This window comes from Peromyscus maniculatus, chromosome 11, assembly GCF_049852395.1.
Source record: "Peromyscus maniculatus bairdii isolate BWxNUB_F1_BW_parent chromosome 11, HU_Pman_BW_mat_3.1, whole genome shotgun sequence".
NCBI classification, from domain to species: Eukaryota; Metazoa; Chordata; class Mammalia; order Rodentia; family Cricetidae; genus Peromyscus; species Peromyscus maniculatus.
The window spans coordinates 22045050-22114078 of record NC_134862.1 but is presented as its reverse complement, the minus strand read 5'-3'; the positions used below and the strand labels follow the sequence as shown (position 1 = coordinate 22114078).

The window sequence follows — 69029 nt, the reverse complement described above, 5'->3', positions numbered from 1 at the left end:
TATTTTATATATTGTTAACTTATTTATTTTATATGTATATATGCTTTGCTGATGTATGTCTGTGCATATGTTTTGTATGGTATCTGGGAGGCCAGAAAGAGATGTCAGATATCCCAGGACTAGAGTTAGAGATTATTGTGAGCCATAATGTAGGGGCTGGGAATTGAACCAGTCTTCTTGAAGAACAGGGGGCAAGCTTTGACGGTAACAGCCAGGTCTTCTGTTCCTGACCCACGGAGACATGACCAAGCAGCCCTGTACCACTGCTGCTATGCTTTCCCCGCCATGATAGACAATGCCCTTTCAAAATGGCAGCCAAGATGAACCTGTTCTTAAGGCTGTGTCTTGTCAGATCACAAGAAAAATGACACTATCATGCACTATAGAGCACCCTTTAATCTTTAATCTTTCTTTCAAACCACTTATGGCTAAACATTTGATTCTTTTTTTCAAATTTTTTTTTATACCATAGTATTTTATATTTCTCTTCTCTATAGTATTTGAGGGAAACTTGAAGTGTTATCATTATTCCTGTTTCAGAGAACATGACTGAATTCTCAGTGTGGTTCATGCACCATTTAGCTAATCAATATAAATCATTTTTTTTCTGTCAACATTTAGTTCATGCCATTCTTTGTTTGTCTCTGCTTGTTTAGCAATGATTTGGACCTTTTAAAATCCCAATTTCAGAAAATAATTTGAAAGCACACTGACTATCCACATTCTGATGACTCCATGTACTCCTCCTATGATTTTCTCAATTTGTTAATACATTTTAATATAGCTATCTATACTTTTACATTACTGTTCTATGAATACTAGCCTGCCAAACTAAATTGTCAATATATTATTATTGTATCCATTGATAAAAATAAATTATAAAAGCATACTATCTTGTGTATCTTACTATTTATTTGACCTCTATCTATTGACCTTCACTCAATATCCATTTGTTTGAAAATAATTATAAGTTGATATATATTAAAAGGAATATATAAATAATTATATTAATATCTCAAATATAAAAATAATTATTACAAATCAACAAGAAAACTATGTGCAAATCCCTTGAAAAACATGTAGCAAATATATGTGTATAAAACAGAGATTCACAGCAACATGACTTGCACATGTACAAGCCAAACAAAATCCTAGCATGGTGGAAGGAGGAGGCATGAAATCCCACTCCTAGCTGAGGAACTATGGATATTTAAAAGCTGCTGTGAGATGGGAGAGTCTCTTTTCTTTAATGATGTGAGATCTGGTAGGTTGACACCCCCCCCCCCCCGAATAGTACTCTGGCAACAGACACTGGATTTGATGTGGAACAATAAAAAGAAGAAAATTCAAACTTGGGTGGATAGTTTGCTGAGGGTGGGAGCTGGGGAAGGGGAGTGAGTACAGTCAAAATACATTGAGTAAAATTCTTAATGAATAATCACCTTTTTCTCTGGAAAGAAGTTAACAAAAGCAGTGCCAAGGAAATACAATCAGCCAAAAGAAAACGAAATAGTTGCAATGCCTGGAAATCAATAAAAATATTTATGGACATAAAAAGTATGCAAATGGTACAAGTCACAAAATAATAAGCATGATCTAAAAAGTGATGACTAAAAATATTGGTTCTGACCACTTCCTTGTTTGTGCTGATTCATATGCAACTGTTTGTTCTAGCTCTGTGTTCTTCCAGAAATAGCCCTCTGGACAGTATTTGCTATAAGTCCCATTTGGCAGAGGAGAGAACTGAACTGGGAGCTTCATGAGATCCTTAAAGCTTACCTGAGTGGAGGCCCATTTGTGGGGACTGATTGCTCACATTCCTCCCACTCCCCACCACATTGCTTTCAATGATCCCTCAGTGAAAATCAAATGTGACTAACAGAGAGGAAGTCATAAGACTTTTCTCCAAAGAGACTGTTGGCAATTCTAAACAAGTCCTAAGTTCCCCTTTTGTTCATGTCAGCCAGAAGCAAATGGAAACCTCCATGAACTTCAATGAGCCTGTTATGTTCAAACATGAAGGAGAACCCTTTGTAGTATGAAAAGTTTTAATAGCATCATATTTAATATTGGCACCATCAAAATTTTGGAAGGGCCACAAACAAACCTTAACAACCACCCCATCTCCCTTCTTAGAAGTCTCCCTGAGGTTCCCTACAATTGATCCTGAAGGAAACCAAAATCCTGTAAGTATTAGTACAAATGGGAATGATTTTCCCAGCCTCAGACTAAATAAATTGGGTCATTAATGCTTGTTGTTGGTAGAAGTTTTTTTGCAGACATGGCTCTCAGCCATAACTCTCATATCTTCCTGTATCTTGTGTGTTGAGTAATGTTTTTGGTAAATTGACACAATCTAAAGTCATTTTGGAAGAGAAAAGGCCAATTTATAAAATGCCCCCATCAGACTGGTCTGCAAGGAAAGCCTCTAGGGCATTTTCTTAATTAGTGATTGATGTGGGAAGACTCAACCCATTACATGTGTGGTGCTACCCTGTGAGCAGTGGGTGCTGAGTTTTATGAGAAAGCAGGCTGAGAAAACCAGTAGGAACAAGCCAGGAAGCAGCTTACCTACTCCATAGCTCCTCTGTAGCTTCTGCTTCAGTTCCTGGATCAAGGTTCCTTGCCTGCTTGAGCTCCTGTCTTGATATCCCTCAGTAATAGAATATTATCTGAGAGCTGTAAGCTGTAATAAACTATTCCCTCCTTGGTCATGGTGTTTTAACACAGCAATAGACACCCAAGCCAAGACCCATGATGTTCCTAATATCAACACCTCTTTCCTCCCCTGGAGATCTCACCAGCTTTGTAACTGGCTCTGAGCTACAGGATTCAGGAGAAGTGACACTTGAATAGATATAATCTTTACAAAACAGAAGAGCTTCCAATTCAATGACTCATAATTCAGCTACCAAAGTATATGGAAGTCCAAACTGTCCTAGGAAATGTAGGCAGAAGTTTCTTTTCCACCAGCATTTCACAAATACCTGGCAGCTGCTTCCCAAATAGTTGACTCAGAGGCTTAATATAAATTACAAATGCTCAGCCTGTAGCTCAGGCTTATTACTAACTAGCTCTTACACTTAAATTAACCCATAATCCTTATCTATGTTTAGCCACGTGGCTTGGTACCTTTTCTCAGTACAACTGTCTCATCATGCTTCCTCTGCATCTGGATGGCAACTCCTTGACTCCACCCTCCTTCTTCCCAGAATTCTTAGTTTGGTCACCCTGCCTATACTTCCTGCCTGGCTACTGGCCAATCAGCATTTTATTAAACCAATCTGAGTGACAAATCTTTACAGTGTACAAGAGGATTATCCCACAGCAAGGAAAGCCCACATAAGAAGGGTCCTAGTGAAATGGAAAGGCTTCTTGGCTCATTACAGTAGAGCTGAAACCCCACTGTCAGCCAGCACTTCAGCTTTCTTGGACCGCACATCCCAGCTTCTAGCTACACCACCCACATGAGTGAGCTTCGGGCCACCAAGAATGGCCAAGCAGTGGTATCATACTCTAGTTTGTCCACTTCCAATCCTAAGCCCTCTGACACTAGCAAATATACAAGGGTAAGTCCCTTGGGAAATGTAAAGGATTGTCTTAATCAGTAAATTCACAGCAGCATTGATTGTATGGAAATACCTTTAGACATCTGGGATATGTGGGCAATTGTGTTTTTCTTCACCCCCATGAGGACCATTACCAATGCAAAGGAGATGCTCAGAGGTAAAGAAAATACATTTTTGATTTGTCTCCACCCAGCTTTTTCAAAGCCTTCAAAGCAAAAGTATGAATCACTTCTAGCAGAACATCCATGATGGTAAGCCTGAAACCACAAATTTTAAGAAAATATAGGCTTACAAATTAGGTATACATTTCCACTGAAATTTTGTTCTGCATTTTAATAGTTATGGTTGATACTTTCATTCATTGAATAAATAAGCATGAAAAATTACATGTTTCTTCATTGACACCTGGAATTTATATATCATTTTTTAATATTAATTCTGAAAAATTAATAGTGTTTCTGGCATGATCCATTTTTAAACAAAGGGAATAGAAGGACCCATATCTGAATATTTGTTTGTATATACAATCTATGAAGATTATTCATACGATTATTTCTTCAGAGTGGAATTAGAATGAAATATTAGTTTTTCTTATTTCACTATATCATATCCTTTGACATAAAATTATACTCATTACTTTATAATTTGGAAACAGTCCAGTATGACAAACTAAAGCACAAGATTAAACAAAAGAATCAAAGATTTTTATGATCTTGAAAACATAAAGCATTACCATAAAACATGATAAATCAAACCACAGAACAACATATATAAAAAGAACTTGCTATTAACTTCAATTCTCCCTCAAGGAAATGTATGCACATAGCTATGTACAAACCAAAGAATGTGTTCCTGAGAAGCCACTGCCTCCTTCATACCCAGACTTCCTCCTTGTCCATGACTGCAACAATCTACGGCACTTGCTCTCAGAGGATGTGTTAGCTAATGTGGATTATCAGCTTTACTGGATTGACAAGCACCTGTAGGTTTAGTAAAGCACACCTCTGAGTGTATCCAAGAGGGAATTTCCAGAGATGATTAATTAAGAGGGAAAAGTTTGTCATTATCCCAGATGAATTAAGAAGGGGAACAGGGAGGAAGCCAGGATGGGAAAAAAGTCAGGTAGTTTAGTCTCATATTCACATTCTCTCTCCCTCCCTCCTTTCTGCCTACTACACTGTTAATTGTTTCACTCTACCATACTCTTCTCCTCACCACAATGGACCGAAATCTCTGAAGTCCTTCCACCCCAAATATATCTCCCTTGCCTTCCCATGGTTTCTTGCAGGTGTTTGTCATAGAGATAAGAAACTACCACACAATTTCACGTATTAACCCCAACATTGTATATTCATTTCAAGGGGCCATGCCCAAATATCACTTAATGAAGGGTTAAAAAGATAGATTTCTTTCTCACAGCTCAGGAAGCCAGACATCAGAACCAGCATGTTAATAAGCTTGCTACCTTCTTGAGACTTGATCCTGGCTTTCTGTGGGTATGTGAAATCAATGGCATTTCATGACTGATAGAGGGATCACTCTAGCCTCAGAATGCTCCCTCACCTTCTTCTTTGTATGTCCCCTTGCCTTAAGAGGACATTTGTCTTTGGATAAAGGCTTCACACTAAATCCATAGCAACCTCAAGCTCCTTAACTAGTGAAATCTGCAAACTCTTTTTCCAAATGCAGTGGCATTGTTCACGTGAACATGAGTTCTGGAGAACATATTCAGACCAGCAGACATGGACTGTAAGTGCACGACTAGTTCTTCTTCTAGACTACAAATCTCTAAGGGTCAGAGGCTCACATATCTCAATAGACCCTGCCATGCTGGTCATTTGACAGTAGACCTGGCTGCCAAAACGGAATCCAGGTCAGTAATACAACTAAATCACCCACTATAGAATGAGGCTACGGTGTCTTGATGCCAGGAGGAATAAAGAATCATAAGTGTTAGTATTCAGACACATGGGGACCTGACCAATACGCAGACAGTACCTTGGCTGGCTCAGGATCCTGACAACATCATGTGATCATTGCTATGTGGTCTCTTCGTACATGTGCAGTGTCCCCTCATAAAAGAGCAGGGACGGTTCGCTCCCGCTCCCGCTCCCGCTCTCGCTCTCTTCTCACTAGGTCACATCTGCACCTCCTTTCTCCCTCTTTCCCATCTCTTTTTTTGTCTCTTCTCCTTCCTCTTCTCTCCTCAGCTCCTCTCCCTCACCCCGCCTGAATAAAACTCTCCATGTGCGTGCAGTGTGCATGGTGTATCTCTCTCCATGGCTCCCACCTGCCATGACTGCCATGTGCCATTTTTAAAATACAACAATAAGACATTGAGGGAAAAACAAGTCTTTAAATATAACTGCCATAGGCTGGGGAACTGGCTTAGTTGTTTAAGAACTTGCCTTGCATTTATAAGAACCTAAGTTTTGACCCCAGAACTGATATAAAAGCCAGCCACAGTGGCAAGTGTGTGCAGGCACAGAGATAACTGGGTGAGAGGCAGAAACAGTCAGTCAGATCTCTGGCATACTTGGTGAACATCCTGGTCAGTCAATAAGGCTGTCTTCAAACAAAAGGTAGAAGATATCTGATGGCATCTTGACCTCCGTGTATGTGCTGTACACTCCCCCAACCGACACACACACAACACATACATGAGAGGGGGAGAAGGGAGGGATATGAGGAAGAGAGAGACAGAGACAGACAGACAAACAGACAGACAGACAGACAGACAGACAGACACACACACACACACACACACACACACACACACACACACACACACACACACATTGAGAGATTACTGTCCTAAATTTCAAACTCTACTTATTGAGAATCTTTGAAGTTAAAAATCCACACTCATTAATGCCCCCTCTTCCCATGACTACACAAGAAATTCTCCCTTTGGAAGGAGGGTCATTTCAGAAGAATCTGAATGAGAGAACAGTGGAGAAGTCAAGCCTAATAGTTTAAGAGCCTGCAATCACAACAGAGCAGATCTTGGAAATGGGTGAGTGAGTTCTTGTGGATACCTGTTATCTTTCTGTCTGTAATTTTTTATAAATATTAGAAAGTTGATACTTCACCAGATCATCTTGAACCTTGCAACATTTCAAGTGATTATTCTAAAAAGATTCACAGAAGTTAAAACACATTTGGTCAAAATATTTTGTTTAAAATATTTTATAAGGCTGACTGGAGAGATGGCTCAGCAGTTAAGAGCACTGGCTGTATATCTGAATATCCCTTCAATTTTTACTCGATGTTTACTCCCTTGTTTTGATAGAGCAGCAGCATCTAGACAGAAACAATGTATTTTGATGTCTTTAATATCTGTAAATATATTTTATTGTAGTGTTCTTATTACCGTGCATTTGGTTGGGTCTATAATCTAGCTTTCAAACTATTGTACCCTCAACGTCGAAGCATTGCTTCATTGCTTTCCAACCTTCAGTGTTGCCCCTTAAGTCTGAAAACATTCAGTTTCAAGTTTCATCCACCTTTCACCTCCCCCCACTCTTTGGAAGCTCAGGAGATCCTACCATTATCCATAATATCCTTCAATGTCACAAAGAATATGTCCTTCTGTGGGTCTAATTCACCACCCTCCTAAGACCTTGCAGAGCCCTTTCAGCCTAGGGGTTTAACATGTCCTCGGGTACTTATTTGCTAACTTCCCACAGGTTTATTCTGCTTTACTTTTCTATGTTTCATGTGTCATGTGACACTTGGATCGATTGTTCTTTCTGGGACTTTCCAACTCTCTTAACATTATGTTCTTTTTAAGAAACTGATCACTGCTGTAATCATCATCTGGCATCTTCTCCAGCCAGTCAAGCCCCACCCCAGCAGCAGTATACCGGTCAGAAACTTTAATCTTTTATCTTTCTATCAACTGCTCTAGGAAAAAACACTAATAGGCCACCCCAAGAAGTGGTTGATTGGTAGAATCAGTTAACTAACCATTCTGTGGTGGGGCGTTAGCTTGAGTGCCCCCTTTTGCATGCATTGTTTAACTCCTGACTGTCTGGGTCTTGTGTTTTCTCTGACCAAGCACAGAGACTTCCACCTGGTCTGCTGCTCTACCTGTTCCCATCAAACTCGGCAGAAATCTCGTGTCTGTTTTATCTTAATCACAGTGCACATTTTCAGGCTCACTGCCCTTCCTAAAATGTTACTTATCATGTCAATCAGTCTTCTACACCACAATAGGAAGATACTTCTGAGCCACACTTTTGTCATTAGACACAGCCTGGTCTCAAAAACAAACACCCCAACACCTGACCCAGCTTTCCAATATCAAAATACCAATTTCACACAACTTTTGTTTTCCAAAACTGAGGAGATGTGTGAGGAAGAGATGGGTGGGCAGAGGGAAGAAATGAAACTAATGCTCGTTTGCCTAACAACCAAATCCAAATATTATCAGAATGTCACCACCCTTTCTTAGCTTATGGGAAACAAGTCTTGAAACTGTTGACACAGTGATTTTAAGAATAACAAGATAGTTGTACAATCGTGGGATTAACTCTATCAATTGGAAGATCTCAAACGTACTGTGAAATGCCAAATTCAGGAGACCAGGGCATGCTATGAAAACCCTTAGCTCTCCTTGCAAAAACTGGGGGCAGGGATGCCATCTGTGGAGCACCTGTTCCTCTAAGGAATTTCCAAGGCTCAGCTACCTGCATGGTCATCTGTGGCTAAGAGGCCTGGAACTGCAACATCTGAGATTCAGACTACCACCCAGGTTAGCCACCTCCTCCTGGGGTGACCGGTGGGTGTAACCAATTCCTAGTGGTATGAGTGTCACTGACTGGCATTGGGGGACAAAGGACTCAACTTCCTCTGGTGGTTCCAGCCCAGAAGCCCAGCCAGAAGTATGTCCAGTTGCATTCGCAGCTTCTGCTGCAGGGCCATTTTTGTATTCAAACCTTCAGGGAACCAAGGGACCTAGAGAAGCAGAAAATTATCAGGTAATGGGAACCTCAGGAAAAGCTTCCACAGGCTACACTTTCTCAAAGCTGCAGAGCTGATAACTGCAGTGTCGTGGGAACAACCCCCAAAACCAGACATTACTGGAAGTTCTTAGTGAGATTTATACAGATGGAGCCCCTGGAGCCTTGCAGGGTACCAGATTTGGTAGAGTGGATTTGGAGTGGTGCCCCTGCTGGGAGTCCTGGTGATGCCAGACATCACCAAGGCCCTGCTACCCAAGTTTTCTTTCATCCTTGAGAAATTCTAGCACCATGAAGAAGCATCTCCTAATCTAAGTTCTAGAAACATGATCACAAGTAATAACACATTCCATCCCATAAGGAACCTATCAATTTCTTACCCATTCACCAAATACCAGTTTCTTCCTTCTGCAGCCTTGCCAACAGTGTTGTTGTCAAAGGCTCTTACCAATGTGCTAAGTGACAAGTGTGTTCTTCATTAGCCTGCTGAGCATCTCTTCACATGTCTGAAGATCATCTTTAATCTGTCTTGTTTGTTTTATTTATCTGATTGTAAGTACTTCATGACTTTCCCCTCGTGTGTGTGTGTGTGTGTGTGTGTGTGTGTGTGTGTGTGTGTCTGTGTGTGTGTCTGTGTGTGTGTCTGTGTCTGTGTCTGTGTCTGTGTGTGTGTTTGAGACAAGCTTTCTCTGTGTAGCCCTGGCTATCCTGGAACTTGCTCTGTAGACCAGGCTGGCCTCAAACTCACAGAGATCTGTCTGCTCTGCCTCCTAAGTGGTGTGTTTCTCTTTTATGCTTATTTTTAATCTACCTGGTACAGACTCTAGTACAGAGAAATGACACATTAGTTATCACATTTATTTCAACTTTATTCCTTTCTATGGTGCTTTGAAAACAGTCATTTAATTTTTAAGGAAATGATGTTTGTTTGTTTAAGACTTATTAATATTTATGTGGGCACACAAATGGATGCACACAGGTATATCTCTATGAGTGGATTGACAAAAATCTTATGAACAGCCAATCGTTCAGTAGTAAAGGGTAGGGCCCTATGAGCTCCTCCCCCCCCCCCCCCCCCCCCGTCCCTGAATGACTGCTGTGTGGGCCAGTCTTGTGGGGGAGGGGAGCAGTGCAGATAACCACAGATGTTGTGAGCTAATGGTTACAATGGTTGTACCAAGTCTAGGCAATGGCATTTTTCAGCCTTTCACTCTATCTTCTGGCTCTTACACTTCCTATCCCTTCTACAATGCTCCCCGAGCCTTAGAGAGGGTGCTATAAATATCTTGTTTAAGGCTGAGGTCACAAAAGTTTCTTCCTCATAGCCTCTTGGGCAACCATGAGTCTTTGCATCCAGCACCATTCACACTGTAAGATGCTTCTGTGAAATAAGGCAGGAAACCTCTTTTGTCTCTGTGATTGATGCTTTGTCTGTTTATTTAAACACATGTTCCCCACCTGGGCCTATGATCTCCCCAGACTTGGTAGTCACTCAGGTTCATTGTACCAGCCATGAGTCTCTCCTCCACCAAGTCATGGAGCAGGACTAAAAATCCGTTAAGTGGGGAGCTGCCTATCTGGACAACAGTCCAGCCCCATGTTTGCAGGTGGACATTTCTTATCCAGCACACTGCCTTTCCCTTCTTAGCCTTCACAGCCACACAAGTCGAATGGTGCCTTTCCTTCCCCAGCAACTGCCGAGAACCTGACAGTGGTTTGAACACTGGACACAGGGAGTTTCCAGCTCATCTCTAGCCTCTTTCTTTACATCTTCCAACAGATGTGTGTTTTGTCTTCTGAAGCATCTTCTAGTTCTGGTGAGCAACGAAGAAGATCGGGGGAGCATATATTAATTTGGGGTCCCTTTGGACCTCCCTAGGCAGATCCTGTGGAGGTATCTCTCCCCTGGGAATGGGAATTATGGTAAGTAACTCATTGCTTCTGGAAGCTGTCCCTCCAACCATACAGGTAACCCCTTTCAGACATTCTTTTGCACTTTTTATTTGTTTTACAAGACAGGGGCTACTATACAGCTTCCTCATACTCCTTTTATCTTGAATGCTTCTTCTCCTTCTCACCATCTGCCGACTCCATCATCTTCCCTCTCTCCCTCTGCCTCCTCCCTGCTTGAAGCACTCCACACATAGCACCCCCTTTCCTCCCTCTTACTATGTTTTACTCTACCCTTGTTTAAGGCAACCCCAACTCCTGCCTAGTCCCTTTCCTAGCTTCCTGGTTTCCAAAAGTACTCCATGTTAAACATCCAGAACTAAAGAGTCAGAGTCAGGATTCATAGATGAGAGAGACCACATGGCACTTGTATGGGCCTGGGAAACTTTACTCAGTATTATCGTTTTTTCCAGTTCCATTCATTTCTTTGAAAATTTCATTTTATTTTTCTTTGCATCTGAATAAAATTCTCTCATGTGTATGTACCATATTTGCATTATCCATTCATCAGCTGATGGACATTTAGGCTTCTTCCATGTTCTAGTTAATGCTAATAAATTAGCAACAAATGTAGATATCTCTGTACTATGGTATAGAGGCCTTTGGATGTTGGTTCAGAAGTGACATGGTTGGATCATATGATTTTTTAAGAAACCTCCATATGGATTTCCAAAGTGGTGTCACTAGTTTATACTTCCAAAAATAGGATTTCTCTTTCCCTGCATCCACATGTGCATTTGTTGGTATTGGTATTCTTTTAAAAATAATGTTACATTAATTCTTTGAGAATTTCACACAATATGTTTTGATCACATTCATCTTTCTCTTCCAACTCCTCCCTGATCCTCTTCCACCTTCCTACCTACCCAACTTTATTCTCTCTCTCTCTCTCCTCTCTTTCTCCTCACCACGTCCACATTGTATTGATCAACTACTCCTGGGCATGGGGTCTGTTCTGAAGTGTGGTCAATATACCACATATCACACCATTGAAGACGCCCCCCCACCCCCCACCACCAGCACTGATCAAATGGCAAAAACTCCTTAGCTACTGGCAGAATTTCATGTCTACCTTCCCTTCTCCATGCTAGTATTTCGTCTGGCTTTATTTTATGTAGGTCTTATGCACGCTGTCACAATCACTGTGACTACTTCTCCACTCCAGTAGTGCATGCATAATCCTTTCCAGCACTGTAAATACTAACCAGTAGAGATGAAGCTTGCAGTTGCGTACCAGGAGATGTCTCCTTGTACTTTAACTCAAGGATGCATGTCTTTAGCAGTAGGGTCTTACTAACAACTTCTGTGGGTGACCAAGAGTACTGGCAATGTTTGTGGGTATCTCTTGGAACTTGAAATGTTTGGGGATGTCTATGACAACTAGCCAAAATTCAAAAAAAGGGCAAATAATTACTGATATTGGGGTTTTATTTGGTAGTGTTTGGTGTCTAGTTGAGGTATTTTCCCCTACATTATAGAATAAACCCATCTAAACTCTTTTTATATGTGTATATGTTTTAGAAAGCTTCTACAGAAGCTTCTACAGCTTTTTCAAAAGACCCTCCATCTGCTGCCCTACTGAATCCTTCCTGATCCATTCCCCACATTATCCCTTCATAGCATTATATTTCATGTATTCTTCCTTCAAAGATTCCTTCCTCCCCATGGCACTTTCCTAGTTACCTCCCCTCTGTGGGTTTTCCAAATGGAACATACATACCTGAAGCTCAAAAGCTAAGATCCACATATGAGAGAAAATATGCAATATTCATCTGCCTCTCTTTTCATTCTGTATTTACTTTATGTATTTAGTCCTTCCAGAGTTGGGTGAATATACACACAGTTGTTAATCCTCCCATTATATAATGTATTTTATTATCATTTATGGTTTTCTTAGGTACTGTTCTATGCTGTGAAGAGACACTATGACCATGACACTTATAAAAAAAAATTTAATTGGTGGCTTGATTACATTTTCAGAGGGTTTGTCCATGATCATCATGGCAGGAAGCACAGCAGCAGGCAGGCAGGTATGTCTCTGAAACAGGAGCTGAGAGATTCCATCAGATTCACAAGAATGTAGCATAGGACAGGGCCTGGCCAAGGCTTTTAAAACCCCAAAGCCTAAGCCCAGTGACACACCTCCTCTAACAAAGCCACACTTCTTAATGCCTTTCAAACAGTTCCGCTGAGGACCAAATATTCAAATGTATAAACCTATGGGAGGCATTCTCATTCTAACTACCACAAAGATTTTAACACAAAACCTATTTTATCAAATGAAAATAGAACCATTCCTGCTCTTGTTTTGGTTTCTATTTGCATAGAATATTTTTTCTACCCTTTAATTTGTAATATATGCATATCCATATAGGTGAAATATGTTTCTTGAGGGCAACATATAATTGGATATTGTCTTTTAATTAGGGAATTCAGTCTATTTATAATCAAGACAACCAATGATGAGTGGGGACTTAATTATGATCATTTTGTTGCTTGCATGGTTGTTTTGTAATTTATTTGCTGTTGTCTCAAATACTTCATATGGTTCTTCCTTTCTTTTTATTCTTACTTCTTTTAACTATTTCTAAATACCTTGTTTTCTCCAAGCCACAGATTTTCTTAATGTTTCTTCTATTTTTGAGATTAAAATATAATTACATCATTTCCCCTTTACTTTCATGCCTCCAAACCCTCCTTTTTCTCTTTTAAAATTCATGGTCTCTTTTTTCATTAATTGTTACCAAGTACATATATGCATATACACATGCATTCCTAAGTCTAACTTGCTCAGTGTGTATAATGTTACTTGTTTGTTTGTGTGTGTAGGGATGACCTTATGCTATTGGGTAATCATTTGGTGTGCCCATCCTTGGGGAAGACTTTTCTCCCATTCTGAGCATTCCTTAGTTGCTTATAGTTCTTCGGGGAGGGTTGGGGCTTCATGCTCTTTCTCCCTTCTACTTTGGCATGTCTAAAACTGCTGTCTTTGCTCAGCTCATGTTTGGGCAGTCATGTTGATGAGACTTTATAGTTGTAGCTTCTGACATTACCAAGAAAACAGTCTCGCATCATAGTCCTTGAACCTTTGGTTCATAATCTGTCCACTCCTCTTCTGACATCTACCCTGAGCCCCGAGTGCAGGAGTTGTTTTGGGACTGGGATCCACATCTCTGGATTTTGATTGGTTGGGGCTTTCTGTAATAGTCTGTGGCTGTTACAAAAAGAAGCATCCTTGATAAGAAGTCAGGACTATATTTATCTGTAGGTATAAAAACGGGTATTTAGCCGGGCGGTAGTGGCGCACGCCTTTAATCCCAGCACTCTGGAGGCAGAGCCAGGCGGATCTCTGCGAGTTCGAGGCCAGCCTGGGCTACCAAGTGAGCTCCAGGAAAGGTGCAAAGCTACACAGAGAAACCCTGTCTCAAAAAAAAAAGAAAAAAAAAACGGGTATTTATAATGTAGTTAGGAATTATACTGGTTTAGTAAAGTGGTGGTTGTAAGTTCTCCTCCAAGATCCATGACTAGTCAGCCCTGGGTAGTTGGCTGGTTTCCAGTACCATGTGGCTTATAGCATATTGAATGCCATCAATTTTTGTACTTTGCTGTTATGGCTCTCCAAACGCTCATTAAATCTGCTTCCCTCCTCTACAATTTCTGTTTGAGATTTTTAGATATTATTTTAATCTCTGTTAAATTTCCCTGGTAAATTTCTGAATTGTTTGTTGGCATTACCTTAGAGTTGACTTAGTTTCTTCAAGGCAGCTGTTTTTAGTACTTGGTCGTCCTATCTTGTATCAGTCATCGATGCCTTCTTTGTTCCATTTAAGAGTACACTGTTCTCTGTTTGCTCTTAATTCCTGTGGGTTCTGGTCTGTGCCTTTGCACTGAGGAGTTCGATAGTTACCATGGTCTTTGCCATCTAGCTTGCTTTGTGTTTGTTTTGTAAAAATGTTGGATTCTTAACTCAGAGTCAATGCTTCCTTGTGCCACCAGATGGCAACCTAAGCACAGGTTGCTTTAGGTATCCGCATTGTTTGTTTCTCCAGATATTCCAGTTTGAGCCACACAGAAGAGGGGGAGCAGGAACTGTGGGAGCCAGAGGGGTCAAAAACACCTGGAGATCATGGCCCATGAAATTAGGTAAAGAGGGATCATGGGGGCTCACAGATACTGAAGCAGCAGTCACGGTCCATGCATGGCTCTGTGCTAGGTCCTCTGCATATATGTTACGGTTTTTGGCTTTGTGTTTTAGGGTGACTCCTGACAGTGGGACTGGGGTTGTCTCTAAGTCTTTTGTCTACTCTTGGGACCCTTTTCCTCCTACTTAGTTGCCTCAGCCAGCCTTGATGTGAGTGTTTGTGCTTGATCTTATTTTGTCCTGTTGTACAGTGTTCAGTTTATGTCCCTGGGAGGCCTGCTCTTTTCTCGGGGGACAGAGGGGATATAGATCTGGGGGAGAGGGCAGACATGGAGTAAAGGGAAGCTGTGGTCAGGATGTATTCTATGTAAGAATAATAAATACATATTTTTAAAAATAAAAGGGGATTTTCAACCTGTGGTCATTTGACTTTTGGGAAATCAAATGACCCTTTCACAGAGGTAGTCTACGACCATCAGAAAACACTTTTTTTATTATTATTAGATTATTAATTCTTGTTATTTTGGTGGTAGTGGTTGTGTGTGTGTGTGTGTGTGTGTGTGTGTGTGTGTGTTCTTTTGGTTTTGCTGGTGTAAGATTATTTATTCCTTGTTTTCTTGGGTGTAGTTAATCATCTTGGGTTGGAGTTTTCCTTCTAATACCTTCTGTCAGGCTGTTTGTGGATAGATAGTGTTTAAATTTGACTTTGTAGTGGAATATCTTGTTTTCTCCATCTATGATGATTAAAAGTTTTGCTGGGTACAGTAGTCTGGGCTGGCATCTGTGATCTCTTAGAATCTACAAGACTTCTGTCCAGGCCCTTCTGGCTTTTGCAAGAAGGCAAGGCAGGTGAAATTCTAATAGGTCTACCTTTATATATTACTTGGCTGTTTTTATTTTTAGCTTTCAATATTCTTTTTTTGTTCTGTATGTCTAGTGCTGTGAATATTATATGGTGGGGTGACTTTCTTTTCTGATCCTATTTATTTAGTATTCTGAAATCTTCTTGTATATCTATAGGCATGTCTTCTTAAGGTTAGGAAAATTTTCTTCAATGATTTTGTTAAAAAATATTTTTTGGGCCTTTGATCTGGTATCCTTCTATGCCTGGTACTCTTAGATTTGGTCTTTTCATAGTGTCCCAGATTTCCTGGATGTTTTGTGTCAAAAGTTTTTTAAGTTTAACATTTTTGTTGGCTGTTATATCAATTTCTTCTATCATACCTTCAATGTCTGAGATTCTTCTTTCATCTCTTGTATTCTGTTGGTGATCCTTGCAAGTGTAGTTTCTGTTTGCTTACCTAGATTTTCCATCTCCAGGATTCCCTCAGTTTTTGTTTTCCTTATTGCTTTCATTTCCATTTTCAGGTCTTGGACTGTTTTATTCATTTCCTTCACCTGTTTGTTTTTTCTTGGCTTTCTTTAAGGGATCTATTCATTTCCTCCAATTGATAATTTGCATTTTCCTGGATTTCTTTAAATGATTTATTTATTTCCATCCAGTTTTTTGTTTGTGTTTCCTGGGTTTCTTGAAGGAATTTCTTCAGTTCCTCTTTAAGAACATCTATCACCTTCATAAAGTTGGTTTTAAGATCATTTTCTTGTGCTTCAGCTGTGATAGAATATTCATGGGTTGCTGTAGTAGGATAGCTGGTCTGGTGGTGCTGTGCTGCCCTGGCTGTTGTTGATTGTGCTCTTACACTGGCATCTCTACATCTAAGTATGGGATGAACATAGGTTTAGGTGCTGATCTCTGATTTTTTTCTTTATTGTATGGGTGTTTTGTTTCTTGATTTGTCTTTCCTCTCTGGGCTTCTGGGCTTTGTTGTCTGTATTTCTGGAAGCCAGTGTGACCTCTATCCAGCAGGGAGCCTCTGTTCTTCTTCCTGGAGTGGCCTGCACCTGTTCTTCTGACTGGCATGCCTTGCACTGAGCAGCAGTTATCTGCCTATGTAGGGGCCTGGTATGATAGCAAGGGGGTGGTGGTGACAGATGGAGGGGGAAGAGGTGTCAGTAACTTTGGTCTTTTGGATCTGAAAGGAGGGTATGAGAGTGTTCAAGGGCAGGTGGGTCTCTTTGCACACTGTCTTTTTAACAGTGTCTCTTTTCCTAGGGACTAACCACCTAAAGGAAGCACAAGACTTTCCTCCAGCATTAAAAAATGGCTTTCACTAACTAAAAAACAGGTTTGCTTGATAGTTAAGTGCTGTGGAATAATGCTTTTGTTCACTGGTTTTATAAAATGCTGATTGGCCAGTAGCCAGGCAGGAAGTATAGGCGGAATAAGCAGACAAGGAGAATTCTGGGAAGAGGAAAACTGAGTCAGGATGCCAGCCCACCATCCAGGGAGCAGCATGTAATGGCACACAGATAAAGCCACGGAACACGTGGCAACGTATAGATTAACAGAAATGGGCTGAGTTTAAGTGTAAGAACTAGTCAGTAGTAAGCTTGAGCTAATGGCCAAGCAGTTTTAATTAATATAAGCCTCTGTGTGTTTACTTGGGTCTGAGCAGCTGCGGACCAGGTGGGACACAGGAAAACTTCAGCTACAAATGGCACCCAGACATGGGACAAGAATTTCCACCCAAAACCTGAGAAAGTTTTAAAAAGGGTTCTAAAATGGAGCCAAGAGCAGCTTCCTAGTTGTGTCTTTCAGGAAAGCTGTGATATAGAGACACTACAGCCTGTGGGCTTGAGCTACAGTCTGGCGGGTTCACAGCATATGGGCTTGAGTGCAGCATGGTAGATTTCAGCCACTGTACACAGTGGCATCTGTGAGCCACACAGCACACTGTGCAGTGGATTTAATTTTTACTAGTACAAAAAAAAAAAAAAAGAAAGAAAGAAAGAAAAGAAAAGAAGAGGTTTCGGGGCTACACGCTGCTGGATGGAAGCGTAGACCCACTGCCTCCCAGAGTCAGCGGAGAGCATGGTTTCTCCAGAGCTGGCAGTAAACATAGTTCTGCCCTGTTGGAAAGCTGAGATGGGTGGAGCCAGCAGCCAAAGCTGCCATTTCTGTCCTAGTAATCCTGCAGTTTAAAGCAATAGATTCACAATAAGACAGATTCAGATGGGGAAAACCCTAAACAGTTTATACTGTGTGCAAAAAATGTATGTAGGCTTGGAAGAGAGAGGAAAAGAAATATAGACAGTTATATAAAGAAACAGAAAGTTTTAAAAAATAAAGTCTTTAAAGAGACGGTAAAGGTAATATAAAAAATAAGCCATGTAAAGACGGAAATCACACAGAGAGTCTGGATTATATTGCCTTTGGGATTTTTAACTGCAGAGAGACATTTGATTTTAAAAGCTGCTGAATTAAACACACACACACACACACACACACACACACACACACACACACACATATATGATATCTTGATTTTAAAATTTATGTCTAAAAATATGTTGCTTTGGAAAAGAGGTTCTGCTTTTGTTTCCACAGAAGATGAGAACCTATGGATTGCTTTTAGGCTGATATGGATGGATCAACCAAGACTCCCTGAAAGGTTTCCAATGACAACCATGGTCCAGATGATCCAACATCCAAAACAGCTTCAAGGCAACTGGCTCAGAAAAATATAGCATCACAGACTACTCTAGTCAGGACTTGACCATAATTCTTAATTTTTTCAGGATCCCCATTAGATTGCCAGCACCCTCATCCAGCAGGAAGTACTCTGAGAAGCTATGCCCAAATTCCCAAAATATTGTTTATGAATGTTTATTTTTATTTAAAGCAGGTTGATTATAAATGCAATCTCTTTCTAAAAAAGAAAAGGGGATAATATAAATATGATATAATAAAAGAGTAGATCACTGAACCTGCTTTTAAAGAGCAACAGCTTGTTTGAGATGTTTTACATTGCTATGGATTTTAGTTTATTGATACAAATTTGAAGTTAATTTTGTCATACTGTATGTATATTTTTTTACTCTTATTTAAGGTACTATGTGTATACAACTCATTGAAAATTGTAATGGATAATTAAGAAATACAAATTAATAGTTAATCGTCTATGATAATCAAACTTATAGTCATGTTAGTTTAGTTTTCTAGGTATACATAGATATAATTCAATTAGGTAGGTGCTCTTCAAACATTTCAAAGACCTACAGAATATGGAATTTAAAATGTTTTAAAAACTTAGACTTTCTAGACAGTGAGACAAGTCTGCTCCTGGCAGGACTAATTTACTTCAGAGAGGAGGATAGGCATTGAAGACACTCCATATGGAGTTTATTGTCTTCTTGGCAAAAATAGCCATTTGGGTAAGAAACTGCTCTTGCCTGGACTGTTGATAGTATGTTATATAAACTTGACAAACAGCAACTATAGGAAGATAACCACTGAACTTTGCAAAGTGAAATGATTCTCCAGGTTCCTGCTTCGCAGAGGAGACTGCTAGATATTCTACAGGACACAGAAAAAAGTAACTGAGAGACTAGGCTTATGGGCTGAAGATGGATGCCTCAACATTACAGAGGAACTTTGGATGATTATCCAGGCAGGAAGCTGTCTCTGTCATTTCCAGAATTTTGGAAGTTGCTTACAATGCACTTCCTGTTTACTTAGGTAATATTATATCCCTCAGGGGTCTTTGATGTAGTAGAAGACTATGTAGTTGTAATTTTCTTTGATTATAATAAAAGATAAATTAGATATGAAACTTTAGACTCACAAATATAGGGTAGATAAAATATTTTCTTTAATTTTACCAAATACAAATAGATTAGATATTGTAACTGTAATTCTTGCTTGATAACTGTTTTATTATGTGTAATTTTACTATGTTAAAGTTAAAACCTTCCTTTTTGATTAGACAAAAAAGGGAAGTGCTGTGGAATGTCGTTCTGTATGCTGTGAATATGTGTTTCTCTGAGTGGCTGATTAATAAAGCTGTTTGGCTTATGGCAAGGCATCTTAGAGGCAGGCAGGAAATCCAAGCAGAGAGAAGGGAAGGAGAAAGACAGAGCAGAGCAGATGCTGCCAGAAGAAGAAAGATGTAAAATATTGGTAAGCCATGGCCATGTGGCAACTTATAGATTAATAGAAATGGGTTAATTTAAGATATAAGAAATAGCTAGGAAGAAGCCTGCCATGGTCATAGTTTGAAAATAATATAAGCCTCTATGTATTTACTTGAGGGATGCAAGCGGGAGAGATTTATCCTGACTGCTGGCAGGCCGGGACACAGGAAATCTTCCAACTACACATGGCTATTCCTTACAATATGTTGCAGTCTTTGGAGAGACATTATATCTGGCCAGTGGAATGACCTAGACCCAGCAATTCACTGAAGCTGAGATTATGTTTTCTCCTCAAAAACTGGTGTGGATACCTGACAGACTGACCCGACCTGGGGAAGGTGGACAAATAAGTTCCAAAGTGTCTACAGAGGCTTCACCTGAAGAAAAAGGGAGAGAAGAGGGTGACGGAGTCCTCAGACCAGTAGGAACAGAGTCTCCCTACCAACAGTGATTCAGGTGAAGAAACTAGTGACTGAGGGAAAAGAGTTGTTGAATCTCCAGGGAAGCACGTGACTGCTGTTCCTCGCTATAATGTCTCTATTGAGTGCATCTGTTCCTGCTGTCACACATTGGACTTGTGTCCCTGATCCTCCTGTGCTTCACTTTGTCAGATGGGAAGAGAACAACATCCTGATTACACTAGTGATTCTCGGGCTCTGGGTCTCCCCACAGCTGATCATGTTCCCCAGGCAAAGATGGTTGCATGACAATTTGAGTGTCAGTGTTCAGGCCTTGTATGGTGAAATACAAACTACTCAGTGTTCAAAGGTAGATGAATGACCCTCCGCCAATCCTGTGCAAAACCTAGCAATGATGTTTGGTCATTGTTTTTGTCTCTAATTTGACTCCTAAACTGTGGTCCATGGGAATAACTGTGGGAATTTTGTTGTTGGTATATTGAGAAGCATTATAGCCTTGAGATTGATTTTCTACTCCATGTCTGCTTTGAAAAATGACTTGCATACCCTGAAATTAAAAAGTAAAAAGTGAGAATTGCAGGGAATCATGGAGTTGGTCTGGTCCAGCTACCTTGAAAAGCATGCATCCTAGGTATTTCAGGTTAGAGTCCATGGCTCCTGGGGCACTGTGTGACTTTCAGTTACTGAGAAACAGGGCACTCCCTCAGGCAGTGATGCATTTAGGCTGGCCTGTGTTTCTCTGAGTTCCATACAAGTCAGAAAACATATAGAAGCTTGAGGAGACAATTTGTTGTGGTGATATTTTGTCCTCCAATACATTGTGCACCCTAATGAACTTATCTGGGGTTAGAGAACAGAATAGCCACTAGATAGACATAGAAGCCAGGCATGGTTGCACACACCTTTAATCCCAGGAAGTGATGGCAGGAAACAGAAAGGAAAATAAGGCATGAGAACCAGGAACTAGGGGCTTTTTAGGCTTTTTAAGCTTTTAAGCTTTTAGCAGCAGTTCAGCTGAGATCCATTCAGATGAGGACTCAGAGGCTTCCAGTTTGAGGAAACAAGATCAGGTGAGGAATTGGCAAGGTGAGGTTGGATGTGGCTTGTTCTGTTTCTCTAATTTTTCAGCATTCATCCCAACATCTAGCTTCTGAATGTTTTTATTAATAAGATCTTTTAAGATTGATGCTACAATTTGCCTTGGACATGAATCTGGTGTTCTCTTATAGCCCGCAAGTACCTTTGTACACAGGCAACTGCCCCTGTATTGATCCTGGCAACCATTATTGTATTCTGTTTCTGATAAAGGTATAAAAGTCTGATAGATTGCAATAAACTTGTCTCAGCCTCAGTCTTACTGAGATCCCTCCAACCCAGCCTTGTTTTCATTCCTGCTAACTGTATTAGGAGACCCTGGTTTGGTACATAAGTGCTGGCATTCATCAATAGCATTTCTGCAACATGAATGAAAGTCACAGACAACTGCTGTGTGTGGCAAAATAAACTGAATGCTGTTCTCTATCTAGACATGACAGAATCATCAGAACACATTTTTTTCAAGGTTCATTTATTACTATTAGAGTGTGAAATATGTATAGACTATGGACTGATTTCCATCTCATGATATTGGTTTCTGTTTGTTTATATCATACTATCAGATGTTTACATTAAATGAGAGATGCAGAGTTTAGGGAGAGCAGAATCTTCCATAAAAGAGGATGCTATTGGTTTTGTTGTGCCTGATGAAGAAAAGGAATGGATGATCTGCATTGAATTCAATGGAAGGTGTCTTAATTCGAAAACCAACCTCACTTCCAGTGCCAGCAGCGGCCTCTGTGCCTTCTTCATTTATTTCCACGAAAGTCTTGTGGAAAACATTGGACAAAAATAGGTTTCTCTCTGAAGACATGTTTGAGAAATCAGCTTTGCTCTGGTTAAAAGCATCGGTCATCCCCATACTACTCAGGGCTGACTTCAGATCATAACTCTCTTCCAGTTTGAACTTGGGGAGGTAGAGCTGCACTTCGAAGGTGTCCATCATGTCTGCACTGGTCCACTCATTCAGTTTCTCATAAGTAATGGCTCTTTCCAGCTGCAAGATTAGAACCCAAGAAGAGTCAGTAAATCAGAAAGAGAAAAGGGCCATAGAGGAGATTACTTACTCTTTCTACTCAGGGAAGCAAAACACACATTTGGAAATCCACCAGTTATGTGATGAAAACTTCTGGCTGTTGACCTACAGAGTCTCCATTTTATAGATAGCAGCTCTCAGGAAATAGAAGAATTAGACTTGATTTTGAAAGGAAAATAATTCTAACATAGTATGTAAGATGTCAATTATACTAAAATATCCCAATCTAACCAAGCATTTGGATTGTTCATACACAAAGCATATACTGTAGTGTAAGTTGTTTGTTAGGACATGAATGAATCTTTGTTTTCAACTTGATTGAATCAGAAGCCATTAACAGATAAGTTAAGCATGTTTCTGATTGTATCTGTGAGAGCATTTATACAGAGAGCGAGATCATGAGGACTCTCACGTAATAAACATGTTAATCTATGGATAAATTCAAACTCTGAATAATCTGTTGAGATGTGGCAGAATTGGAGAAGGTGGTGCCTGATGGACAATGCATGTGTGTCCTTGATGGCTCTATCTTGCTCTGGCCCCTTCTGCCTAGAACTTCCTGCACACCATGATGTGAACTACTCTGCCATAACCTCTTTGTCAGGATGGGCTGAAATCAAGAACAAAATCAATCTTTTCTCCCATAAGATGTTTCTGTTTGGAGTAAAGTACCATCAATAAAAAACTGACCGACACAGGGCACAACTTTTCATTTTCTTAACATGGGAAACAGTTTGTTGAAAACAAAAGCACAGATAAAATAAAATGTCTATACTTTATAATCACAATATTATAAGCTATGTCAAGAAAGAATGAAAAGGGGGGAACCCTCCAAATCTTATGAGTACATTTTATAGTGAGCATATGATACCTTACTCCTCTTCATAATTTAGAAGTTCTAAGAATAATGTAGGAATGTGTACATACATCTAATTGTATATGTAAATATATTTCAATTTATTGATAAGTTTGTTTCAAACCATATACTTTTGCTCATTTGGGAGCTTTGTAGACCCAAACATTAGATGTAAGTAACATATCTGTGAAGGGTACACATTGATATATGACAATATCTTCACCTCTGACCCTGAATTCCTAAGAAGCAGCCCATTATGACTGCAATGGTAACCAATCTACACAGGCCTTATTGTTACCATCCTTCACAGTTTCACACATTTTCAAAAGCAATGTAAAAATATTGTCTTTATACTAGCAGAGACATGGAAACCTACCAACATGAAGATCATGATACAAATGAAAAATTAGACTCTAGGCAAGAAAGACAGGCTGTCTATTGTAAGAGAGGCTAATGTTCCATTTCTGCGTCTATTTGCTCAGACATGACATGGTCAGGCTTAATAGGGTAAACAGCCTAAATGGAGATGATAAGGGGTGAGGATTTTTCTCCCAAAGACTGTTTATTTGATAAAAAATAATTTTTTTTTTAAAAATTGTGGAACACACTATACTTATGAATATATGTACTCGAGTATAAATACAAGTGATTAAAAAGATTAATTTGGGGCTAGAGAGATGATGAAGTGGTTAAGAGTACTAGCTGCTCTTCCAGAGGACTCAGATTTTTATCCCAGCACTTCCATGATGGCTTACAGCTATCTATATATCTCCAGTTCCGTGACATTCAGTATGCTCTCCTGGTCACCATAGACACTGCACACGCATAGTGCACAGACATACATGCAAGCAAAACACCCCTATACACAAAATAATAAAATAAAATAAAAATTAAAAGGATTCATTTGGGGCTGGGATGCAGTTCTAGCATACAAAGCCTGTTTAGCACACAGAGGCCCTGGGTTTGATCTAAGGCACAACAAATGAAGTTAATCTTCACCAAGAGTTTCTGTGTACATCACTCTGAAGTGGGTCTGCAAGTGGCTTCCATGCAAAGACGTAGTCGTGCCCACCCCCGCCCCCTCGCACAACAAGGAGTATTAAACATAAAAGCCCTTTATGCAGGTCAGGTTCCCACAAGCCGTTCCTTCACAAGCAGCGGCCATCCAGGATACTCTTGTGCTCCAGCCACCGCACCCAGGCACTGTTTCTGCTTTCTCCCTCTGCCATCTGCAGTCCCTCAGCCAGTTACAAGCCATGTCCTACTTATCAATGAAATATCAGGGCTCCAAAAGTCAGACCACACTGCAAACACTCTGTCCTACCAACTCCCATCTGCTGACATGCCAAATAACACAGTATAAGGAAACTGTCATCAATCTATGATGAAATTAGATGAAATTTTAAGATGACGTGACTAATTTATGTTATCTAAGGTAATTCTACTCTATTCTTATGTTATGCCTCAGTCTTAAAATTGAAATACCTTTTAAAAACAGAAAGACACAGTTAACAACATCTTGGTTTGTTTAATATAATAAAAAATTAGCAATTCTAGATAAAAAATTAAGCTTGAATTAGGCAGTTTCTACTAGCCTAAGAAGATCCAAGGCAACCCAATGTGTGATGCAAACTTGTGATAAGAGCCTTCACATCTGTGCACATGTGGCTGTGCTAGAAATGGCTATAGTTATATAACTTATTAAAAACAGTAATATTAACTTTATAGAATTTTGTAGAGTATGAGCACTGTTTGAAGAGAAAGTAGCCAGGGTAAAAGTGTGTTAGTTGATTGCCTTGCTATGCAGAAATTTAAGAGCAAGGAGGCCCAGTCCACATGCTTTTCTCTTTAAAGCCCAGGAAAAAGCACAGAATCCATTTTATGTCAGACAGACTGATGTATCTACCTGTTCCAGGCCATCCACATCTTCCGGCAGCAGCAGAAGCAGGCTGAGGTCACGGTTCTGATAGTAGAGTTGAAGGCCTATGGTTTGCAGCTCCTCAATGTGGAAGACTTGAAGATTCTTTTTCAATGACATCATTTGCACTGGTTTGCTCATAGTCTGTAAAAACGAACAACAACGTCACAAAAAAGAGGTTTCATCAGAGTCTTCATCCTGTCAACACCAGTTTCCCTTTGTCTTAGACATTAGTAAGACTGGTGACCTTACAGTAAACACAGAAGTTTTCCTGATATAGCTTCTGGAAAATTCTACTAACAATATCAATGATAGTAAGAAAGGGAGCTCCTGTCTGTAACACCTGCTGAACAACCTGTTTGTGCCATAATAGGTAAATTCTACCAAATGCTTAGGAGCAGAAACACATGAAAACCATGTAAATGCTAATGATCCAGAAATTAAGGGAAATTTTACATACAAACATTTGAGAGCCCTAGAAAGTATTTTCAGTATTGTAAAAACTGAAATGCATCCAAAAAACTAGCAATAAACTAGGAAAAAATATTTGTAAAGTGTTGCCTGTCAGACAAGGGACTTCTGTTAAAATGTGTACAAGTACCTACAAAGACCAGAAGAGGGCATCAGATCCCCTGGAGTTCTAGTGACAGACAGGAGTTTCCCCACGTGAGTGCTAGGAATCAAACCTTGGTCCTCTGGAAGAGCACTAAGAGCTCTTAACTGATGAGTCATGTCTCCAGCCCTATGTGAAGTATTTTTAAACAAAATCAACTGCAAATGAAACCACAAGGAACTTTCTGCAATCCAGTATTACAGACATATTATTTACCATTGAAAGTGGAGCAGAGGCCATTCAGGAGGCCTCCAGCACACGCTGAGGAAGCCTTGTAGTCAGGCCATTGATTGAGATATACTGATGGTTTCCAGAGTACACACAAGGGCTCCAACCATCGTCCCCTTCAGATCTCACTGTTAAAATCAGCAACTAAGGCATTCTATGTCAGCTAGCTTTGAGGTGCTAAGAGGTTCTCTCTCTAGGAATTTAAAATGGGGCTTATCAGCCTATTCTCCAAGATACAAGAGATGTTGCAAGTAGTTATGTTTGGTCACTGTGGATTAGAAACAGGAAAAATCTAGAATTCAGCCAGTGAGAAAAATGATGGAAGAAATTCAGTGGAGGAAAAGAAGTGAGAAAAAAAATTTCCTGACAACATTTTGATTCAACCACATTCTAGCCTGCTGCAGTTTGGGTCTTAAGTGTATCATCACAAAGGCCATGTGTGGAAGTCTTGGTTGCTAGCTGCTGATGCTGCAGGGATGCTGTGATCTGTAGGAGTTGGGGCTTAGTAAGGAGGTTAGAGCACAGGACTACTGGGACCCTAGTCCTGTCCGTCCCCATCCCCCCCCCCTTCCTTCCCCTCCCTCTAACTCTGTTTACTCCTCCCCTGCCATAAAGTGAGTAACTGCTTCATGATTGACTTTTTGTGTCAATGTTTGCTGGGACAGGTGAACATGGACGAGAATTCTGAAATCATGGGCTACCATCTTTCCTTCTTTCAAGTTGTATTTTTGTCATGGTGATGGCAAGCTGACAGTCCTCAGAATCTCTCAGATCTATCTCTAACTTTGTATCGTCCCCACCCCACATACATATACACACACACACATCCTCTTCACTATAATGAACTTAATAGAAACAATAGACCTTATATGGGATAATCTTTGGTTCTGAAAAAGTTTAACTCAGACATACCTCCATTTCCTTAACTACCTGTATTTCTCAACTGAGAAATAAATATAAAACCCACCCTACCCAGCTCCCATATGTTTAGTAGCATGAAGTGATAAATTATGCAAATAGACTGTATTCAGAGAAAAGCAATGCAACAGGACAGTTTAGTACATGGGAACAAAAAAGGTTCCAGCCCAGTCTTTCCTTCTCTAATAAGAGCCAGGACACAGGAAGATACCATTAGGAAACAAAGCAGATTTAATATAGGATCTGTTTTAACACGGTCATGTGACAATTCAGTGTCTTTTAGCCAGCTCTTACTTTGTTTATTCGGAAAGGCCTTTCAGTGGTGTTCTGCGCTGAGAACTGATGTTCCCAGACCCCTTTAAAATAAAGGGCATTCACCAGAACCATCTTGGTCTTGGAGTCTACTGAGTCATCAGGGAGGAGATTTGGAATTTTACCTGTAAGAACAGACAGATTTCAAAATGGCTAGTGGAATATGTATATTTTAATTAGATAATCAGATTTCCATTTTTTTCTGGAAACAAAGTTTTCTTTTAAAAGTCTGTTTTCAGATATTTCAGAAATAGAACAATTTAGTAGTATACTTTTTCTCAAGAGCCATGAGGAGAGAGAGAGAAATGCTTGAAAAATAATATACTAACTTCTCCAAAAATCATCATTTCACAGCCACAGTAAACAAATACATAGCAGTATCCACAACCTTTGAGGACTATTGTAACTTAAAGTTTTTCCTAAAATGCTAATTCATGAATCAAAGCAAGAAAATGAAATGTGGTGTTAATTTCATAGAAGGAAGACAGGAAGTTAGTGTTTGCAGATAATATGGTTAACAAAGAAAATGAACTGAAAAACAAATGAAAATTTGTTATGAATGTTGATTTACACTACTTCACAGGCAATATATTTTTCTCCTAGCAATAGATTATAGGAAAGATATAGTTGTGTCTTGGTGCTATATCACATTCATAAAATTGTTGATGATAAACATTGGTTTAGTTAGATGGTTAGTTTATTTGTTTGTATGTTTGACAAAACATCCTTCTATGTAGCCAAAGGCTGGTATGGAGACTCAACAGGTAGCCTAAGCAGGCCACAAATGCATAATTTTCTGATGCTATCTCAGTGGGATGAGTTTATAAATATGTGCCACCAAGCCCAACTTACTAAAATAGTATTAAACCACTGGTGTCTGCCAAGGATCCAAAACAGAAAGTTAGCTTCAGTGAAATGCTCTTAACAAGCTGGATTCAAAATCATCAGTTGCTCCTTTCCCCTGGGCCAGAAATCAAACCAGCATCTCAAGTACACTTAGCTGTGATTTCTTTGTAGTTCCTTTTATTCTGAGCAGTCCATTGTGGGTTTTTTTTTTTTTTTTTTGAAAACTTTGACACCTTTGAAAAGGATTTGCCCTTCGTTGTGCAGAATGCCCTCAAATTCTCAATTTGAGTTTATCTGATTGTTCTTTTAGATAATCGTAAGAATGTAAATTTCTGTGAGGAGATCATTGTAATGTTTAATTTTCCACCCCTCCAAAATGTTTACATTCTAAGCCCCAGGACCTGATATTATGTGTCTTTACTTGGAAAGGGAATTTCTGCAGATCGAATTAAGATCATGTCGTACTGAGTTAAAGCAATTCTCAGGCCAATGAGTCATGCCTTCCAAGAAGGACATTTAAACACAGACATTAAATAAGAAACAATGAGAGCATGTGGGAACACAAAAGAGACTCAAGGAAGTCTAGGTGCGACAAAGACAAAGACAAGAGCGATACAGCCTCACTCAGAGAACTGTTCTGCATCGCCAGCAAACACCTCAGGCCAAGGGAAACACACACATCCCCTCCCTCGCAAAGTACAGCTATGGAGACACATGGGTTTTGACTTTTTGCCTCCAGAGCTGTAGCAGGATAATTTTTTTGTACCCCAAACACTAACAATAATCTTAATTTGCAAGACAAAGATGATCATGCACCAGTGAAATGTTGCTCTATTTTTGTTATTGATTAATAACCATTTTTCTTTAAAATCACAAGTGCAATAGTCATTCCTATTTTCCAATTCTTTCCTTTTATCCTAGACTCCTCTTTGGAATCAGTAAACTATAATTCTTTTTCCACTCCGCTTGGAAGAGTGGAGATTTGACTTCTATATTTTAGATGGAACTTACAGGTGTAAAAAGAAGTAAATCTAAGTATTTCGCATGTGTCCCACAGTTCCACTAAAGAAATACATAGGGATATGGCACAGTTTCACACAAATAAGATGAAGCCTGGAGCAAGCCCTTGCTGTGCTCTGGGTGACAGCTTACCTCCTGTCTGGCCTTCCACCCAAGAGTTGATCTCTGCTCTGATCTGGCCAGAAGCTCCCACAAAGTTAACAGACTGCGGTTCTGCACCAAAGTATGTTTGCATGTCCTTCAAATATTTCTGAAAGATATAGATAAAATCTGCTTCTGTACAGCTTGTCCAAAAGTGAGCAATCCAAGCTTGTACACTATTTAAAATAAAAATCAGTTGAGAACATCTCCTCCCACTCCGTAACTCCTATCTCTATTTCATCATTCCTGGTATCTGTTAAAGTAAAAACGCAGTCCTCTTCAAACCACCATACAGAATGCCAGATATAGAAGCAAAAGTTGCCTACCCATCATTCTGGGTTGGCACTCTCTTCTGGACTATTTTTAGATACTATTTATTTTATTTTTGATATTATAATTGCATTATTTACCCCTTTCTTTTCCTCCCTCCAAGTCTGCCCATATAGCTCTCCTTGATCTCGTTCAAATTCCTGGCCTCTGTTTTTCATTAATTGTTGTTACATGTAGGTATATGTATATGCATATATATTCCTGAATACATAAACACAACCTACTCAGTCTATATAATGCTACTTTGCATGTATGGTTTTTTGTTGTGTTTTATTTGTGCCTGGAACTGAGAGTAGAATGAAAAGAGAAGACTATAAATCACAGAAGTTACCCAGTGGCCAGATGGTATTTAGAGTTGGGCATGGCTTTCTGTGTAAGGCATGGGAACGCAGGAGACCAGTGGGGTCTGCAGGCTGACTGCTTGTGGTCTCCAAACCCACAGGAACTTAGAGAAACCTGAAGAAAACTATATTCTTCCAGGCAATGTGAAGTGAGGCCAAAGACCTCACCAGTCATTTTGAGGGGGTGGGCAAAGCCTTGTTGTGGTGATATTGTGTTTCCCAAAATATTGTGCAGCCTAATAAACTTATCTGGGATTGGAGAACAGAACAGCCACTAGATATAGAGGCCAGAAAATGGTGGCACATACACCTTTAATCCTAGCATTGCAGAGACAGAGATCTGTCTGGATCTCTGTGAGTTCAGGCCACACTGGAAACAGCGAGGCATATGCCTTTAATCCCAGGAAGTGATGGCAGGAAGCAGAAAGGTTTATAAGGTGTGAGGACCAGGAACTAGAGCCTGGTTAAGCTTTTAGGCTTTTGAGCAGCAGTTCAGCTGAGACCCATTTGGATGAGGACTCAGAGGCTTCCAGTTTGAGGAAACAGGATCAGCTGAGGAACTGGCAAGGTGAGGTCGGCTGTAGCTTGTTCTGCTTCTCTGATCTTTCAGCTTTCACCCCAATACCTGGCTCCAGGTTTGTTTTTATTAATAAGACCTTCTAAGATTCCTGCTATACCTTGTCTCTGGAGTTTTGATACTCCACCCTAGGCACCGATCTCAGGCTGCAGCTGGGGCAGCACCCACCGTGGGAACATAACTGGATTTCCCTGGGGAGGTGCGGAGTGCCGTCCTTCAGTTTGCTTGCTTAGACAACTTGTAAGAATTCATCCTGTCCCCAAGACATGGCTTACAAGTTGTGAGGTCCACATCGGTATTTATAATCCAGCAAAAATAAAACATAAATATGAGACACTACACCCTGTTCATTCACCTGTAGACTCATAAAAGGTATGCAGATACCGGAATCCCTTTTGTTTTGAGTACAGTGCTACTAAGCTCAACTTTTTATTGGTAATGAGTCAAGTAGGATTCCAAAAGCCTGCCAGTAATGAGACTGTCTTTAAGGCTCTATCTAGATGGTTTTGTGGATTCGGGATTAATAAAGCCCAAGGCCCTAAGTCCTGAAGAACTCACTGATGTGGCAGCCATCACACGCTTGAAACCACAGGATAACTGCTTCTCATCTGTCCTGTCCAGCCGCTTGCGCTTTGCCCTTCCATGCTTGAGTCTGCTACTCTTTAATCTTTTTCAAATGGTGTGATGCACAAACTTAACGAAGAAAATGACTGACTGGACTCTGAGGAGCACTTGAGTCTTAATGGGACAGGGTCACCATGGTTACTGCTGGTGGGATTTTAACCATCAGCAAAAGAAGGAACTTGGCATCATTTCATGTTCCATATTGACAAAATCTCTAAAATCCTGTTGTGGGTACTTCCCTCTCCTCTCCTCTCAAGGTCATCTTTGTTCCCAGGGACAGCCTCTCGTCACAGTCCTGTGGTGACACCACTTTCGGCTCCTTCAGTCCTACCCTGCTATTACGTGACTTTATGTTTTCCTGTGACACAAATGTTAGCTCAAGGAGCCCATGCCTATGTGTGCACGAGCCACTCCTGTGTCTGACCCAGTACTGTTTTTTTTTTTGTTTGTTTGTTTTTGTTTTTTCAGAACTTGGTATTTACAATTGTTGTAAAATAATTGATTACCAGGAAATAATATCCACATTGAGATTTTCTCTGGGGCCCCTAGAGAAATGTGTATTTTATTGCTGGTTCTGGCTTGCCTTTTACTTTTCCATTGTCAACAAAAGCATTTACACTTACATTATGAAATGGATATGTTTTCTCCCCGTATATCCTGTTGGCTGTTTTGAGTAAGTAGGAATTTCCGGGCTTGAGGATTTCTGCAGCAAGGGTCTGGAAATCGGAATATATTTCTTCAACCTTGCCTGAGTTAGGTTCCTTTATAAGAAAGGGGATTAGAAAAAAAGTGTTGAACAAAAGTCAAATAATGTATGACTAATCTATAGTTGAGTGAAATTATTTGGTGTATTGCAAGCGTAAAATGAAAGCAATTTATTTAAAATAGATAAAAATGTTTTCTTTGATGGTACTAGTATAAAACCTTAATGAAAGTACCTTTCCTTCACAGGTAGCTTACAAAGACAGACAAGAACAACTTCAAAAGTCAAACAAAACCTTCAAAGGAATAAAAAGGAAGATAAGACAAGAAGGAAACAGGACTACTACAAAACACAGGCACTCTGGATTCTGAAAAAATTCCAATATATTTAATCCAAGAAAGGGACTGGTTAAACTGACCACAAAATTCATATATTAGAAGTAATCCCTCCACAACTGTCAAATGGATACTAAATATATACATACGATTTTTCTCTTCTTTTCACAATCAGGGCCAGATTTGAAGTGCTGGCCTTTGTCTAATTGAAGTACCTACAATTTCAATAAAAAAGCAAGTGAATACACTTTGCAGAGAAGTACCCATATGAAATAACATATCTGTAAATATGAATCAGTAATTCTTATGACCACAGAACACACAAATAACTGAACAAAGAGGATCCAACTAAACTATATAATGTAAACAGAGTGACTCAAAAGCTCTTTAAGAGAAATTTTTTTAAAAATCTATTTTAAGTTTCTAGTGACAGGGTGTGGTAGTGCACACCTTTAATCCTAGCCCTTGAGAGGCAGAGACAGGAGGTTCTCTGTAAATTCCAGGCCAACTTGGTCTACAAAGTGAATTCCAGAACAGCCAGGGCTACCTACACAGAGAAACCCTGTCTGGAAAAACAAAATAAAAAAGCAAACGAGTTACTCATGACTTTATCGTCATACACTTCAGGATAATTATAACAATGTTAGAAATATCCTGAAGTAAAATTCCCTTGTTTTCCATATGTTTTCAAAAGAGAGATAAGTGTCAGAGTACAATTCCACTAAAGTTAACACCTGCATGTAGAGAGAAAACGTATTTTACACAGTGGGATATAATTCATCCTTAAAGAAAGGAAATCCTGGAGTTTTGTGGCAGCAAAGGTGGAACCAGGATCCCATATATGGAAACTTATGAAGTTTATTTCATAGAAATTAACAAACGGTATGAAATATGATTTTTTGTCTCTAATTCATCTAATTAGGTTCCTGGCACAGAACTGTCACAACCTTTATTATTTCCCAAGTGACTAGAATAACGTTAGGACAGAATGGAACAACGTTTGTGTCTCATGCGTTCGCTTCCTCTTGCTCTTTTCACCTGCTCCCATCTAACGTCCAAGCTTTAGATACCAGTTTCTCTTCCTCAAGATGGATAATAGACACTCAAACTGTGACCTTCCTCCATTTGACAATGCCATCAAGACATCCTCTGACATTTCCTGTCTGATAGATGCTCATAGGGAAACAAAACAAACAAACAAACAAGAAAGACCACTTGCTCCATACCTAGAGAATGAATGCGGCATAAAGGAACCGAGGAAACAGGACAGCCAGCCTGGCTGGGTTTCCTCAGTGTCAGTCTGTTAGCCTCAGAATTCACTCCTGCCCAGTATCCTTCTACATGACTGTCATCATTCAAAAACACAATCAAGTGTCCCCCAAGCCCCAGAAGACAGGGTTCAGAAAGCAGGTGAGGATCTGCAGATCTCCAGAGGTTTGTGCCCTGGGAAAGGTCATGGAAGCTGTCAGCCTTTGTCCTCCGTATGTTACCTCACCCACTTCTTCACCTTCATCCTTTGTAGTATTCTTTATTTTTTATTTATTTATTTATTTATTTATTTATTTATTTATTTATTTATTTATTTTACAGTATTCTACCTGCATGCCAGAAGAGGGCGCCAGATCTCATTACAAATTGTTGTGAGCCACCATGTGGTTGCTGGGAATTGAACTCAGGACCTCTGGAAGAGCAGACAGTGCTCTTAACCACTGAGCCATCTCTCCAGCCCCCTGTAGCATTCTTTATAATGAGCCAATAAATAAGCGTTTTTCTGAGGTCTGTGAGCCACACTAGCAAATTAACTGAGATTAATGAAGGTGTTGTGGGAACTTTGGTTTATAGTCACCCAAAGCTCTGACTGAATCTGAAACAGAGAAGAAACCTTGGAGACCAAGCCTCCATCTATGGGATCTAATGATACTTGTGGGTACAATGTACCAGAATTTAGTGAATTTGAGTACACACTACGTAGAAGACCTCTAACCTCCAGTGTCGGAGTGGTATATGCTGTAAAAACTATATTAGAATAAAGTAGGTTTGAGTTTGTTTTGTCTCTATATCCTCAATGGAAATAGGGAGAAAGATGGAGGGAGGTTGATCTGGTACCAAAGTACAGATAGACCACAGCAATAAGGCTGGGTACTCTGCCCCGTAGCAAGGTGAAGATAGTTCACAATGATCTAGTCTATATTGTAAGAAGGATTAGAAGACAGGCCTTCAGAGCTTCCTAAAACAGAAATGCAAATGTTCAAGGAGAGGAAAACATGATCGCTATGCACTGTTTAAATGTGTTGCCACACTGTACCCCAGAATAAGTGTATAAATTAAACAGGAAACATGAAAAGGCACAGTGTTCAATTGATACCATCATTTAGATAACTTAATCAAAACTACTATTGCTCCAATTATCTGGAAAATTCAGGGATTTGGGTGCTCTTTCTACTTAATTGCTTTATTTCTCATTAACATAACTTAATATATAGACATAACCTTCACATTCACCCCAGCATTTCACTTGAAAGCTGGCAGGAAGGATGTTCTTCTCCTGTTTCCCCTCAAGTGTGCCACAGTGTACCAGGAGATGATGGGCTGGAGTAAGGACCACCTGCCCTAGGATAATTAGGTGCACAGCAAGTGCATTAGACTCACTGCAAACAAAGTTATTAAGAGTTACATTATACACAAGTATGACCCAGGGATATATTCATGTGAAATGAACTCAAAATGGAATCTACCTAAAAACAAATCTGTAGGTGAGCCTTGTTAACAATTAAAAATCATTTAGTTGTATCCACATATAGTACATATGGCTTTTTGGCATATATTTTACTATATATGTATATTATATATAATGACATATTTTTATCTTATAAAATATGATCTTCATATTTAAATACCATCTCTGAGCTCTTTAGAGTTAGACAAGCAACTGGGTTTTAAACAGATGTGACCAAACAAAACATGACAACAGAATTCTCTTGTTATTGTTTTGTTTAAGATAGGGTCTTACTTTCCAGTCTGGGCTGACATATACTTCACTATGTTGTGCAGGCTGGTCTATTACTCACAGCTCTCCTCCTGCCTCAATCTCAAGTGCTGAGATTATAGCAGTGAACCACTACACACAGCTAGACTTTTTTAATTTTCACTATCAGAGGGATGCTGAATAGTTCTATTACTTAAAGTTTGAGTATTAGTTTTAAAAAGAAGTTTATCATCAAAATAAAACTGTTTGGTTCTAAACTAAAATGTTATGACCTCATCTTTTATTTTTCTGGAGGATACAAGTTCTTAAAGAATTTCCCAAAGAAGGACTTTCCTTTTTGGGGAGACAATGTTACCATGTTGCTCTAACTGGCCTGGAATTTGCTCTTTAGATCAGGCTTGCCTTGAACTCACACAGATCTGCCTGCTGAGGTTAAGGTCATGTGTCACCACACTTGGCCCCAAACAACAAATTCAAATGGATTTCTTTCATTGGACATAATTTTTTAAATGTTTTGAGGGATATTGTTGTAAAATGAGGACCCAATTGAAATCTTTTAAAAACCATTTAGCATTGAGACTGTGGAGTTTTCCCACTCACCTGGGACATCTGGGCTGCAGTGGTACCTTTGGTACCCAAATACACCATAGCCAAGGAAGTTGAGATGCCCCAAGGAGAAAAGAACATATTTTTACCCTCAGCAGATTCAGCTAGCTTTTTGCTAAACTCCAAGGCAAACTGGTTGATGGATACTGCTAGAGAAGCCATTGGGTATCTATAAAAAGCATAAGAAAGAGAACATACAAATATTAAATCTTTTCCATTTAATTTATTTTTTTAAAAAGCATCTGTCCAAACAGGGATACAACTATCCTTAAGAACTGAATTGATTTTAACAAAATTCTATGCATTCACCGCTTCTGTCTTATATATTCTAACACTTAAAAACATGGAATGTAAGAAGCTTACCTTAAAGAGTTGGGCTAACGTGCCCCAGAGAACAGCTGGATTATGACCAGTTTCCAGCTGAGTGCCATGGCACAGTTTTTCCATTTCCTTGACGTTTATTACTTTCATGCCTCTGTGTGGTCTTCCCAAGCTCCTTGGGAATTGTATTTTCTTCATATATTGCCTTGTATACCCAACAGCATGTAGTTCAGCACTTTGCCCCAAATAGTTATGTATAGGTACTTTTCTATTATTTACATATAGTCTTTAGTGTTTGGGATACACTGAGTATTATTTACTTTAATTTGATACTATGCACAATTAAGTTGGAAATCCTTAAACAGGAATTGAGAGTACTTTCTCTTTTTTTTAATCACTTTTCTCTAACAAGAGAACTTAAAAATTTCCAGTTTTTATATTATTATATTATATTACATTACATATATTACATTCATCTTCTAAATTTCACTTCTAATTGCCCTGGAATTTTTATTTAAAATGCCTTTTAAAACTTAGTATCTATCAAATATATATATATATATTAACCTACCATTGTTCTATAGTCAAATAATATTCAAATTAATTAAATGATTGATACCAAATCCCTATACCTGGGACCTTCTGTGAGTACCTGTGCTGTGTAGAGTTGAGTCTTGTCCCAACATCAGATTTCTACTGAGAAATCTACAACAAAGGCTTTGGGAAAGTCAGGATATCTTTCTGTGGTCAAAAACTGGAATCAAAGACAAGTGTGTGTCGATTTGGGTTACAGCAAGACTTTATGTGATTTTTTTAAGTGATTCTTTTGAAATACCTTCCACACATAAAGTTACACCAGACCAAACAGCTTCCCAGACTCAGGGTCACACCCAAGGTGTGGTTTCTGCCTACTATGAAGTATCAGGATAGGCGTAGGTAAATACTCTGAAGAAATAAAACCCCTTCCTGTGGTTACTTTACACTCTCACAAATCCTTGGACATTTGCCAGTATCCCTTCCCACACAAATATCATCTTAGAAATAACTACTTCCTTAAAGAACATATTCATTCAGGTCACATTTTGACTACACAATTTATATTTTTAAAACTCATGAAGTATATTCACAAGAAAAATGTCTGGTTCTGTTGCAAATCACATTAACCAGCAAGGGCAGAGAGCAAGCAACATCACAGCCTGGGAATTTTATATCTCAGTATGTAGATTATGCTTAATATAGAACTTATTTGTCGTGGGATATTATTTTCAAATGTGTTACATTTGTTTATACTGTGGAACATTTGTTTTAATGATGCAAAGATGTGTTGCATTCTTTTATGTTGCATTTGTTTAACTCTATGAAGCTGTGTTACTTTGCCTGTCTAAAACACCTGATTGGTCTAGTGAAAAGCTGATTGTCCAATAGCTGGGCAGGAGAGAGAAACAGGCCAGGTGGCAGGCAGAGAGAATAAGTAGGAGGGAAAATCTGAGAGAAGAGGATTGAGGAATGAGGAAAGGAGGAGAAGAGGAGGACTCCAGGGGCCAGCCACCCATCTACACAGCCAGCCATGGAATAAGAGTGAAAGTAAGTTATACAGAAGTAGATAAAAACCCAGGGGCAAAAGGTAGATGGGATAAATAGTTAAGAAAAGCTGGCCAGAAACAAGCCAAGCTAAGGCCGAACATTTATACATTATAATAAGCCTCTGTGTGGTTTATTTGGGAGCTGGGTGGTGGGCCCCTCAAAGAGCCAAAGAATAAAAACAAAAACAACACTATTCATGCACAATAACTTCTTGAAAATCATACTTTTCTCTAATAAGAGAGATAGTCTTGTGTAAAATGTTAATATCCACGTATCTTCACTTTCACCAGTTAACATATTGAGTACAGCAGAACACCCAAGTGAGAAAACTCTCTGACAACTCGCATCTTTAAAAAACAGCTGTAAGGAATCATTAACCTAGCCACCTAATCCAACAGTCAGAAATAATTCCTGAAAGGTACAGAATTTTAAGATGAGTTTTTATTGATGAGATGAAAATAATTTAGATATAAGTATTGAACAATCGGAAGCTTAGTCTCTTTCTCTCTGGGTCTCTGTCTGTCTGTCTCTGTCTATTTGTCTGTCTGTATCTCTCCCTTCCTCTCTTTCTCTCTCTTTGTGTGCATGTGAGTGTGTGTGTGTGTGTGTATGTGTGTGTGTGTGTGTGTGTGTGTGTGTGTGTGTGTGTGTGTGTGTACAGAAGCATTTGTGGGTACATATACATGTAGAGCCATAGGACAAGCTTCATGTTGTTTCTCAGGAGATGCCCACCATGTTTTTCAGACAGGGTTATCACTAGCTTGAGATTTACCAATTAGGAGACTGGCTGATCAGCAAGCCTCAAGGATCTACCTATCACCAACCCCCATTATAAATGGGAATCACCATGCCTGACTTTTCCCTAAGTTCTGGGGATCAACCTCAGGTCCTCATGCTTGTGAGGCAAGTATTTTATTGATTTAACTATCTACGCATCCCCCCACTGTATCATTTACAAAATGAATTGCTCTTTTGAAATTTTGAGAAGTTACAAACTGAATATATATATATATATATATATATATATATATATATATATGATATATAAAAATATATCATATTAACTATATACATGGAAGAGAACATTAAGAAACTAAGGAAAAGATCATTAAGATCCATCAAAACACCATTATAAGCAAACATGCTTCTAGCATAAGAGCTTGGGGCAAACTTTAGAGCCACCCTAGCCCAACACTCCGATTTGATCTCCTAAGAAACTCAGGACCAGAGAAGTTAGGTGAACTGACTAATGACGCACAGCTAATGGAACAGTGAAAAGTGCAACCCCATTCTCTCTGCTACGAATACAAATCCTGTGGTCAATGCAGCTAATGGTCCGTAGGGTTTTAATGGTAAGAGCAAGACTGAGTGACATAGTATCCACAGGGAGCAAAGGAAGCATAACAGAGGGATGAGGAAGAAATAGAGGATGTAACAACAGGGATGTTCTTGTTTTTGTTCCATGAAAGAATACCCAAGATCTCCTGCTTTACTGATGACAATGCTGAATCTTTGTGAATCTCCACATAACAGAAGACAACATCTTAATTGCCTCCCAGGACTTCTTTGTTTCCCAGAGCCCTCTTCTGGGGAGTTATTATATTGGAGTGGTTCTGAAGAGTAAGGTGTGCTCAGGGGCTCAGATGTTTCACAGCAGTGAAAGAAGCTAAGGGCACACGGAATGCAGATAGGTGAGAGAATGGGTTATGTAGATGACATGAACAAACCATCAGTTCCATTTACCAAAGTTCACACTGTCCAGCCACCCCATCAGAAGGGCTACAAAGACTGGGATTCAATTATTCTAAGAATGCTCTATTTCCCTTTGTTAGGTTGGCAGATACAACTCAGTAGTTGGCAAATTGAGACATGACTGGAGGAAAGAAATCCACTCATGTTTCTCACAATTCCAAGTGGAACAGCTGAAGTTTCCTTGAAATTGTCTTCCTCTTAGTCAATCAAACTTCAAACTGGTTCAAAGTTAAGTAGCTGACTTGTACAGAAAAATGCCGTGGAAATAGAGCCTCATCTACTATCCCGAGTTTTGGAGTCTTGGTAATTTGCTAAGCACGACAATAAGAGAAACATAAGAATTTTTAAGCAAAGAAATATTTACAATACCTTATTTCCCTCTCCGGGAGCAGTTTTGGCAAATTGTTCCTTTAGTAAGAGATTGTGGCTGAAGAGTGAGGCAACTTTTAACTGAAAAACTTAAAAAAAACGCAGCCCTCCTTCTTCTGAGCCCCACCCTTGGTTCCCTTTCACAAGCCAGCGCACTCTTCCTTTCAGGCTTATCTTGGGCAAAAGCTCAAATAAGTCAGAGCAGCAGACAACAGAGTTCTTTTCTGAGTTATTAATGACACACGTTTTCCACATGGGACTGCATGTAGAGACATGAGTTCTGATGAACTGCAACTCACACATTCCAAGCTAAATCCCTTCTATAGGTTGCTAGCTGACAGCAATCAACGTGGTCTCCACTGGCATGTCTCCTTTTAAAAATGAATAGTTTCAAGTGGAATAATAATGGACCACAAAATGGAAACCATTATTCCTGCGTCATTTGGTGCTGATCTGTGAAGATTTCTCTTAAAGTGTTCTGTGAGAAACACACAAGCCTGTTTCTGTTCTTGCTTGGAATGCTAGAACAGAACCCAGAGTGAGATTTGGATCAGGGTCAATTCTGCTACCAAGAGGAGCAAGACTTCGGTTAATGCTTTGGATACTGTTGTTATGTGGGACATTGCTCATCATTTTCTGCTTTTCTTTTTTTCCCCCCAGTAGCCTTCCTATGATGACTCTTTTTATAGCACAGGAAACAGCAATAGAGCACCAGTGCCGTTTTCAGGAGTCTGGAGGAACGATGATAAGAGTGAAGAGAAGTATGAGAACACCAAGAAAAAAAGCCCAGAGGGGCCTTGCCATGCACTGGTATGGCCTTGCTATCTCCACTTTTCATTCATGTATATATCTCTTCTGGTAAACTGAAAACCAGGACAGAGCCCACTATGGAGAACTGATCTGGATTGCGCAGTAAATAATACTTGTGGTAGGAAAATTTGATGCTGCCTCGTGGGCCTGTGAAGAGCAGATACTATTATCCATATCCAGCTCTATTCTTAGCCAAATGCATCGTGCAGAGGCTCCAGATAGACAGACCACTGGCTTTGACTGATAGCCCGTCAGCAGGGTAACTTGGACTACATTGCTGCTTAGCTGAAAGACTTGTTCTAATTGTTTACACTGCTTACATTAAACACATTTATATCTAGATTCTCCTGGATGAACCAAGTTGTTTCATTCTTGTAAAAGTCATGAGACAAAGTTGTTCTCATTTCTCCCCCTGAACGTTCTCTGTATTTCTTTCCCACTTAATTGATATCCTTATTTTAAAATGTACTGTCTCTATCAATAGAATCATGTTTGTATGTTATTTGTTTCCTATTAGGGCAGAACAAAAAACAAAACAAAAAACTAGTAGTGGAACCTGGTGGGTACAGGCCTACAATGCTAGCTATTCAGGTGGCCAAAACAGAAGGATTACAAGTTCAGGGCCAGCCTGGGCAACTTAGTAAGTTCCTGTCTCAAAATACATAGACTCGATTGAAACTCAGTGATAGAACATTTTCCCAGCATGTGTGAGGTAACAGTCTCAATCCGCTTGTACCACAAAGACAGAGGAAGAGTAAGTGTTCACCAACAGTACATTAACTGTCTTCAAAAAATTCTGGTTCCTTCAAAGGACACATCAGAGGACTCTGACATAAACTGTTCTTAATTGCCATGTCTTTGTTGCTGTGAGAAAGGGGCTCTGATCCATTTTTCTACAACCAGGCTGTGGTGGTTTGAACGAGCCCTGTAGGCTCACATATTCACACACTTAGTCCCCAGATGATGAGCTGTCAGGGGAGGATTAGGAGGTGTGGCCTTGTTGGAGGAGGTGTGGGACTGGGGGTGGGCTTTGAGGCCCAGGGTCTCTCTGCCTGTGGATCAGGATGTAAAGCTCTTGCTACCACACAAGCACAATGCCAGACTTCATGCCACTAGGCTCCCTCCATGATAATAATGGACTAAGTCTCTGAAACTGTAAGGTGGCCCCCAGTAAAAGTTTTCCTTTATAAGAGTTTCCTTGGCCATGGTGTCTCTTCACAGCAATAGGACAGTGACTAAGACACCATCTGTCTTAGTTAGGGTTTCTAGGGCTGTGATAAAGCAAAATGAACAAAAGCAACTTAGAGAAGAAAGGGTTTATTTCAGGGTAGGAACTCCAGCAGGGCAGGAACCTGAAGTCATGGAGGAGGACTGCTTCCTGGATTGCTTGGTCTGCTTTCTTATAGAAGTCAGCACATCGTGCTCAGGGTGGCACCATCCGCAATGGTTTAGGTACTTCTGCTTCAATCACTAATCAAGGAAACACCCTACAGACTTGCCTATAGGCAATCTGACAGAAGCATTTTCTCAAATCAGGTTTCTCTTTCCAGATAACTCTACCTTGTGCCAAGTTAACAGAGAAAATCCCAGCTGTACACCATCCCACTCACCCTCAGTATAGGCTCTTTGTGCGAGACCAGTAGGTATGCTCTTTGCTCGTTTTTGCTGTCTGTTATTCTGTTTCCAGTGATACATTGTGGTTAGATCCTGGGAATTGAGGTGCTAGAGCTTGGATATGGGATGTCCCCCAAAGTCCCATGCATTAAAGGTTTGGTCCACTGACTGAGGCTATTAGAAGGTAGTGGAAACATTTAAGAGGCAAAGCCTGATATGGAGTCAAGATCTCTGGTCATATGTTCTCTAAAGGGGTTAGGGGTACTAGTCTCTTTTCCTCCTCTGTATCACATCCTTGAAGTGAACAACACTGTTCCCCACACGTTCTACCACAGTCTACTGTTTTACCACAAGCACAAAAACAACCATCCTACCAACCTCGGACTGAAACTTCTAAAATAAGACAAAATAAATTTTTCAACTTTATTATCTCAGGCATTTTGTTACAGTAATGGAAAGAAGACTAACAAACAAGGACTGATAAGTAATGTGCTCTACATAACTAATAGAGAACAATAAATACCTGTGGGTAAGTAAGCTGCTTACTTATTCCATATTCTTAATTACAGATGAGTTGCAGACACACACATATGACATACAAGGATAGAAATATAACATGTTGATGCCTTTTATTAAGTGCTTTGGTTTGAGTAGTTATTAGGGGAGAGCATGTAAGGATTCCCATTTTTGCTTCATTATTAGATCAAATGGTTGCTTTTCTTCAAATAGAAAATTTTCTGATCACCTGTCTTCAGTGTTAGTTTCTTTAGACAGAGGACAATAATTTGTAAAACTACCATTATATAAATAATAAATAACACTGTAAAAACTACATCTATAAAGACAAAGCAATAATGAGGATGAACAAATAGACATTATCTGGTTTTAAGAAACAAAGAAATTAATAGACATGTCTGTAAGTATCATTGACAGCAGCGCGGTTATTTTTGTACTTAGTGTATAGCAGAAGCACAGAAATGTCTAACAGAGTCTCTAAACTTTTGGCACTCGCAGAAACAATTGTGAGGCTGATAGTTTATGCTACAAAATACAATTTATAAATAAGGTCTTCACTTTTTAAGGTGAGGAGAATCTACCACAAAATAATATCACGTTGGTACTTTTGTGAATGATAAAGAAAATAAAGGGATGATCTGCCACGAACTGCGGGCCTCCGTGACCAGTTCTCCCCGTCATAACTGCTCCGGTGCCACCAGTAGCTACAGTGCCCTCTTCGTTGACGTCCACTGTGGCTTGATGGAACACCTCAGAAAGAAAAAGTTCATTCCTCTGGGACATTCCTGAGAAGTTGGCTTTGTTCTTAATGAAGGCATCCTCCATGCCCATGCTTTTCAGAATGGATTTGAGTTCATAATGTTGTTCTAGTTTGAACTGAGGGATGTAGACCTCAACATCATCTTCAGCCATTGTGTCTTTACTGATCCACTTGTTGAATTTATCAAAGTTTATTTCACTTTCCAGCTGTGAAGCATAAAGAACAAATAAAAAAAGTGAATTTGAGAAAGAAGGAAAAGTAATTCAAAGTCTAATGATAAACATCAATTGCCAGGTGGCTGGAAAGATGGTTCAGCGGTTAGAAGCCATGGTTACTCTTCCAGGGGACCCAAGATTGACACCAAGCACCCACATGGTAGCTCACAACCTTAAGTAGTACCAGTCCCAGGGGATTCAATACTTTTTCTGGCCTCCATGGACATTGCATACATGTGATATACAGACATTCATGCAGCCAAGATAGCCATAAGCATAAAAATGATAACAAATAACATTTAAAAAATCAGTTGCAAAGCTGAGTGTGTGGTGCTTGGCTTCAATTATTGCACCCTGGAGGCAGAAGTAGGTAGATCTCTGTGAGTTCAAGACCATTCTGGACTACATAAGTGAATTCCTAGCCAGCCTGGGCTACATAGTGAGACCCTACCTCAAAATATATATTCATATTATTTCCAATTACTGCTCTGTCAGAGGTGGGGATTCATGAGCCCCTCTCTATACATAACGCTTATTTTGGCTGTCTTGATCTTTTGCAGGGTTTGTGTTATGATTCTGTGAATTCATGTGTGCAATGACCCTGATATCCAAAAAATATTGATGGCTACTACAGGAGGGAGAGTTGGTTTTCTTCATGGATAGGGCTGCTAACAGGCTGTCTGCGTTCCAGGGGATAGTCTTACATCCACACACATTCTGTCAGTACATAATGGACTCAGTAAGGTTCAAGTGCTGAGAGGGTTTGGAGGGAGTCGAAGGGCAGAGAGTAAGGACTGAATCTTATCAAGGCAATGACATCCGTGTATGAGATTCTCAAGCAATTAGTAAAACATAGAAAAAATCCAAAAGAAAATGACGCCTCAACCCCACACAAAGAACTACAGGCAACTAAAGAATCCTGAGAGTGACAGACGTGGTCTTCTTCAGGGAAGAGCACACCAATTAGTCATCCAATATGGTTGGCCCTGAAAACATGCATACAAGTAACATTATAGACTGAGCAGGCTGTATTTAAGACTACATATTTATATTCATGTGTATATAAACATGTGAAATAATTAATGAAAAACAGGCCATGAGTTTGAAAGAAAGCAAGGAAGGGTATAAGGGAGGTTTGATGGGAGGAAAGAGAATGGAGAGATATTGTAATTATAATCTTAACAATTAAAAAACATAATAAAATAAGCAACTAAATGACTTTACTATGTTTAAAATTTAATAGACAGGACAAGTTTTGTATGATGGTAGCAAACACAATGTAAGTTTAAGATTTTGAAATTTTGTGAAGTAGCACCTGTTCTATCAACAAATTACACACTATTTCCAAGGCATAGATGCTCATTTTGAGTAAACGATAATATGCTGCCAGATTTTAAAACAGTTGAAAATGTAATGCATTACCAACTCCAAGCCAGTGGACGCATCATCAATGTCATCAGGAAGCAACAGGAACATACTGATATCTCCAATATAAGGAAGCTCTAGAATCTGAGTCTTTAGGTCCTTTATGTATCCAATGTTCAGCTTTTCACGTAGGTACATCATCTGAACAGGTATGCTCTCATGCTGATAGTGTTAAAAAGTAAAATAGGAAAGTCAATTCTCAGATGTTTAAGAGATTTATAGCAAGACTAAAAGACTAACTGTTTCTGCCTCAGTGCTAAGGAGATACATTTTCCTCAATCAACACAGCAAACTATTTGGATATTTTTAGAGAAGATCCTCAAACTTAATGGCTTTTTTAACTTTATAACCAATATTTAGTAAGATATATAATAATAGTTATAATCATTACCATAATAATAATAATAATTAGTAATGCCTAAAGTGAAAAAGGAAGTTAGATAAATTCTACTGAATATCCACAATAGCCTTTTGAACTATATATTATTCTAGCTTTAAAGATCAAAAACAGAACAAATGGATGATAAATGAAGTCATAGTGTAAGTGTAGCACCAACATTTAAGTCCAGGCAAGTGGAATTATGAAGCATAATCATAAATTATAAAGCCATAGTCTTCACTTCAATCCAGACCTCTTAGGAATTACTGAATGATATTCAGTAGTTTGAAAGAGCCAATGCCCAGCATTCATAAACTGTAACTAGCAAGTTGTAGGAAAATCAGTGAACAGTTTCTATGTTTTCTGTATCCTTTGCTGAAGCTCTAAAATAATGCTAGAAAAATGCATTTTATTTCATACCGAGTTCACCCGGAAAGGATAAAGCTGCTTGAGTTTCTTCTGAAATGGAGTTTTCCACTTTCCTTTGAAGTAGACAGCGTTGACCAGTACCATCTGGGTGTCTTCATCGACAGAGCCTTCGGGTAGCAGGTTTGGAATTTCACCTGCAGAGAACACAATTCATGTTTAGGTTTTATAATAAAAAAAAATAAAATAAACTATAAATACTGCATATAAAGTATAAATCTTTATAATATTTGGAGGAGTTTTTATATTGTTTTCCAAAGTTTTTCCGTAGTCTGAGACTAATTCAACTCAGAAGGAGGTGAAGGAGAGTTGATTGGACACATTTTAAGTTTACCTTTGGTTTGAGTCTTGACCCAGGAGTTGATTTTCATTCTTGCTTCCTCGGCACATTTCAGGAAGTCGACTGCCTCGGGCTCTGCAGAGTAGTATCTCTTACTGAGTTGTATGTATTCCTTTAACATAACAAAACACCAAATGTTACACACAGCATATGTTGAATAAAGGAGGTGTGATGACTAACAGGCTCCAACAAAGACAGGGAGACATAGAGGGAGTGGGAGGGGAAATGACCAGGGAGGGGAGCGTGGAGACCCAGGGAACTGTTTTACTTTCTCGGATAATGTCCAGCCTTACATTCCCGCGCCAACTCTCTCTGCCCTTTGCCTTAAAGACGCTGAATAAGAACAGAAGTATGCCCGGGGGACTAGAGGAGAACAGCTGTTATATCTTTAGGGAGAGCAGTCACATCACTGTCACAATGTGTTGATCTCTGCGTGGAACACCTTCAACAGAAAGGCAGAGACTGATAGATGGGAGAGACGGCGAGGCCAGCCTGAAAAACCCGCTGGCAATTCTGATTCTGCTCCTAGGAATTGTGGAGCAGTGGTTTGAAATTGACCTCACTGCTGGTGTTGAAACAGCCCTTCTAGTTACAAGCTTCACTTACTTCCTTGAATCTAGCAGACTTCTCCCCAAACAGCCTATTGGCACTTTCCAATAAATAGTCTCCTGAGCATGTGTTGATTGCAGAGCTGAGAGAGTTGAAGGATGAATGGATTTTCTCTCTTGCTTGTATCTGAAAAGAAAGATGATTTTTTCATTTATAACACAGTGCTAGTGACTAAAGAATCCTGAGGCAATAACATTCTCTCACCACAACAATAAAATATTGTACCCATGCATGTTTTTCTAATACATTAGAGGAAAAAAATTATATGAATATTGTTCAAAAAGATTGGAGTGATGGCTCCCCCTTTGATCCCAGGAGAGGCAGGGGTATACTAAGTTCAAGGCTCACCATGGCAACACAGCAAGTTCAAGTCAAGCTTGTTTCAATGCCCCATAGGGGCGAAAAAGCAGAAACATGTATAGAAATGTGGTGCAGGAAGGCTATAAAAGTACATTTTAATTATTGTAGACTTCTACCATGTCTATAGATTGTATTCATTAGAAATAAGAAACCCCAATGCCTGGAAGAAAGACAGTTTCCTTTGATGTTTGTAAACTCTGGTGTTTCTAAGGAAATTTCATTATTTTGCAAAGTAAATATACTCAGAGGATCTAAAGCACAGTATTAGGAGTATAATGAGTGAGACTGTACTGGTTTTGAAGTTTGTGATAAAAATATATTTAAATGGACTTATCTCCCCCCAAACACACATGTAGTGACTACATATGCGGTCAATGTGTTTCTTTGATTGTGGTAATTCTTTCACAATTTATAGATACATTACCTCATGCACTCTGCATATGTGTAATTTTACTTGTCAGTTGTGAAGTTCTCAATGAAACTCTAGTGAAATGTTACTAAAATTTATATATCCTTAGTAAGTTCTCATTTTACAAGGTAACCTCTGTAGAAGAAGATCAGAGCTTTAAAATTTCACAAAGTAAATGAGAGATCAAATGCTAAGCTTGGAGGCTATAATTGGTATGACAGACAGACTTAGTCACAATAGCAACTGAGCTAGAGTACAAGACAGAGATCTCTGGTATTTCAGAAACCATCACAGAGGTTTTCTCTACCTCCTCTATCCCACAGAACACCAAGTGATGGGTGGGTGAGCCACCAGTGTACCAGGAAAGAGGATTCAGGAGGCGTGTCCCATAATCTAGTCATGCCCATGGCCATGTAAATTGGTTTCCAATAGATTACGCTTTCACAGTTTTTCTAATGTAACTAGGCAGCTGATTTTAAGGGGATAGCACATGGGATAAAGGTATTACTTTGTATAATAGATAATAGATAGATGGATGAATAGATTTACTACCTATAATAGAGAGAAGTGGATGGACAGATAATAAGTTGATAATAGATGATAGGGTGATAGAAACAGATAGAGAGTGAGAGCGAGAGAAAGATGACAGATAGATAGATAGATAGATAGATAGATAGATAGATAGATAGATAGATAGATAGATATGACAGGTAGGTGGATATAGGCAGATAGATGATAATTAAAGGTAGATGAAAGACAGATGATAGGTATATAGTAGGTAGATGCATATGGATAATATGTAGGTAGATAATAAATAATAGATAGCTAGACAAATGATAGATTATTGACAAGTAGATGATAGATTATAAGCACATGGTATATTCATTCAGTCCTCATGCAGTAACCAGGTTTATGCTTCACCACATCTTAATGATTATTACTCTCTTTTCTTTGTGAAATTTCCATCCATACCTGTGGACATATTCAAACATTCTTGTAACATAGCAAAAAACACTTTCAGAATAAATAATTTATTATATATAAGTACTCTGACATATGAACAATATTATATATATTATATACATATGTCAGAAGAATGTGATAGGATTGAGGGACAACCATTGCTGAAACTTTGCCAAGCCTGGATGCTGCCTGGCTTTGCTCCTCATTATTGGATGCCCTTAGGATATTTATCACAGCACTAAGTCTGGGTGTTCTTCCTATGGATGGGAGAATTCTGCTACATTCCTTCTCAGTTCAAAACTATGACTTTGAGTCAAGAAACTGCTAGAGACAGAATACAAAAGAGATATAAAGAACCAACCCAGGTACCTGTAAAATAGCATCAGGATAATTTTTCCTTTGTATCTGCTGTGTGAAATCACAGCCGTTGGCGTTCTCTGGGGTTCCCGTGGTGATGTCATAGCCACCAACTCTGTTAAAGTGCAGCACCTGCAGTCAGAATCAGGAAGAGTGACGACATGGTTGTGCAGAGTTACTTCACTTCAAGCCGTTGGCTCGGGTACCTCTAGATCAGCGTGTCTGTGGTTGCAACCTTTTGGGGGTCAAACGGCCCTTTCACGGGGGTTACCTGACTCTCAGAAAACACAGATGTTTGCATGACGATTCATAACTTGCAAAATTACAGTTTTGAAAAAGCAAAGGAAATAACTTTATTGTTGGGGGTCACCATAGCATGAGACACTAACTGTATTAAAGGGTCGAGGCATTAGGAAGGCTGAGAACCACTGCGCTGGAGGCTGCTATGTCTGGCTCTCCATCTTTGTATGTGGCAGATAAGCGCAGGCATTCTTTCTTGTCACAAACATCCATGAAGTACTTGATTCTAACTCCGACACTGGACATTTTAGAAATCAATGTTATTATGAGATGATTTATAAAATCTACCCTGAATTATCTAAATTCCATCCAGCCCACAAAATTTCTTGAAAAAACACCAATATTTTAATACTGTATTTTTATTTTTTATTTTTAATATTTAAAGAAAATAATAGAACTAACCCATTTCTTCTTCTCTGAAGTAGCCTTTCCTAATAAATACATTTTAAGCCGAGGAAAGTTAGAAGCCATAGTGAGCCTTAACATGAACATCAGTAACCTAATAGTAAAAAGGATTACCCCAGATAAGATATTCACACACACTATATGCAAATAGAGAGAAATTAATACCCATGTCAGGGGGCAATTTACAAGTATTTGATACACTGTGAGTATGCAGTTTCGTAAAGCCCAGTGAAGGCAGTAGGTAAAGACTGGCTTCTGAAAAGCTATCTCAGGTCCCTTCTCTACAAGCTGCCACCAGCCCAACTTACTCTTCCAGACTCAGACTCATAGGGTCCCTACCTCTAATGTCTTTGGGAACCTCTGACCCTGAACACTTCCCCCTTGAGGCCTTTGGTGAAGAGGAAATCAACTTGTAAATTGGCCCATAACTGGAGCTTTGTAAGGAAGCAGGCAACTATATCTAGCTACTTGGTGAATTTCTAGACAAGAAGGAAAGGTGTAGGTATTTGGGGACCTTTCTCTGCTCGCCAAGTCACATGCCATGGGTCTTCCCTCTCTCTGTCCCCCCCCCCCTCTCTCTCCCTGAAAGAAGAAACATTTCCTGTACAGATTTTATGGTTTTCCTTCCTTCAAAAGCAATTGACCCTTAAGCAGGGGTTCTCCTGGAGAGGAAGAGAGCCTCCCTGAATCCCAGAAAACTTCACTGGGAGTGGTGTCTCTTTAAAATGGGAATGTGAGGTGACTCTGGCCCATGCAGAGGTTCAAAGAGGCAGCCTGGTTGGGGCAGGACCACAGGCTCATACTAAACACATCATGGCAGGCATCTCTTGCCTGCACAGTGATCTCCTGTAGTTCTGGCTCTCTAGGGGTTTGCCCATTCTATTCTGTTTCCTCCTTCTGTTATAACAATATTGCACCTTCCAGCTTACCATTTCTTAACTGATGTCCTAGTTTTCTTATCTGTAAAATGAATATGATAATCATTGCATCCATTTGACAGGATACTGAGTGATGTAAGTTCCTGAGAGGTTTTCAAAAAGGTCATTTAGGAATTATAATCAGAATTAATAAGAATTACCTATCACTGTAATTACTTTTTCTAGACGCCTCACACATTCTCTCATCTTCACTGCTACCTTGGAAGTTATAGGCGGTCCTTCCCATTTTATAGATGAGAAAATGAGACTCAGGATTTTAATGCCTTTATACACAGCTGAGGGCAATGACAACATTTATCACATATAAGTCTTCCATTGTTTAATGTAGGAGAGAGGCAGGAAACACCATGCTGTTGTTACAGCCAATGCTTCTTCCCTAATCTAAAGAAAATTTTATTTCTTTTTATCTAGAAACCAATCAAGTTAGCGCATGAATTTTAAAATCTCTTCATGCAACAGAGTTATAAGAAAATTGCACAATCCCATATGCTGAAAGAACTTTCTTGATTCAGGAAACCTATCTCTGTCTAGAGTGACCACTAGGAGAACTTTTCATTTAGTATCAAAATCGTTTTAACCCAGAGCACTTCATCTGAGACTTCTACACTGGCTGTATCGCGCCTCCTGGCCCTTTACATTTACAAGTTGAGAGCACTAACGCTTTCTATGGTTTTGTAACACGCGGTTTGCTAGGGTTTTCAAGGCGAAGACAATAGAGAGGAAGAAGTGTGACACAACTCTGCTGCCATGAGGGTGGAACAGTTGAGTTTTGTTGTAAGACATGATGTTCAAACCGACACCAACCCAGAGAGGAACTGTGTATTTGAAAAGAGGCTCACCTGAGAGGGTCACCATGTTCCTGAGAAGAACGTATTTATGCTCAGACACAGTTCTCGTGGGAAAGCAGGAAGGAGCCAGTGGCAATTTGGTGTGACTGAAAGCACAATGCATGCTTGTACTCAGAGCATACATTCTTAATATTTGCATGCATATGGATGCAATGAAATTTTAATTATATGATTTCCACATTCAAGTCTCTGACCTAGCAAGTAACAGGATCATGAGAAATTGTAACTCTTTGTATGAATATTTAGGTGTACTGCAGTATGTAGTTTAAGTAGTTCTAAAGTCTGGAGAAGGGTCCCCTGTGTGAATCTCTGTCCATTCATCAAGTAAAGAAGACAAAACTTTGACACATAAATCCCTGGCAATGATGCTTCACATGCTGTCCACATTGATTTTGAGGACTGGCTACCTATAGTGTCGAGTCCCACTGTGTAAACACAGTTTCTTGGTGGACAATGTGGGGAAGCCCATTAAAGCTATATCTATCTATGTGTTTCTGTGAGTATGCTCATCAAAGCTACAGTGCCTTTTTCTTCTTTATGACCCTGGCTTGAGACCATCAGGAGACATTCTTTATAAGAAAGGGAACAAACCCCACACACAATGTCTGTATTAAGAGAGAGCCTCAGCTGGAAGTTAGGGGACCATGGGTGCTCTTGGGGACAGGTTGCCAGTGTTCTCATCTGTATAGTGATATTTGACTCAAAACCAAGTGAAGTGGAGCACACAAAACACCTGCTTTGCCAAGTGTGAGCACGACCTGAATTAAATGAAGATTTCGACAGCTGCTGTTTTCATCCTTGTAGAAATGCTGACACCCTCTGCCGTCTGCAGCAGAGGAGTTTCCTGATTCGGACATTCTGTAGGTTTAAACTTACAGAACCTGTGTCGTGATGGCTGGTGATGACAATCCTGCCACCACCCCTGCTTTCCCCGAGTCAAGATGACCTGAGCACAAAACAAGAGCAAGCCTACAATTCAATTCAGAAAACACTGGATTCTGGTGTGAGGTTGAAAGCAAACTTACGTTAGCCATCTGCTGTTCAGTGTCGCCCCGGGCACCGAGGAAAACCATGGCCAAGGTGGATGAGATGCTCCACGGAGAGAAAAAGATATTCTGGGCAGAGTTTGTTTTTTCTATACACCTGAGGGTACTGAGGGCAAACACGGCGTTCGCTGTGGAAAGCTCTTCCATTGTTTCACTCTAGAAGGAAGGCGAGGAGAGAAAAGGAGCTCTGAGTGACTGCTTGGCCTCGTGAGTGAGGTCAGCAGAGGGATCTAGGCTGTGTCCCGCCCATGGCTCCCTTCCTGTCCTCCCTCCATGGGACAAAATGAGAGAAGTTCACACTACCTGAGAGCCGCAAACCCTGTGCAGCTCCAGTGCCCAGGTATAGCGTTCCCTGTCACCATTTTGAAATCTGAATCATTTTAAACAAGAAACCCCGCACTTTCTGTTTTCCCCAGACTCTGTGGACTATGTAGCCAATCATGAAGATATGATGAACAACTTTATAATAAGGAATGACACTTTGTGATATTCATATAATAATAGGAATAGCAATAACAGTAACGTTCAATTTAATTCTTACTCTCTACCCCCAGCAGACTGAAGACACCAAACTGTACTACACACTTTACTTCTGAAATCATGTAGCCCTCCCTGAAATCCCGTGAGGAAAAGATCTGCTCGTCCTGTACAAAGGAAGAAATTGGTACTGCACAAAAGCCAGTTGACCATGCCGTTCAATAACAAAGAGTGGGAAAGGACACTGAAGCCGGGAACGTGACCTCCAGGGTCACTCTAAACCTCCACGTTTCACCACTATTCATGTCACACATACCCACACCACATATAAATATGTGCATATGCAGAATACAACACACATATCCAAATGGGTGCCACGTGTACATAGCCTTGAGTTCAGGTGAGACAATCTTTCAACTTCTCCATTTAGATGTGCGTAGGCTTGTTTGAGGGTTGCTATCTGCATCCAGATCCTACCACCCCACCATATGCTCGCCTCACATGCCTCAGCCTTGTTCTGAAAGGATTTCCTGTGGACTGGGGAATTCACGTTAGCACTCACTTCTCCTGTCACACAAACCCACAGGAATTCAGGGGTAATCCAACACGTCGGGATTGCACAACACGCTTAATTTATAGCTATCTAAAAAAGGACAGGCATGCCTTCCATGACTTAAGGCTCTGTGTGCAGCTGGATGTTTGGACACACCCAAGGGTGTGTGTGTGGGAAGAGATGCTGGGCAGTCACCATCTTCCGACTTCTCTATTGTTCTTTCATCATAATCTAAAATAACCTATAATTACCAAAGTATATAAATATGACAATGACAGCATTCATCTCTCTGTAAACCTTCTGGGACAAAGACTTCCCAGAACGGGGGAGTAGTGAGAGACCCCTGGATGAAACAAGTCTGTAGCTACTGTCTCAACAGTCTACAGAAGTGTTGTGAAAGTGTGGAGAATTTGCTCCAAAATTCGTCTTTCCTAACATAATGCAATTGCATTTTGTAACGACAAAAATAATAAATTGAATTGTATTCCTTTAACTTATTACTGTTGGGACGGGGGCACATGAGTGTGAGCACAGGTACACAGGTCATGGGGCCATGTGGGGGTCAGAGGACAACTTTATGGAGGCAGTCTTCTTCCACTTCTACATGGGTTCTGGGGATCAGCTCAGGTCACCAGGCTATGCGTCTCACTGGACCTTTTGTTAAATTTTGTAGTGACCCTCAGAGGTGGGTAAGACTGGCTGTCTCACAGAGGGCATTCTCTAAAGCTGCTGGAGGCTAGGCAACTGCTGTGCGGTCCCACAGCTCACTGTGATGCTGCAGGGCACAGGCTGGCATCTGCCACAGGAAGCCCCTGACTTCCAGGCAGCTGAACGTCTGACAGGCTGATGCATGGCTTCACTATGACTGTCAGAGTTACGGAAGTTCTATATTGAGAAATGTTAGAAAGAGGAAATAAAAAGAGGAAAGTAGCAAGTCCGCATTCCTCCTAGAAAGTTTATTAATTTAAAAGAGAACAGTATTACTTTCCTTCTTGTCTCATCATGGATGCCAGATTAAGGTAGGCAGGTCAGAAAATAACTTCTCCTCCAGTGACTTAATTAATTAGACCCCATGCACAGATTTCCTTAATAAATTATTCAAAAATTATGAATAAAATCTTTTTCTGACTCTGTGTGACAATTCAAATAAGAGATCCAGCCCGGAGAGTACGTGTTGATCGCTCCTGCTCCTCAGTCTGGAAGTCAGTCAGTCATTTAGGCATTAACAGGATGCAAGAGTCAAGGCCGATCACCAGCAAAGGCAGTTAATACTAAATTAGGACTCCGGGTAATTTGACAGAGAACCAGACGTTACTAAGCAAAGTAAAATTGTCATGGATCTATTTACTTTTTTAAAAACTCATCTCCACCCAAGGACATGAGTCAGGACCAGGTGTGCAGTGACCTGTGTTCAGATACCCAGTTCAACCAAAAAAGAAAAACTTGAACTAAGCAAACTGAATTATTTTGTATTAGAGAGGATGACCTTGAACTCAGCAGGGAGCCAAGAATGATCATGAACTTCTTATCCTCCTTTGTCTGACTCCCACGGGCTGAGATTACACATGTGTGCAACCAAGCCTGATTTATACAGTCCTAGGGATTGAACCCAGGGCTTCATGCTTGCTAGGAAAGCATTCTGCCATCTGAGTAACATCCCTTGTCCTGCAGTTACATTTCCTAATGATGTGCTTTTAACTACATTTACATAAAATAATAGTTGATAGGTTTAGTGCAGTTATCTAATTACATCTGCTACGTTTTGTTTAGTGTAAATAATCACATACATTATCTCCTTTGGGATTTCTGCTATAGTAATGAAAATGTGAAGATGTAGATATTTCAGGACTAATTCAGTTCAGAGTCTATGGTTTTCCTACAAATTCTTCAAATAATATTTGAAAGCTTCAAATTAGTATACATATCCACATAGTATGCCCTGGCTCTCAGACAAGCCCAGATCTTATGTATGAAATTGAGGTCATGGCATGATGTTAGTACCACAACCTCTCCAAACTAGCACACATGTGATGAGCTTCCTAACAGTATAATAAGCCATAGAACTCCATAGGCTTTCAAATATGACACTATTGTTAACATTAGTAAGAATGAATGGAAATTATCTGCTGGGCTGGGCTCTCTCCTCTTTCTGTTGGTTCCTGCAATACAAGTTGGCAAATGCCCGAGTGAAACTTGGCAGAAGTGATGAATTCGGGAGGTGCCACCGCCTTGCCACCCGCCACACTCCATCTCCATGACAGGTCTGTATAACAAGGTGGATTTTGCTACAGCATTTCATATATTTTTATATATAATCACATAATGAAAATGCTTTTAAATTGATTTCAAAAGTCAATGAAAACTAAGATAAAACAATAGTAGCAAGAAAACATCCAATCAAAAATAAAACAAGTTTCCCAGAAGTTCGGAGCAACATTTTAGTTGATAGCTTTCATAATGGATAATTATCTGCTCACTAGAGATTAAATTGCTACCTCAGTAAGCCCATCAGCTAATTTATTTCATATTTATCTTTCACAGAATTGACTCATTACTGAACTAAGTTAAATAAATATATTATGATTGTAGATGGTCCTGACCCAAATTGCTACTTAATTTTTATAGTTTCAGGCTGCTTATTTTAGGTGAAAATTGAATGTCATTTATTTTTATCTAATGTAATGATTATTTCAGTTGCTTAAATATAAATATTTTAATATTTGTAGCTTTTTATGTCTAATTTTTATCAAAACAATAGCAATTATAAAATATACATATTGTAACCTGTTCAATAATTCTAAAATTGAAAGTACAATAAATGTACATTTCAATTTCAGTTATATTAGTGATACATAGGCATTTGCTATCTCATGAGATTCAAAGTTAAACAGTCATAAATTTAATTTGAGTCTTAACCCAAAATATCTTTACTTAAACAAGTTAAAAAGAAAACATGTTCCATTTTTTACTCACCCTCTACACAGGCCAATATATTAAAATATTACTATGAAGGAAGAAAGAAAAGGAAAGGCTGCACTCATTAGCGATGGCCGGGGATTACTGAAGCACTCTGTTACCTCCTTATCCAGGGCGCAGCTGACAGCAGGGAATGCTCCTTGGAAAGCTGGCACAGTGCAGACGAGCTAATGACTGGCTTTATAGGGCTGTGCCCCTCCCACACAGCTTTTTTTTTAGTGTTTTAATTTGTGTTCTTTGTATGATTCAACATTTTACTCATAAATACATCATTAGAAAAGAAATGCTTGTTTGTAGTGTTCAGTTTAAGAACCAACTTGAGAGTGTGACATCATTCAGAAATTCAAGAATTTAGCAATTTCCAATTTAAATCTATTAGCAGCCCCCAGCACCATTCACACTTGGGTTTTCCTCACTTCTCACAGGTACTCAGTGATAGTATAAAATTCCATGATACCCAATCCATCTTTGCACAGCCGCCATCTGTGGGGGTCTTTGCAGTAAAAGATGTGATCTTTTCTTTCCTTTGGGTTGAGGGAGAATCTAAGGACCCTCCACACATAAGAAGAAAGAGAGAAACACACTTTTCATCGTCTAATAATTCTCTATTTTAAACTCTGATTTTCTCAGGAATAATAACCTAAATAATTCTGGGCTCAACTCTAACTTACTGTCTCAGGACACACCCAAAGAGCTTTTCATATGCCCCTGATTACACCGTAGATCTTACCCTACTTTACAATAGCAACACACTGCTTGTGTTAACTTACAATTGACAGAAATTCATACATGCTAACTGGAAATTATAATCTTGAACACTCATTTGGGGAAATCACCAACATTTTAAGTACACCAAAAATGTTAAGAACAAAAAAGATAAAAATTACACATAACTAAATGTAATCATGAATCTAAAATCATTAGAAGGTATTAGAAAGATTTTAAAACGCATTTTCCAGATCACTTCTCATCTCTTCACTGTACATTTCTACAAAACAGCACAAACACAAGGACATGGAAAGGTGTCCTGATTCTTCTCAGGACTTGGAGGACTCTATGACTTTCCCTCGATTTGGAATGAAGATCTCAAATGTCAGGGAGACTGAGACCAGAGATGGAGACAGTGTGAGCACCTCTCTACACCTGTGTCCACAGAGCCAGACTTGACCCTTACCTTTTCAGTCTGTGGTGGCCGAAGAGGAAAGTGACTTAAACCCTGATTGTTAGAGGAAGACGTGGACAATCAGCAAGTTCTTCCGTATTTGCCTGGAAGTTAAGAACAGCATCACTTTTTATCTGATGGAAGACCTGAGGTCACATAAGAAAAATAACTACATCCCTTCAATCACAGATGAACTTGAATTATTCCATTAAACTAAAGGGACACGGGCTGATTTGGACTCCTGGATGACAGGTTGGGTCATCCCTTATGTTCTGTTATTTCTCCCTTTTTTCCTTAGGCCCACAGATAGCACCCTACAGTTAAGTGTCTTTTCAGCCATTCTTCACCACACATCAGCAGCTGTCCCTGCACTTATCAGGTGTGCGTGTACTTTGCCCACACTTTGTCTCACTGTTTTCATGTTATGTATGCTGTTTCTCACCTTACTTATTTCACTCAAGATATCCTCCTCAAGAGAGATAACCACACTTCTCCCTACTGGTCCAGTTCTGTGACTTTTGTACCTTACAGCTTCATGAAACCCATTCTGACTCCCATAAGCTTCAGTGGACTCCTTCTTGTTAGAAATGGGCCGTTTAGAATTGAGCCTATGGTATAATAGTCAGCTTTATTCTAGCTGCTTCCTCAAATGTAGGCTTCTATCCCTCAGGGTAATTTGATTATCCTACAACAGCAAGAACAATATGAACCATAAAGTCGCTTCTTGCTAAATCATTTTTTTGGTGAGTTGAGTAAACGCTAAATTTCTCTAGAGAGGCCCTATAGTGTGGTGCTAAGGGAGGGGATTCTGAAAGATTTAGAAAGATCTGGCTCAAGTTCCCCTTTTTCCACTTTCTAGTTGTATAATCTTGTACCTATTTCTAACCTTTTGTAAGCATTACTGTCCTAGTAACACCACACAGCTGGGGGGGATAATCACTTAGACAGAAACCAATCCTCCTCTGCAACCACCCCCTTCACAGTATTTGTGTATTATTAAGACACTCCTCCATCTCAAGGGATAAACTCAGTTCTGGAATTTGAGTGCTATGAGAATTTAGTAGGGGTATGTTTTCTGAAAAAAAAAAAAACTTCCAGATGAGAAGGGAAGATGCAAGAGAAATGTTCACACTGTACACACCAGCCATGTCAGTCACTGTACACAACAGCCATGTCAGTCACTGTACACACCAGCCATGTCAGTCACTGTACACACCAGCCCTGTCAGTCACTGTACACACCAGCCATGTCAGTCACTGTACACACCAGCCCTGTCAGTCACTGTACACACCAGCCATGTCAGTCACTGTACACACCAGCCCTGTCAGTCACTGTACACACCAGCCATGTCAGTCACTGTACACACCAGCCATGTCAGTCATTGTACACACCAGCCATGTCAGTCACTGTACACACCAGCCCCGCCATGTCAGTATCTTTGATGGTGTGACTATGTGATGCCAGAAGAACCTGCAACCATATCATATCCAGAAAGCAAGGCTGATTTTTTTCCAGCTGTTAAACCATACCCCTAATACCAGAGCTCCTCCAAGCCAGTGCCCCTAAACCACTTAACCTCCAGTTTCTGTTTTTTTTTTTTTTTTTTTTGTGTGTGTGTGTGTGTGTGTGTGTGTGTGTGGTTTTTTTGTTTTTGTTTTTCGAGACAGGGTTTCTCTGTGTAGCTTTGAGCCTTTCCTGGACCTCACTCTGTAGACCAGGCTGGCCTCGAACTCACAGAGATCTGCCTGGCTCTGCCTCCAGAGTGCTATGATTAAAGGTGTGTGCCACCACCACCAGGCCAGTTTCTGTTCTTATTTTCATATGAGATTGAAAAACATATGCACATATGCTAAGCAGTGTTACACACACACATACACACGCACGCACGCACGCACGCACATATATGACAGGCTTTGATGAAGAACAAATGAGACAATACTTGCCCAGTATTTGCTATACTGTCCTTTGCAAAGTAAGGGCTCCATTGCATGAAATGAGCCAACATAACAGTGTGGCTGATGATCAGATTTACAAGTCACCTCATCCATATTAGTACAATTTTGTAAATTTGGTTATTATACTAAAACTTTCATACAATATACAATTAGAAGAATATAAAAGGCAATATAGAAACAAAAATTAAATGCACTGATACCTATACTGACCTAGGGAAGAGAAGATGGGATAAATTATGTATGCCTTGCGAAAAAAGTTGAGGTGAAGGAAAAGAGAACAACACAAAACAAAACCCCATAGGGTGGAAAGGGAGAGATGCTAAAATTACAGAAATAGGTAGCAAAAGCATTACTTAGCTTCCTGTAATCTGCTCTGGTAGGGCAGGGAGAGAGACTACAAGGGGAAAAGATCTTACAGAGGATCCTTGAACTCAAGCCAGAACTAAGGCCCACCTAAAGGCAGCCTACCCAATCTGGAAGATTGGCAGGACAAGTAAAAAGCATTTCACAAAGGGACACCTGTAGATGCATCGGGAAGGGGAATCAAAGGACAGGAGACCCAAGACACAGCAGTGGTGGTGGCTAGTGTGTCCTGATGGAGAAGGCCACCAACCACAGAGCCCCTTTCCACCGCTAAACAAGGGAGACAAGCAGCTGTAACCTAAAAATCACACACACCAGTCTAGGACAGATTAATCTTATGAAGCTGAAAATGGTGGAACAGGGGTCTAGGAAAAGGTGTATGTAATAATCAAAAGTAGAGTAAAAAGATATAAAGTCATATACATAATAGGACCTCAGCTTTAAATAAAACACGCACAAAAATAGGACTTGAGGGGACTGTGTCAAAATATAAGTGAATATCTCACTCTCGATAGTTATCATTTTTTATACTTAAGTGTTTCCAAAAAAAAACAAAAAATAAAAAAATAAAAAATAAAGTGTTTCCATGTCCTCCCTCATACATAGACATTACTTTTATTTGTGGAACTGTTTTCTTGGTAGTTTGTTCTTTTGTTTTTGTTTTTAAGTTGTTGAGAGCTTTTTGTTTCATTGCAATGGGAAGAGAACTTAGGACCTCATGCATGTCAGGAATGTTGTCTACTATTGAGCTCTGTGTCAGTCCCACGGGCACTTTTTAAGATCAGAAATACATTATTAAAGAGTCTATTTTGAGTGTGTGGCAACAGCAACACATTTACATTCTCTCTGCTCTGAATGAATAGTGATGGGTACTTTCATAATTACCTCAATAATTTTCTGATAAGTGGGGAGTATACAAATTGGAAATATTCATTATCTCTACATTAACAGAAATACCATTGAAATGACCTTGCAGTTGTCAGTCAGAAAAGAAATATGTAAAATTCCACATGATGATCTTATTTTATTGATCACTTTCAATAAGATACACTGGAACACTATGAATTTGTAACCAGGATTAACTACCTGTAGTGTTTCTATGAGATGATTCATTCTGAAGCTTTAGCTGGCAAGAAATGTGCCAGGTATCTAAGTTCCTGCACAGAGGGCAGGTGAGAGGAGAACAGGAAAGGAGTTTCGGGGTGTGTGAAGCAGATAAGTATGGGACTGATTGAGAAGGCTTTGAGTGAGGGTGGCCCAGACCAGAGAAAGGAAGTCTAAATCTAAAACAACAGCAGCAAACCGTGTAGATTTGAAGATAAGCCCTAGGCGAGCCTGAGTGTGAGAATGTTTGCATAAGAAACAGTTTTGTCAGGGAGTGTTACACCTCTGGTCCAGTATTTATCTTGTTACTATGTAAAAGCCCAAACACAGATGCCTTGCTTGGGAAGCTGTTGAAACAAAGATCCCGTATTCGATGATTCAGCAGCATGAGAAAACCAATAAAGGCCCAAAGACTGGTCATGCCAAAAGCATGCACAGGACACTTTCAGAACAGCCTCGGAAGCTACTGTAACTCACTCGTCACACAATAGATGAAACTAGATGCTTACAATCAAGTGTTTCCTTAGCAGGCTGGATGATACAATGTTAGACTCATATAGGCTTAACTGCATTCATCATTCAACCTACCTTATCCTCATGGATAATTTATGCGCAAACGTTATTTATAAATTATATTTAAATCATAATTTAGTTTCTGTTCCTCTTGCATAACTGTACTCTGCCACAGTCATTTTTGTTTGGCCAAAGAAAGAAATATATTTTTATGTTAAATTTCATAAAATACATTTAGAAGATGAACTACTAGCAAATAATCAGTGTTTCCACAACTTGACATCAATTACTTCTGTTTTATTCTGTTGTAGATCTCTATATTTTTTTAAGTTTAGATAAAATATCAGACCAATCAATAGTGCTAACTTGTACTAAAGTACAAAGATGATGTACACATGGAATTGGGATTCCACCCTCTGCAACATAATGGGGGCAAATCCCTTGATTTTAAATGAGTTGCAGAACAGTCTGCGTATTACCTCAGGGCTGGAATTTTCATCTCCTTCCTGAAGGGACCAGTAGTGGCTCAGGACACCCCAAGACCAAGTTCTTAGCACTAAGGAGATTTATTTGCCCCAGAGAGACAAAGGGCGGGAAGTAAAAGACAAAGACCGTGGGTAGAGGACAAGGAGAAGGGGAAGGGGACAAGGGAGAGGGGAAAGAGACATTTATCCCAAAAGCTGGCACAAAAGACTGCCTCTGGATAGACAGGGGACAGATAAGGCTCATAGGCAAATGGCAGTTTATAAAGGTTAAAAGGGGAGAACCCTGTGTTAGGATGACGTGTTTAATTTTAATTGGGCATGGTAATTAGGTGAGCCAAAGGAGGAGGCTTTTGATCGCTGGACTTCACTACTTTGATAGCTGGACTTTGGTAGTCAGACTCAGGAGGAGGAAATGTCCATATATGGAATGGACCTTGGTGGCTAGCTTTAGGAAAGTAATCAAACAGTTTTTAGCAAGGCAGAGGGAAGAGGGGAGAAGGGCAAGGCCTGACAGAGCCATGTTTGCCATGCACAGGCTGGCTAGCGTCCCTTCACTTCCAATCCTAACATTTTTATTTAGACATGGGTAAAAGTGAGGAGGAGAAAAAAGAAATTATTCCTGGTCATCAGTCATAAGCACTGAGAACAGAGGCAGGAAGATGATTAATGGGTACAAGAAGAAAGAATATGGGCAATAAAGACTCCAGAAGTCTCTCCAGTCTTGACGTCTTCCCTCATCTTGAGAATTGAAACTCTAGCCTCTTCATAGACATATCTACTTGACCATCCTACAGCTTTCTCAGGTTTACCTGTTTGAAAAATAAAATGGTCTCCAAAGGGAGTGGCACTAATGGGAGGTGTGGCCTTGTTGGGGTAGGTGTGGTCTTCTTGGAGAAAGTGTTTCTGTGGGGATGAGCTCTGAGGTCTTCTATGCTCAAGCTACACCCAGTGAGACAGACCACTTCCTGTTGCCTGTATATCAAGACGTAAGACTCTCAGCTCCTTCTCCAGCATCATATGTGCCTTCATGCCACCATGTCCCACCATGATGATAATGGACTGAACCTTTGAACTGTAAGCTACCCAATTAAATGTTTTCCTCTATAAGAGTTGCCATGGTCATAATGTCTCTTCATAGCAATAGAGGCTGTAACTAAGAGACCTGTCTAAACTAAAACATTAATTCCTTTTGTCCCACACCTATTTTCCTCATTTACTTTTGCTTTGTCTAGCAGTCACCAAGATAAGTTCAAAGCAACACCCTTTACTTGTTTTAAATCTGCCCCTCTCTCCCTCCCACCCCTTCTTTCCACGTGTTTTGAAATAGGGTCCTTCATGCAGTCAGGGCTAGCCTTGTGTCTCTTATGTAGCCAAGGATAACCTTGGACTTCTGGTTCTCCTCCTGAGTATTGATATAACAGGCTTGTGCTACCACACCCAGATCAATCCACTTTATCTATCATCTACTTTTTGAGTTCTACTATTTTTAATTTCAAATAACTTTGGGTCAGTTCTCTGTCTCTCTGTCTTTCTCTGTCTCTCTGTCTCTCTCTGTCTCTCTGTCTCACTTGTTGCACAAAACCTAAATGGTCTTCCAATAAAAATCTGGAGCCAGAAATTGATGGATGTAGTGGGTAGCCATTCCAGCTTGGATCTGGAAGTTCCAACCCCCATTGAGACTCTGGCAACTGTCACGCCTACGAGGTGGGGCCAGGGGAGGCGCCGGGGACCCGAGGGCTGGATGGGCGAGCGCTCGCTCTGTGCGCGCGCTCGGTGCCGGGACGCTGAACAGTGGAGGCTGACTGTGCAGAGCTCCGGAGAACACAGCTGGACTGTGTTACACCTTCCCCAGACCCTGCGACCTACCCATTACTTAATTTGTGAGTTACACCATTAAATAAATATCCTTTTAACTACGTGGAGTGGCCAAAATAATTTCTCCAATATCTGGCGCCCAATGTGGGGCACGAACCCACGACCCTGAGATTAAGAGTCTCATGCTCTACCGACTGAGCTCTGCACAGTCAACCTCCACCGTTCAGCGTCCCGGCACCGAGCGCGCACACAGAGCGAGTGCTCGCCCATCCAGCCCTCGGGTCCCCCCGGCGCCTCCCCTGGCCCCGCCTCGTAGGCGTGACAGTTGCCAGAGTCTCAATGGGGGTTGGAACTTCCAGATCCAAGCTGGAATGGCTACCCACTACAGATGGAACTAGAAAAAATCATCCTGAGTGAGGTAACCCAAACCCAGAAAGACAGTCATGGTATGTACTCACTCATAGGTGGATTCTAGATATAAAATAAAGAACAATCAGACCACAACCCATAGAACCATAGAGGCTATATATATAGCATGGAGGTCCCTAGGATGACTGTGGCTTATAATAAATTTCGGTTTTACTCAATTATTGAAAAAAAATACCCAAATGAATAGAAACACATGAACTATGAACCAAAGGCTGAGGGGCCCCCAGCTGGATCAGGCCCTCTGAATAGGTGAGACAGTTGATTGGCTTGATCAGTTTGGGAGGCAACTAGGCAGTGGGACCAAGTCCTGTGCTCATTGCATGAGTTGGCTGTTTGAAACCTGGAGCTTATGCAGGGACACTTGGCTCAGTCTGGGAGGAAGGGACTGGACCTGCCTGGACTGAGTCTACCAGGTTGATTGTAATCCTCAGGGGAGGACTTGTCCTGAAGGAGGTGGGAATGGGGGGTAGGCTGGGGGTAAGGGGAGGGGGTGGGAGGGGGGGAGAATAGGGGAACCCGTGGCTGATATGTAGAACTGAATGGTATTGTAAAATAATATATATATATATATATGTATATATTATATATATATATATATATATATATATATATATATATATATATATATATAAATCTGGAGCCAGATATTGGGATAAATGCTGAAAGATCAGAGAAAACAAGCCATACCACTTCCCACTTCACCAACTCCTCAGCCAGAAAGATCTGTCTCCACAAATCTTCAAATTGAATGTCTCTGACTCATCAGCCAAAAGGGCCTAATTCCTATCTCCTCCTGCCTTATATTCCTTTCTCTGCCCAGTCATTTCACTTCCTGTCTCAACCTTCCTAGTGCTGGGATTAAAGGCGTGTGACTCCCAAGTATTGAGATTAAAGGCTTGTGATCTCAAGTGCTGGAATTAAGGGTGTGTGCCACCACCGCCCTGTCCTCTGTGGCTAACTCTGTCCTCTGATCTTCAGACAAGCATTATTTCTTTAGATTACCAATATATCACCACATCCACTTCCTCTCTTTCTCTTGTTTAAATTATTTACCCAGTCTTGAACTCATATTTAGTGCATGAACCCTTAACTGATAAGTTTGATTCATTTGTAGCATAAAACTGACTCACAATGGCTCTCCTTAAAGTCTTTCAATATGTGTCCATAAAATATGAGATAAACCTGAGTGAGTTAACCCAGACTCAGAAAGATAAATGTGGTATGTACTCACTCATAGGAGGATACTAGAGGTAGAACAACGATGACTGGACTGCTACTCACAACACCAGGGAGGCTACCTGGAAAACAGGACCCCAAGAATGACACGAGGATCACCCAGTGATAGAGAAATGGCTGAGATCTACATGAACAACCTGGACATAAGTGGGAGTAATGAAGGGCGAGGGTCGAGGGAAAGAGAGCCTCTGGGAGTGGGAGATTCCAGTCGGACCAAGAACAGAAAGGGAGAACAAGGAATAGGAGACCATGGTAAATGAAGATCACATGAGAAAAGGAAGAAACAAAGTGCTAGAGATGCCCACAGAAATCCACAGAGGTACCCCCACAAAAGACTGCTGGCAATGGTCGAGAGACAGCCGGAACTAACCTATTCTGGTGATGGGATGGCCAAACACCCTAATAGTCATGCCAGAAATCCCATCCAAGGACTGAGGAATCTAGATACAGAGATCCATGGCTAGGCCCTGGGTGGAGCACCATGAATCCAGTTAGCGAGAAAGAGGAGGGTTTATATGAGTGAGAATTGTTGAAACCAAGGTTGGATAAAGCACAGGGACAAATAGCCCAACGAATGAAAACACATGAACTATGAACCAAAGGCTGAGGGGTCCCCAACTGGATCAGGCCCTCTGAATAGATCTCTGAAGTATTCAAAGGCCACCTGGCCAAACATCCCAATTGTCGTGCTAGAAACCCCATCCAATGACTGAGGGAACCAGATACAGAGACCCATGGTCAGGCCCCAGGTGGAGCTGCAGGAGTCCAACTGGTGAGAAAGAGGAGGGTTTGTATGAGTGAGAATTGTTGAGACCAAGGTTGGAAAAAGCACAGGGACAAATATACAAACGAATGGAAACACATGAACTATGAACCAATAGCTGAGGAGCTCCCAACTGGATCAGGCCCTCCGGATAAATAAAACAGTTGATTAGCTTGATCTGCTTGGGAGGCATCCAGACAGTGGGACCGGGTCCTGTCCTCAGTGCATGAACTGGCAGTTTCGAATCTGGGGCTTATACAGGAACAATTGGCTCAATCTGGGAGGAGGAGACTGGACCTGCCTGGACTGATTCTACCAGGTTGAACTCAATCCTCGGGGGAGTCTCTGCCCTGGAGGAGATGGGAATGGAGGGTGGGCTGAGGGGAAGTTAGAGGGTGGGAGGGGGGAGAACAAGGGAATCCGTGGCTGATATGTAGAATTAAATTTAATAAATAAATTTAAAAATGAAAATAAATAAATAAATAAATAAATAAATAAATAAATAAATAAATAAATAAATAAATAAATAAATAATGAGATAAAGTCTAGCCTGAGTTACATGACTTGGAGGCCATATAGAGACTAACACAGTTCTAATCACATTAAGTTAAATGCTACAGTGTATTTACCATAGTACCTGGCATATGCAGTATTAATGATCACTATTATTTGACTCCTATTAATGTACCTAGATTGTATCTAAGTTCTGCTTTTACATATTTATTTCTCCATAAGACTTTTGTGAGAAGAAGCTCTGCATTTTGTTTTTTATACAAGTAGACTTAATATACCATGTGTTGTAGAGCACACCCAACGTTTTTGAACTAAAATAAAAGCAAACATCTGAGTCGTACTTGGGTCTTCCAGATCACTACTGAGAACCTGAAAATGGACCTTTTGTTTTCCTTCTTCTTCCATGCAATGGAAAGAACTCTAGTCCATGTTGAATCCCAGGAAGTAGCTATGAAGCAGAAGAGATCCTAAATCTAGAAGCCCTGGAAACTTCAGGGTCAGATTCTCATAGGAGCCCATCAACAAAGGAACAGAAACCAGGATCTTCAGTAGTGGTGATGGGCACCAAGGCTGTGGGAAGTATATCCGCTACTCCACAGTTTAGGTGAGGGGCTCACAGATGCTGGACCACAAAAGTTCTAAGCAGTAAGAGAGTATTGAGCAAGAATAAAAGATAGTAAATAGTAAAGAATATAAGAGAAGTCCACATTTTGGTCACAAGAGATATCAAGCTAAAACTGAGCTGGAAGCTTCATCCACACTGGCTAGCTTCCACAATGCATGGAGGTGTTATGCAGGCTGCTTGGTGGTAAAAAGTCACAACAGTATTACATAGTTGTGGATATTGTGAGACACAATATGACAGATCAGGAATGAAGTATGCTGTGGAACAATCCTTTTGTATACTGTGAAAATTTGTCACTTGGATTGGTTTAATAAAAAGCCAACTGGCCAGTAGCTAGACAAGAAGTATAGGCGGGACAGTCAGACACAAAAGGATGCTGGCAAGGAGGGTGGAATCAAGAGGCATCACCAGGAGACACAGAGGGAGCAAGACATGCTGGAGGACAAGTAAAGCCACTAGCCATGTGGCAATACATAGAATAATAGAAATGGGTTAATTTAAGTTATAAGAGCTAGTTAGTAATAAGCCTATCAGCTGATCATTTATAATTAATATTTAGTCTCCATGTCGGTTATTTGGGAACTGGCCAGAAGGAAAGAAAAGTCCTCCTGCAGTACCCTTTACTACAAATAATATCATTACCAGTATGGGGCTAGCCAACCACTTTGTATTGGATTTGAGACCACATCCACAGGAGGGAACTCATGCCTGATTCCATAAATCTGGTCAAGAGCCTGTGTTAGGAGGTCATAGGCATTTGAATGAAACCCACTAGGGTTTTTTTGTTTGTTTGTTTTTTATAAATGGTCATGTTACAAACTATCTTCTAAATATTCATGCTTAAACATATAAATTAATGCTATACCCAACATTGTTCATTTGAGAAACTTCTTCCTGTAGTGGACAGTGGTTAACGAGAAGTCTATAACTGGCCAAAGTTCCAGGAATAAGTCATGGTGGAGTTCTCTGCCCTAACTGGGCCAAATAAATCACCTGTCACCTCCTGCAAGGCTTAGGGAACCTTGAAGAAGATGTAGCAGAAAGAATGTAAGATCCAGGGCATGGGGAGATGTGCAGCACAAAGATTTCTTATAGACATGAGGTTGCACTTGGTCTCACTGCAGCTGTGTTTATCTGAATAAGACTTGCATAAAATTGGGCTCCCTGACATTTCATCATTCCTGAGAGCTCACTCTTCCTCACAGGATTGCTGCTGCTGGTGGTGGTTGTTTTCTTCAGTGGTATAACCACTGATAACCTGCCCTGCTGCAGTAACTTCCCACCCACTCTCAGACGTAAAATTTTAACTAAATTGAATTATAAATTACAAAACAGGAAGTAGGAAGGGGCTTGTTGGGAAGAAGAAATAGGAAGGAGAAAAGGTGAGAGTGGAGGATGGGGGGACAGGACGGAAATTATTATATAACTGTGTAAAAGTGTCAAACTGTGGTTAGGAGAAAGCAGAGTCCCAGAGGAAGGCTGTCCCATTAGCCTTTCTAGGGTTTTGAACACTTGGCCATATACACAGAAAATGAAAAATATGGAAAAATAGTTCTGAAGATGCTAAAAAAATAATATTCCAGGTAATAGATTACATAGGAGTTTTAAGAACATTAACTTTAGAGAAAAAAAATCACTGAAATGATTTATGCGTTTGGCATTCATATAACTAGCTAATGCAGTTATGCAGAGATCAGAACATCCCAGATTTCTGCCAGGTCAGAACTTGTCGTGCCCTATTTTCCCCTGTTA

At 40.0% G+C, this 69029-nt stretch overlaps 2 protein-coding genes across 4 annotated transcripts; both read right to left on the bottom strand.

Annotated features, from left to right (window-relative positions):
- Positions 1 to 21140: 21140 nt before the first annotated feature.
- Serpinb10 (serpin family B member 10) lies at positions 21141 to 39746 on the bottom strand. Of its 2 annotated transcripts, XM_006993699.4 has the most exons (8): positions 39589 to 39746; positions 35557 to 35731; positions 32120 to 32185; positions 31556 to 31693; positions 29052 to 29169; positions 27036 to 27178; positions 24971 to 25126; positions 21321 to 22169 (listed from the first exon to the last, which is right to left on the bottom strand). In XM_006993699.4, exons 2-8 carry the CDS (start codon positions 35722 to 35724, stop codon positions 21765 to 21767), a joined length of 1194 nt encoding a protein of 397 aa, XP_006993761.1. In that variant the 5' UTR covers positions 35725 to 35731; positions 39589 to 39746; the 3' UTR covers positions 21321 to 21764. The 2 variants fall into 2 exon arrangements, with proteins under 2 accessions (XP_076403323.1, XP_006993761.1); XM_076547208.1 differs by lacking the exon at positions 32120 to 32185 and having other exon boundaries at positions 21141 to 22169.
- A 2870-nt stretch (positions 39747 to 42616) lies between these two features.
- Positions 42617 to 56469, bottom strand: Serpinb2 (serpin family B member 2). Of its 2 annotated transcripts, none has more exons than XM_006993698.4 (8): positions 56312 to 56469; positions 52288 to 52464; positions 48784 to 48903; positions 46680 to 46808; positions 46068 to 46185; positions 45728 to 45870; positions 44926 to 45090; positions 42617 to 43494 (listed from the first exon to the last, which is right to left on the bottom strand). In XM_006993698.4, the coding sequence occupies exons 2-8, from the start codon at positions 52453 to 52455 to the stop codon at positions 43090 to 43092; spliced, it is 1248 nt and encodes a 415-aa protein (XP_006993760.1). In that variant the 5' UTR covers positions 52456 to 52464; positions 56312 to 56469; the 3' UTR covers positions 42617 to 43089. The 2 variants fall into 2 exon arrangements, with proteins under 2 accessions (XP_006993760.1, XP_042113818.1); XM_042257884.2 differs by having other exon boundaries at positions 56416 to 56463.
- Between the last annotated feature and the right edge of the window lie 12560 nt (positions 56470 to 69029).

Bases quoted from the DNA above. Each gene is read 5' to 3' on its own strand.
- Serpinb10 (XM_006993699.4), bottom strand. From the start codon at position 35,724: ATGGCTTCTCTAGCAGTATCCATCAACCAGTTTGCCTTGGAGTTTAGC. The intron at 29,170-31,555 runs GTAAGTGTAAAT...TATATCTTTCAG, and splicing joins AAACATATCCATTTCATAAT to AAATATTTGAAGGACATGCA. The intron at 25,127-27,035 runs GTAAGAGCTGGC...TCGTTTTTACAG, and splicing joins GGCCTTTCCGAATAAACAAA to ACTATGAGCAAACCAGTGCA.
- Serpinb2 (XM_006993698.4), bottom strand. From the start codon at position 52,455: ATGGAAGAGCTTTCCACAGCGAACGCCGTGTTTGCCCTCAGTACCCTC. The intron at 46,186-46,679 runs GTAAGTGAAGCT...GTTATGTTAAAG, and splicing joins AGTCTGCTAGATTCAAGGAA to GAATACATACAACTCAGTAA. The intron at 45,871-46,067 runs GTAAACTTAAAA...TGTTCTCTGCAG, and splicing joins GGTCAAGACTCAAACCAAAG to GTGAAATTCCAAACCTGCTA.